This window comes from Hemitrygon akajei, chromosome 10 (genome assembly GCF_048418815.1).
Source record: "Hemitrygon akajei chromosome 10, sHemAka1.3, whole genome shotgun sequence".
Classification (NCBI taxonomy): domain Eukaryota; kingdom Metazoa; phylum Chordata; class Chondrichthyes; order Myliobatiformes; family Dasyatidae; genus Hemitrygon; species Hemitrygon akajei.
This window is the reverse complement of record NC_133133.1, coordinates 51668500-51740588: the sequence shown is the minus strand read 5'-3', so window position 1 is coordinate 51740588 and position 72089 is coordinate 51668500. Positions and strand designations below refer to the sequence as shown.

Sequence of the window (72089 nt, the reverse complement as noted above, 5' to 3'; positions counted from 1 at the left end):
TTTACTGAGTTAAGTATTGTATGTAATTAGTTTTGCTACAACAAGTGTATGGGACATTGGAAAAAAAGTTGAATTTCCCCATGGGGATGAATAAAGTATCTATCTATTGCAAGGATGTACAAATGCAAGAGAGGCTTGCTGAGAAAGTGCAAGTCATAAGGAGATGACATTAGATTACTATGTATCCTTATGATTCTGAATGATATAATAATTTCACTAAATTTATTTTTTGTTCTTTGGGAGAGATTTAAAATAGCCTATATTCACTGTGTCTTAGAAATCTGAGAGGTTATCCTATTGAAATGTAAAGATTCTGAGAAATTGTATAGGTTCTAAAAAGTTATTTCTCCAGCAAGATACTGAGAATTAGGATTCCTAGTCTCAGGATAAACAATTGACCATTTAGAACTGAGATGAGAAGAAACTGCTTTACAAGAGGTCTGGAACTGTTTAGCATTCTACACTTCAATATATGGGTGCTCATGACTATGATCAGTAGATTTCTAGAAACTGAGGGAATTAGAAGATATAGAAATAAAGCAAGAAAGTTGTTTAGGCACAAGATCAGTGATGGTCATATTGAATGATGGAACAGGACTCTGGAAATGCTAGCTGTTTCCATTAATTAACATTTTAAAATCAAGTTTGCTGTATGATGCAGCAACTACACCAGAAAGCCAAAGCATTGAACACACCATTACAAGTGATGAGAACTCTATTCCATTATTATATACATCAGACCTCTCAAGCACACCTCACTCAGGGTTCAGAATAAGGGAAGGCCCTGCAGCATGTGCATTCTAGTAATGAGAAAGAATGAAAGGAAAGAAGAAATTTCATAGAGTAAACAATGGTGATCTGTTGGTATACTAAAGCTCCCTGAGACTGTTTGATTTGTACACCATCTGCCAAAATACTGGCCAAAATTGAAATGAAAATGTGTGTGTGTGCGCGCGCGCGGGGGTGGGAGGGAGTGGGGGGAGGGTGACTAGGGACTACAACCTCATCAGTGTTGGACAGACACAATTGCAACATGCTTTGCTGCTTCCTTTCAAATTCCCCCTCATCATTTCACCTGAGCATTCTGGTTAGATCAGAATAATTTGAATTTGATTTTAATGGAATAATTTGAATATAAGATTTTAATGCTGAAGGAAATTTACTAATTCTGCAGTGATAATAACTAATTAACATTTTGTTTGTCATTTAGTGATTTTCTTCCAAAAAGGTCTGCTGAATTTGCTACTTCTACACAGTGATACTCAGCTACTCAAAAGTTCAAAGTAAATTTATATCAAAATACACATGAAGCCCCTTTCTCCCGGGCATCTCTAAAGTTGCAGCTTATTAGCCCCTCACTAACAGCCACCAGACACAGCATTGAGAAAACCACCTTTCTCAGACTCCGTACATCTAGGATAGATATGACTTGGGTCCCACCAAACCCGTAGTTTGTGGTGTTTTGCCCAACCAAACTCCGGTTTGTGTGAATACTGTGTGCTTTACTGTCCCATGCAATTGCTCGTCCAGCAAGAAATAACAGATCATACACTGCATACATTATAAAGAAAGCATAGTTATGAATGTTAACTCAACCAAAGAGTAATTAAAGAAATGAAAGAAAGAAACAAAAAGGGCCTATTATAATTAACAGTCAAATGTGCACATAACTTGGAGCTTATTTTCAAGTTGTCTTTTACTCACGTGCTGGACCCTAGGTCTATGTGAAAGCACACACCACCTTCTGAATGTCGCTTGAAATCCATCACGAGCAAACAGGCTCCCCCACACGAGTATTGGTTCTTCCTCCCTGAAACCATGCATCTGCACAAAGCAATAGGGATGTCATCCTCAGCCATCTTCCCTCCTGTCTTCTCCCAGCTCCTGCCAAAAAGAACTCAACTCACACCAGTGTCCCTCACAAGAACCTCTCCACCCAGCGCTCTCTAGAACTTTCTCCCAATTCCACCATTCTGACTGGCTATCACCACATTCCTAAGTTGAACAACAAAGCCCCTTATCTTAGCTCAAACCCAAACAAGCTGAAAGCAGAACAGACTGCTCTTATTGAACTGCTAAAATGAAACAGTTACAGCATAGCCGTATAAATATTAACCAGGGCGTTACACATATATGTCACTAGAGACTACCCTGAGATTCATTTTCTGTGGGCTTTCACAGTAAATATGTAGAACTACCATCAAATAAATGAAACACTGCACATAACAAAAACATACAAGCAGCCGATGCACAAAAGGCAAAAAATTGTACAAATACAAAAGAAAAATATGAGTTGCAGAGTCCTTAAAAGTCAGTTTGTAGTGTATGAAATCAGTTCAGTGTTGGGATGAGTGAAGTTATCCCATCTGGTTCAAGAGCCAAATGGCTGAGCAGTAATAACTGTCTCTGAACCTGATGGTATGGGACCTGAGTCTCCTGTACCCCCTTACTGATGGTCTGGATGGTGAGAGTTCTTGATGATGGATGCTGCTGCTTTCCTGCATCAGTGCTCCTCGTAAGTGTACTCAGTGGCGGGGAGGGCTTCACCTGTGATGGATTGGGCTGTGTTCACTACTTTTTGTAGGCTTTTCCATTCAACTGTGTTAGTGTTGCCGCACTGGGTCGTGATGCAACCAGTCAGTATACGGTGCACTGTATATCTATAGAAATTTGTTATATATTTAGATTACATACCTAATCTTCACACCTAAGAAAGCAGAGGTGATGCCGTGCTTTCTTTGTAACAGCACCTATGTGCCAGGCCCAGGACAGATCCTCTGAAATGATAACCCTGAAGAATTTAAAGTTGCAGACCCCCTTTGATACCCTGGTGAGGACTGGCTAGTCCTGTAGACAATAATCGGCTCTATGATTTTGCTGACATTGAGAGGTTGTTGTGACACCATTCAACCAGATTTTCAATTTCTCTCCTATATGCTGATTTGTCACCATCTTTGATTCAGCTCACAACAGTGGTGTTAACAACAAACTTAAATGTGGCATTGGAGTTGTATTTAGCCTCACAGTCATAAATATAAAGCGAGTAGATCGGGGGGGGGGGGGGGCTAAGCTCGCAGGTTTATGGTGCTCCTGCATTGATGGTAATTGTGGAAATGTTGATGTCAATCCAAAATGATTGGGGTCTACAAGTAAGGAAATCAAGGATCCAGTTGCACAAGGAGGTATTGAGACTGAGGTCTTCAGATTCAGTTTATTTGTCATTTAGAAACCACAAAAGCAATGCAGTTAAAAAATGAGACAACGTTCCTCCAGAATGATATCACAAAAGTACGACAAAACAGACTACACTAGAAAATCCACATAACTTGGAGCTTAGAGGAATGCAGTTGAATGCAGAGGTATAGCCAATGAACAGCATCCTGATGTATGCATCTTCACTGTTCAGATGTTCCAGGGTTGAGTGAAGAACCAATGAAATGGCTTCCCTTGTTGACCAACCTCTCAAAACACTTCATCACAGTGAATGTAAGTGCTACTGGATGATGGTCATTGAAGCAAGTTACTGCATTTTTCTTGTGTACTGATATGATTGAAGCCTTCTTGAAATAGATGGGTACCACAGACTGCCGAAGAGAGGTTAAAGATATCCGTGAACACTACAACCAATTGATTAGCACAGGCCTTCAGTACTCAACACGGTATACCGACTGGGACATTTGCTTTCCATGGGTTCACCCTCCTGAAGGATTACCTCGGAAACTGAAATCACAGATATGACCTCCCATGTGTAAACCTTACAGACTATTCCTGATCAGGCTTTGATTTTCAAAATTACAGAATTCTCTTCAGTAATTTTCTTACAGCTCAAGTTAGGCTCACTAGCCTGTAGCTTCTTGGCCTATCCTTTCTACATTTCTCAAACAATGGAATATTATCCATCCTTCAGTCTTCTGGAATTTCACCAGTGGCTAATTATCAAACATCTCTACAAGGGTCTCTGTGATTTCTTCCCTAACCTCCTATGAGGTACGGGGATGCACTTGGTCTGGCCCTTAGGATTGAATGCCTTAATGTGCTTTAAAGCTGCAAAGGGAGGGGGAAGAAGCCAGAATAAGAATTTGAAGGGAGGGGAAGGAATACAATCTAGAAGGTGATATGTGAAGACAAGAGAGAGAGAAGGTAGGTCCATGGGGGACGGGGGATGAAGTGAGAAGCTGTGAGGTGATAGGTGGAAAAGGTAAGGGCTCAAGGAGAAATCTAAAAGGAAAGCAGAGCAGACCAGGAGAGAAATGGAAGGCGGAGGGACACCAGGGGGAGAGATGAGGTGAGAGAGGAACAGTGTGGGGAATGGAAGAAGAGGAAAAGGAGAGGGGGATCATTACTGGAAGTTAGAGGATCATTTTTCATGTCATCAGATTGGATGCTAACCAGATGGAATATGAGATGTTTCTCCTCCTACCTGAGAGTAGCTTCATCATGGCAGTAGAGGAGGTCATGGACCAACAGGTCAGAATAGGAAGGAGATTGGAATTAAAATGGTTGGCCACTGGGATATCTTGCTTATTGCAGAAGGAGTGAACAAAATAGTCCCCCTGATCTTCATCATGTATCTCCAATGTAGTGGAGGCCACTTGAGGAGCACCGGTGATTGACCCCAAAAGACTTGCAAGTGAAGTGTTGCCTCATTTGGAAGGACTATTTGCCGTCTTGATTGGAGAAGGTGGTGTTGAATGGGAAAAGTGCCAGGTGGGGGATTAGTGGGGAGGGATGAACCGACAAGGGAATCCTGGAATGAGCAATCATCATGGAAAGTGGGGGTGAGAGGCAAAGGTGTGTTTGGTGGTAGGATCTCATTAAAGATGGGCAAAATTTACAGCTGGATGTGTAAGTTCATGGGGTATATAACAAGAGGAACTCTATCCCTGTTAAGGTGGCAGGAAGATGGGGTGAGGGCAAATGTGCGGTAAATAAGAGGAGTTCCAGGCAAGGACAGCATCAGCGGTGGATGAAGGGAAACCCATTCTTTGAAGAAGGAGGTCACCTGGGAACAGATGCGGCAGAGATGAGGGAACTGAGAAAAGGGAATGGAAATTTTACAGGTGACAGGATGGGAAGAGGTATAAACCAAATAGCTGTGAGAGTCCCAGTACATTCATCAAAGGTATCAATAGACATTTTGTCCCCAAAGATGGAAACAGAGAATTTGAGAAAGAGGAGAGAGGTGTCTCAAATAGACAAAGTGAATCTGAGGGTAGGATCAAAGTTAGAGGCAATGTTGACAAAATTGACAGTCAGCTTAGGTGCATGAAGCAGAATCAATACACTTGTCAAGGTAACTGAGAAAGAGTTGGGGAGGGTTACCAGGGAAGGTTTCAAACACAAATTGTTCCACATAGCCAATGAAAAGGCAGGCATAGCTGGGGCCCATGGCTGCACCTTGGGTTTGAAGAGAAATTTCATCAACTTTGTCTCCAATTTCCACCATAAGGGCTCTAGGTCTCACCCTAGTCATCCATTTTACTGATAATTGAAGTACCTTGTTAAGATTATCTTTAACCCTCTCTGCCAAATCTATCTCATGCATTCTCTTTGCCCTCCTTATTTCCCTGCTAAACCTGGTGTTTACCATTTTATATTCAATGAGGGATTCATTCATACTTAGCTGCCCAAGCATGATGTACGCTACCTTATAACCATATAACAATTACAGCACGGAAACAGGCCATCTCGGCCCTTCTAGTCCGTGCCAAACACTTACACTCACCTAGTCCCACCTACCCGCACTCAGCCCATAACCCTCCATTCCTTTCCTGTCCATATACCTATCCAATTTTACTTTAAATGACAATACCGAACCTGCCTCTACCACTTCTACTGGAAGCTCGTTCCGCACAGCTACCACTCTGAGTAAAGAAATTCCCCCTCGTGTTACCCTTAAACTTTTGCCCCCAACTCTCAACTCATGCCCTCTTGTTTGAATCTCCCCTACTCTCAATGGAAAAAGCCTATCCACGTCAACTCTATCTATCCCGCTCATAATTTTAAATACCTCTATCAAGTCCCCCCTCAACCTTCTACGCTCCAAAGAATAAAGACCTAACTTGTTCAACCTTTCCCTGTAACTTAGGTGCTGAAACCCAGGTAACATTCTAGTAAATTTTCTTTGTACTCTCTCTATTTTGTTGACATCTTTCCTATAATTTGGTGACCAGAACTGTACACAATACTCCAAATTTGGCCTTACCAATGCCTTGTACAATTTTAACATTACATCCCAACTCCTATACTCAATGCTCTGATTTATAAAGGCCAGCATACCAAAAGCTTTCTTCACCACCCTATCCACATGAGGTTCCACCTTCAGGGAACTATGCACCATTATTCCTAGATCACTCTGTTCTACCTTCTTTTTCCTCATTAGAGCTTCAATATCTCTTGTTACCCTGAGTTCCTTGAACTTGGTATGTTTGATCTTCAGGTTAACAGGAATATGAGAGATTTCTCTCTCAGCAGGTTAGGCAGCACCTTGCTTCCATTTGCCATAGATAGATAGATAGATACTTTATTCATCCCCATGGGGAAATTCAACTTTTTTTCCAATGTCCCATACACTTGTTGTAGCAAAACTAATTACATACAATACTTAACTCAGTAAAAAAAAATATGATATGCATCTAAATCACTATCTCAAAAAGCATTAATAATAGCTTTTAAAAAGTTCTTAAGTCCTGGCGGTAGAATTGTAAAGCCTAATGGCATTGGGGAGTATTGACCTCTTCATCCTGTCTGAGGAGCATTGCATCGATAGTAACCTGTCACTGAAACTGCTTCTCTGTCTCTGGATGGTGCTATGTAGAGGATGTTCAGAGTTATCCACAATTGACCGTAGCCTACTCAGCGCCAGTATTGATTACCAGTATCAAATTTGATTTTGCTTTCTCATAGCACCCTGCTATCTTTGTATTGTGTTACAACAATTTGTACTGTTAAAACACTGACTTTTAATTGTTAGTATTGTTATAGAGAAAGTGATTTGGTACTTCCAGTAAGATGGCTATGCATGCGAATGCAGTGGCCTATTGAATGCCAACCAAGAGTGTTTTTCCTTTGGAAAATTTGTTTTTTATGATCCAAAGACAATCCTATTCCAAGAACATCAGCTACTGCAGGACTACTCCAGCAGCTCGTGTGAAAAAGTTTAAAATTATGTATTTCTATGATTGCCTGTAGGTGGTGTTACCTTCCTAAGGTTGAGTCATTCAGAATTCTGTGAGCTTGCAATTGTCAGGAAATTTTCATTCTGTTGAATCCGCCAGTTACTTCTGGAAAAAATTCCTGAACAGTTATTTTTTGTGTAACAAGCATTGATTAAAAGTATTTTCTTTGAAATGAAATGTGTGATAGATCGACTTAATTGTATCTGAAAATTATTTTATCAGCAACTTTCTTTATCTTAAAATAAAAATTAAGTCTAAGATGCATTATTATCAATAAAAAGCCTCAAAGAAATACAGTATATTATTCAATGTGTTTCATTGAAGAGGTTAATCTTTCAGAGGTATGAAAGGGTAGTGTTGTAGAATGATTTGAAGGAGTTTCAGATCATATGGCCAAGGGAACAGAAAGTGCATCAAACAGCAGCGGTGCAAGAGGTACGTGGCTTTGTACAAGATGCCAAATTGAAAGCAACAGGCATTGCTTATTCTGGTGAGGGTGGGGTCTTTGATTATGTTGGCAGCTTTACCGATTCAGTGAGAAGTGTAGACAGCGTCCATGAAGCAGAGGCAGATTTATGCGGTGTACTAAACTATGTCTACAATTTCCATCAGTTTCTTGCAGTCACAGGATGTTGATGCAATTTACAATAGGACATTGACTTCAGGTACTTCCAGTAAGATGGCTATGCATGCGAATGCAGTGGCCTATTGAATGCCAACCAAGAGTGTTTTTCCTTTGGAAAATTTGTTTTTTATGATCCAAAGACAATCCTATTCCAAGAACATCAGCTACTGCAGGGCTACTCCATCAGTGAGCTGGATTGGTGTCAACAGTGAGCTGTCTGAGCTGTCTCAGGGGTTGGTCAGGGCTGAGAATGTGGAGGAGGAGCTGACTGAGGTGTTGAAGGAGCCCATTGGGATATCGGAGGAGCCCGTCAGGATATCAGAGAAGCCTGTCAGGATGTCAGAGGAGTCCACCAATGAGTCAGAAGAGCCGGCATGGGTTCGGAGGAGCTGACCTGGCTGAAGACCGTGTTACTGCCCGCTACTCAGAAGCATCAGAGCTGGTGCAGTATAACCGTGGAGATTGTCTCAGACATTTCACTTGTGATTGCAAAACTCTTGGACAGTGATAATGTAAGTTACTGCAGGCCTGTTACCTTGTCTGCTGGAGAGACAGTCGATATGGGAGCTGCGTAGCCTCAGTTGTAGCAGACTGAGGCCTCAGGCCTCGGACTTGCCACATGCTGCAGACTAGGTGAGCGGCGTAGAAGCGCTACAGCTTGGTTGAGTTCACCTTGGGCCTGGCCTCACCTGTTGGCGCTAAACTCCCCTGTTCGAGCAGTTGTATGACAGGCTGGATTATGTGTGTCTGCACACTGCCAGAAGCCTGTAGCATCAATTGCTGAACATTGTTGCTCAGGATCTTGGACTAACTACTTTTTTTTAAGTGAATATGCTTCTTTGAATTTGTTCCTCACTTTTTTTGAATGTTTGCTTGGTGTTTTTAAATGTTTTACACCTTGGCGCCAGAGGAACGCTGTCTCATTCAGATGTATCTATGGCTTGAACGAGGATTAAACTTGATTTGTTTTGACAGGATGGGCTGAGAAGTGGCAGACGGAGTTCAATGCAGAAAAGTGTGAAGTGATATATTTTGGAATGCTGAACTTAACAGTGGAATACAAAGTTAACTGCAGGATTCCTAGCAACTTAGAGTAATTGAGGAATCTTGGGGACCATGTCCTTAGATCCTTCACATTTGCCAGGCAAGTTGATAGGATAATTAAAAAGGCATATGATGTGTTGGGCTTCATTAACTAAGAGACTGAGTTCAAAAGCCATGAGGTAATGTTGCAGCTCTATAAAACACTGCTGATAAATAGTCAGAAGTGTTCACTGAGATTTTTAACCGCTCGCTTCAGCAGTCTCAGGTATCCATCTGCTTCAAGCAGACTTCAATCATACTGATGCCTAAGAAGAACATGGTAAGCTGCTTCAAAGACCATTGTTTAGAAGCACTTATATTCACTGTGATGAAGGGCTTTTAGAAACATATCAACTCCCATCTGAGGAGAAACTTGGATCCACTCCAATTTACTTACTGTCACAACAGGTCAACAGGAAATTGGCTCCTCGCTCAACCCTGGAACATCATGAGAGTGAAGATGCATACATCAGGAGGCTCTTTATTATCTATAGCTCTGTATTCAATGCTATCATCCCCTCAAAACTAATCACCTACGCCTCAATGTCTCCTTGTGTAACTGGATCCTTGACTTTCTTACTTGGAGTTCCCAGTCAATTTGGATTGGCAACAATATCTCCTCCACAATTACCATCAGCACAGGTGCACCACAAGGCAGTATGTTTAGCCCCCTGCTCTTCTTGATATATAATTAGGACAGCTCTGATGCCACATTTAAGTTTGCAACAATACCAGTTATTGGTTGAATCAAAGGTGATCACAAATCAGCATATAGGAAGGAAACTTAAAATCTGGCTGAGTGGTGCATCTCTCACATGGTGGCAGCAACACTAAGGAGCTGATTATTGAATATAGGAGGAGGAAACCAGAGGTCCATGAGCCAGTACTCATTGAAGAATAAGAGGTGGAGAGGGTTAGCAACTTTAAATTTGTTGTTGGTATCATTTCAGAGGATCGGTACTGGGTCCAGTGCCATTACAAAGAAAGCAGCAACGTCTCTACTTTCTTAGAAGTTTACGAAGATTCGGCATGTTATCTAAAGCTTTAACAACTTTTATGGATTTGCAATGGAAAGCATATTGACTGGTTGCATCTCGGCCTTGTATGAAACCACCAAATGCCCTTGAATGGAAAAGCCTACAACATGTAGTAAATACAGCTCAATCAATGGAGGGGAAAGCCCTACATTGAGCACATCTACATGGAGTGCTCTTGCAGGAGAGCATTATCTATCATCAAGGATCCTGACATTCCAGGCCATGCTCTCCTGACAGTGCTGCCATAAGTAAGGAGGCACAGGAGCCTCAGGACTCACATCATCAGTTTCAGGACAGTTATTACACTTGACCATTAGGCTCTTGAATCAGAGGGGTTAACCTGGCCCAATACTAAACTGTTCTTACAACCTATGGACTTACTTTCAAGGACTCTTCATCTGATGTTCTTGATAATTACTGCTTATTTATTATTTTTTTATTCTTTTTGCATTTGCACAGTTTGTTGTCTTTTGCACATTGATTGTCCATCTTGATGTGTGCAGCTTGTCATTAATTTTTTTGTGTTTCTTTTTATTTACTGTGAATGCCCACAAGGTAATGCATCTCAGGGTTTTATATGGTGACATATATGTACTTTGATAACAAATTTACTTTGAACTTCAGAAAGAACCTGGCAAGGTTCATTGTGGACAGACTTCCTGGGGATATGCTGGGGAATTCCCAAATGTCGACATATTATTACTGGATTGTGTGAGTAGTTATCTCTTTGGAAAAAATTTGTAAGAGATTGGACAAGTGTGCATCTGACAAGTGGAGAGTGATTAAAGACAGGTACTATATGCTCCAGAAAGAAGGAAGAATAAGGAACGCAAGGTAAGGGAGCCCTGGTTGTTGAAAGAGGTGGCGAATTTAGTCAAGAAGAAAATGGAATCATGGAAGTCCTAGGAAGCTAAGATTGAACAGACCTTTGACAATGATTTTTAAAAAAACAGAAAGGAATTTAAGAAGGGAATTAGGAAAGCAAGGAGGGCATAATCCTGGAACCTATAGACCAGTGAGTCTCACATCAGTTTCTGGAGAGGATTCCTATGGATAGGATTTATCAGCATTTGGAAAAATATGTCCAAATTAGGGACTGTCAGTATAGCTATGTAGAGGACAAGTTGTGCCTTACTAATCTGATTGAGTGTTTTGGAATGTAGGATTAAAGAGAATCCCAAGGCACTCATGCATCTATCCAGACCAAGAACATAACTAGGGTCTGAGTAGGACCACTTAAGGATAAAGAAGGGAACATGTGCTTGAAGGTGAAGGATATAGGAGAGTTTCTAAATGAGTACTTTGCATTGGTATTTACCAAGAAGGACTAGGAGTATAGGGCAATCAATGTGGAGCATTTCAAGATAAAGAAGAAGGTCGTGTTGGGTTTCTTAAAGATCTTTAAGATAAATAAATCCCCATGGCATGATGGCACATACTCCAGATTACTGAGAGAAGAAAGAGATGTGATTGCTAGGGCCTTTACCATCACAAATGAGGTCTCTGAGGCCTGGTGAGCAGCTAATGTTCCATTATTCAAGAAAGGAAATAGAGATAATCTTGGAAACTATAGAGGAGTAAGTCTCACATCAGTGACAACACAGTTATTGGAGAGGATTCTTATGGATAGGATTTATGAAAATTTGGAAACCTGGGCCTAAATAGGGACAATCAGCATGGCTTTGTACAGGTCAAGTCATGTATTAGGATCCAAGTCCTTCATTCCCTGAAGGTAGCGGCAGGTTCACATGGTTGCAAATTAGACATATGGCTGCTGTATTTCAGCAAACCTGTACTTCAGCAGGAAGGACTGCCACACTAGTCACAGAAGGATAAAAAATTGTTATTATGCCACAGTTGTAGCTGCTTAGGGTATGTTTGGATGCAGTATCCTAGTAATAGAGAAAGATGTGAGCATTACTTAGCCAAGCAGGCAGAAGCAGCAGCAGTATCTCCTCACCACCATCCAGAAATCTTAAACTCCCTGGGACATATTGTTGTTAGATTTCTCTACAACAAACTGTGGACTTCTATTCCCCAGTCCTTCTTTTCTACAAAACCTCACCAATGCCCTCCCATTCACTATATAAGCCCTATCATGATTTGACTGTCCAAAATGCATCACCTCACACTTATCAAAGTTGAAATCTATTTGACATTCCTCAGCTTGTCTCCATAACTGATCAAGATCTCTCTGCAATTCATTGTAAGCTGCTGCACTGTCAACTGGACACACTAACTTAATATTATCAGCAAACTTACTAATCGTGCCATGTAGGTTTGTTGCCACAGGCAGCTGTGGGGGCCAAGTCTTTATGAATATTTAATGAAGAGGTTGATAGATTCTTGTTTAGTCAAGACACCAAGGAAGGAGACTGGGACTGAGAGGAAAAATGGAGCAGTCATGATAAAATGGCGCAGCAGGCTTGATAGGCCAAATAGCCTAATTCTGTTCCATAAGAACATATATCCAAATCATTTACATAGGTCCCAATACTGATTCCTGGGGCACACCACCACACCACTAGTCACAAACCTCCAGTCAGAGGACAGTCACTGCTTCCTATCATTGAGCCAATTCAGAATTGCAGAATAGCATATTTACAATGGGAGCACATTCCAACTGACAGAGTATCTTGAATCCCCTGTGACTTAACCTTCCAGATCAGCCTGCAACATGGGACCTTGTCAAAGGTCTCAATAAAGTCCATCTAGACAATTTCTACTATCCTACCTTCACCTCTCCTCCTGGTTACCTCAAAGTTCAAAATGCATTTATTATCAAAGTATTTATACCATATAAAACTGTGAAATTCATCTTACTGACAGCCACAAAAACTAAGAACCCAAGGTGCGGAAACACGAACAAATTGTTCAAAAAATAAATAGGAAACAAATAATACTAAAGTTCACAAAAGTGAGTCCACAGTCACAAAGACGGTTTTTTGCTGCTGTCAGTCCAGTTAGTTGTAGACCACAGCCTCAGCTCAGCACAGAGATGAGTGAACCTCGCGCCACAGGGAGCTAAACACCTGCCCCTCCTGCTCCTTCAGCCCTGACACCCCGACACTTTCAGTTTAGCCCTGTACTTAAATCAACCAATCATCAGCTTATTCTTCACTCTCGGGCCCAGGCCCTGCCACTTGGATTCAGCTTGTACCTGCCGTGACACCAGAAATCCATTGCACCTTCAAGACTCCAGTTCACTGAATCTCCCAGAATGCCAAAAAATGCCAAATTTTACAGGTGGTTGAGAAGTATAACTCCAAAAGGGATGTTGCACGCTATTGATTGAAGTGATCATTGTCCAGTAAAAGTGTGATTAATAGAGTAGTTAGTAGATTTGTTTGCTGCCAGTAACTCTGAAAGATTCATCAGTCATCGCCTGTCATTCACAAAATCATGCTGACTACTCCTGATTAGGCCATGACTATCCAATAGTTACCATCGTTAACTATGCAAAGGAAGAAAATGCTTATATTTATTGTGCTCATTGAAACTTTCATGATGAGATCAAGAAAACCATGAAGTGATCATATCCAATATTAATACATTTCTAAAAGCTTATCTCTGACACTTAAGTGCACAATTCAAGATATGTCTGCTTTGTCACTTGATATTTTAGCTGCTTGAGTATCATCTGTAACAATGAAAGGTATGTTTTGGGTGAGCTCAGACCTCCAGAATTTGAATATATAAAGGAGTCCTGCTAGTTGGGATATGCTGTGAATATGTTATTCTGCAAAATTTGCCTATTTGTCTTCAAAATATTAAAGAATGTAGTTATAGCTATTTTAACTGTAGTTCGGTGCTTATTGCTTGAAACATCACCGGACTGTTTTTGAGAGCAAAAATAGATTCTCCAGCTGGTCCACTATGTTGAATAAAGACCTTTTATATCTCTGAGCTACAGTTTCCGTGCACTTAGCCACAGCCAAAACATGAAGAATTTACCGTTTTACAGACACTGAAGTGTTTTTAAAGTACAACTACTTCACAGTGTAAAAAACAAGAAGGCCAATTTACATTCAGCCTGGCACATAAGTAGCAAATAACGGTTCGTTGGCTATGTCATTTAAAAGACTGCGAAGCGAAATGTCTTGTTCGTAATCTTTATTTTACAGAGGAGATTAACGCAATAGAAAGGAAGGACATTAGCCTGGAGGATGTGGAATCGATATGGGTAGAGCTGCATAACACTAAGGGGAAGAAAACGCTGGTGGGAGTTGTGTACAGGCCACCTAACAGTAGTAGTGAGGTTGGGGATGGCATTAAACAGGAAATTAGAAATGCATGCAATAAAGGAACAGTAGTTATAATGGGTGACTTCAATCTACATATAGATTGAGTGAACCAAATTGGTAAGGGTGCTGAGGAAGAGGATTTCTTGAAATGTATGCGGGATGGTTTTCTGAACTAACATGTCGAGGAACCAACTAGAGAGCAGGCCATTCTAGATTGGGTATTGAGCAATGAGGAAGGGTTAGTTAGCAATCTTGTCGTGCGAGGCCCCTTGGGTAAGAGTGACCATAATATGGTGGAATTCTTCATTAAGATGGAGAGTGACATAGTTAATTCAGAAACAAAGGTTCTGAACTTAAAGAAGGGTAACTTTGAAGGTATGAGACGTGAATTAGCTAAGATAGACTGGCAAATGATACTTTAAGGGTTGACAGTGGATATGCAATGGCAAGCATTTAAAGATCGCATGGATGAACTACAACAATTGTTCATCCCAGTTTGGCAAAAGAATAAACCAGGGAAGGTAGTGCACCCGTGGCTGACAAGGGAAATTAGGGATAGTATCAAGTCCAAAGAAGAAACATACAAGTTAGCCAGAAAAAGCGGTGCACCTGAGGACTGGGAGAAATTCAGAGACCAGCAGAGGAGGACAAAGGGCTTAATTAGGAAAGGGAAAAAAGATTATGAGAGAAAGTTGGCAGGGAACATAAAAACTGACTGTAAAAGCTTTTATAGATATGTGAAAACAAAAAGATTGGTCAAGACAAATGTAGGTCCTTTACAGTCAGAAACATGTGAATTGATCATAGGGAACAAAGACATGGCAGACCAATTGAATAACTACTTTGGTTCTGTCTTCACTAAGGAGGACATAAATAATCTTCCGGAAATAGTAAGGGACCGAGGGTCTAGTGAGATGGAGGAACTGAGGGAAATACATGTTAGTAGGGAAGTGTTGTTAGGTAAATTGAAGGGATTAAAGGCAGATAAATCCCCAGGGCCAGATGGTCTGTATCCCAGAGTGCTTAAGGAAGTAGCCCAAGAAATAGTGGATGCATTAGTGATAATTTTTCAAAACTCCTTAAATTCTGGATTAGTTCTTGAGGATTGGAGGGTGGCTAATGTAACCCCACTTTTTAAAAAAGGAAGGAGAGAGAAACCGGGGAATTATAGACCGGTTAGTCTGACATCGGTGGTGGGGAAAATGCTAGAGTCGGTTATCAAAGATGTGATAACAGCACCTTTGGAAAGAGGTGAAATCATCAGACAAAGTCAGCATGGATTTGTGAAAGGAAAATCATGTCTGACGAATCTTATAGAATTTTTTGAAGATGTAACTAGTAGAGTGGATAGGGGAGAGCCAGTGGATGTGGCATATTTAGATTTTCAAAAGGCTTTTGACAAGGTCCCACACAGGAGATTAGTGTGCAAACTTAAAGCACACAGTATTGGGGTTATGGTATTGATGTGGATAGAGAATTGGTTGGCAGACAGGAAGCAAAAAGTGGGAGTAAACGGGACCTTTTCAGAATGGCAGGCAGTGACTAGTGGGGTACCGCAAGGCTCAGTGCTGGGACCCCAGTTGTTTACAATATATATTAATGATTTAGACGAGGGAATTAAATGCAGCATCTCCAAGTTTGCGGATGACACGAAGCTGGGCGGCGGTGTTAGGTGTGAGGAGGATGCTAAGAGGATGCAGGGTGACTTGGATAGGTTAGGTGAGTGGGCAAATTCATGGCAGATGCAATTTAATGTGGATAAATGTGAGGTTATCCACTTTGGTTGCAAGAACAGGAAAACAGATTTTTATCTGAACAGTGGCCGATTAGGAAAAGGGGAGATACAACGAGACCTGGGTGTCATTGTACACCAGTCATTGCATGCAGGTACAGCAGGCAGTGAAAAAGGCAAATGGTATGTTGGCATTCATAGCAAAAGGATTTGAGTACAGGAGCAGGGAGGTTCTACTGCAGTTGTACAAGGCCTTGGTGAGACCGCACCTAGAATACTGTGTGCAGTTTTGGTCCCCTAATCTGAGGAAAGACATTCTTGCCATAGAGGGAGTACAGAGAAGGTTCACCAGATTGATTCCTGGGATGGCAGGACTTTCATATGAAGAAAGACTGGATCGACTAGGCTTATACTCACTGGAATTTAGAAGATTGAGGGGGGATCTTATTGAAACGTATAAAATTCTAAAGGGATTGGACAGGCTAGTTGCAGGAAGATTGTTTCCGATGTTGGGGAAGTCCAGAATGAGGAGTCACAGTTTAAGGATAAAGGGGAAGCCTTTTAGGACCGAGATGAGGAAAAACTTCTTCACACAGAGAGTGGTGAATCTGTGGAATTCTCTGCCACAGGAAACAGTTGAGGCCAGTTCATTGACTATATTTAAGAGGGAGTTAGATATGGCCCTTGTGGCTAAAGGGATCAGGGGGTATGGAGAGAAAGCAGGTACAGGGTTCTCAGTTGGATGATCAGCCATGATCATACTGAATGGCGGTGCAGGCTCGAAGGGCTGAATGGCCTACTCCTGCACCTATTTTCTATGTTTCTATGTTTCTATTTTGAATATTTCCATGACAACCCCTGCACTTTCCCTCTGAGAATCCAAATCCAAGTGCTTCACCCTGAACAGAAGTTCAACATGTAGGTCCACGCAAGTGGATGAAAATTAGTAAAATTATCAAGTTGTGCTGCGTGGTAAATCCAGTTTTATTCCTCTGTAAGACCATACCAAAGGGAAGTTATGAAATTATGTGAATCTTAAATCACTTTTTATAAATTAGTGTGTTTTTCATGAAAATCTGATAGTTTCCTGATTACCTGTACTGGGACTCGGTTTATTTTTAGTTTCTATTTAGTTAAGAAATCCAGCTTATTAACTAAGACTTTATATTCCCCAGCTACCAAGATATGACCTAAACCCATTTCCAGTTCAAGAACAATGCCAGTTCTCCTCAATTCCTCAGTGGTTCACGTTATCTGGTTATCTGGAGGGATCAGTCAATAGGGTTAGAACTCAGAAATCAGAGAAGCGGTGATGTTTTAGAAGTGGTAAAAAGGCCTCTCGGTAGTCAACAGATACATAAGCAAATCACAGTATTGTGTAAAAACAATATAGTTGTAATGATGGGTGATTTTAACAATATAAGGCAGAAACTGGTGAAACAAGATTGGGAAAGGCTGCTAAAGGGAGAAAACACATCCAATAAGTAGGGTGCATTTAAAGATGAGGTAGTAAGAGCTGAGAGTCAGCAGTCCCTATAAGGATAAAAAACACAAATTTCAAGATTATGGAACTTTAATTTACAAAGGAAGCTGAAGGTTTGATCAGAAAAAAAAATCAAAGTATATGTCAGTTATAAGCACTTGGTTTCAAGTGAGTCCTTTGAGTTGTGTAGAGACATCAGAGAGAACTTAACGTGGAAATTAAGATGACAAAAAAGGGACCAAGATGAGGCCACCCTCAGGGTGGAGAAGCAATACCTTATATACTGTCTAGGTATCCTCCAATCTGATAGTATGAATATCGATTTCTCCTTCCACTGTACAAAATTCCGCTCCATCCCACTTCTCTATTCTCCATTGTGACTTCTCACCTACTTATTACCCCCCCCCCCCCCCCGGGCACCCTTCTCCTTCCCTTTCTCCTAATGTCCATTCCCCTCTCCTACCAGATTCTTTATTCTCCAGCCTGTGACTTTTCCCACCAACCCGACTTCTTCCTGATGACAGCAGCAATGTGACAGCATAGCCTGGGTGGTGGGGGTCCCTGATGATGGATACTGTTTTCCTGCAACAACTTTCTGTGCTCAATGGTGAGGAGGATTTTCTGTTCAAGGGCACTGGTGTTTCCATAACAGGCCGTGATGCACCCAGTCGATATACTCTCCACATTTATTGTTGTTGCTGTTCCTCTCTGTGTCTTGTGATGCATTGGGCAGCAACCTTGCCATCTCTTTAGCATTTGTCTGTTTTTTACAAGGCCAAGTACTCTCAACCTAGCACAGGTGGAAAGCGTTCAAGGAGCTGGCCGGGTTCAAATCCAGGACCACTCACCTTGAAGTCTGGTACAGATTCAACTACAGCACCGGCCAGCTCACCCATAGAAATTTATTAAAGTTTTAGATGTCATGTCAAATCTTCACAAACTCCTAAGGAAATAGAAGTGCTGCCCTACTTTCTTCATAATTGCACTTACATGCTGGGCCCAGTACAGGTCCTCTATAATGATAACAGCGAGGAATTTAAAGTTGCTGACCTCTCCACCTCTGACCCTCTGATGAGGATTGGTTCATGGTCCTCTGGATTCCACTTCCTGAAGTCAATAATCAGTTCATTGGTCTTGCTGACATTGAGTAAGAGATTGTTGATGTGCACCACGCAGCCAGATTTTTAATCTCCCTACTGTATACTGATCCATCTCCTCCTTTGATTCAGCCTGTGACAGTGGTGTCATCAGCAAACTTAAATATGGCATTGGAGCTGTGCTTAGCCACACAGTTAGAAGTGTAAACCAAGTAGAGCAGGGGGCTAAGCACACAGCATTGTACTGTGCTTGTGCTGATGGAGACTGTGGATGAGATATCGTTGCCAAAACCATCTCACTCGGGTTTACAAGTGAGGATATTGAGGGTCCAATTGCACTAGGAGGTATTGTGGCCAGCGTATTGAAGCTTATTGGTTAGTTTTGAGTGGCTGATGATATTGAATGCTGAACTGTATTCAATAAAGAGTATCCTGTTGTATGTATCTTTGCTGTCCAGATGGTCTAGGGTTGAGTGAAGAGCCAATGAGATGGCTTCTGCTGTGGATCTGTTGCACTGGTAGGCAGACTGGAGTGATCCAAGGCACTTCTTAGGCAGGAGTTAATATGTTTCATCACCAACCTCTCGAAGCACTTCATGAGGATGTGAGTACTACTGAATGATAGTCATTGAGGTAAGTTACCACCTTCTTCTTAGGCATAGGTATAAGTGAAGCCTGCTTGAAGCAAATGGGTACCTGAGACTTCTGAAGCAAGAGGTTGAAGATTTCATTGAACACTACAGCCAGTTGATCTTTAGTATTTGGCTATGTATCAGATGCTTTTCATGTGTTAACCCTCCTGAAGGAGACTTGCACTTTGGCCTTAGAGACTGAAATCACGGGATCTTCAGAGTCTATGGGAGCTTTTGATGTTTTCTTAAAGTTTTGGTGGTCAAAATGAGCATAGAAGGCATTGAGTTCATCTGGAAGTGAAGCCCTCTTGTTGCTAATGTCACTTGATTTTACATTCTGGAAATGGAAAGCCATGTGTGGATATGAGCGGGATTCTAAATGGATATCATGCACTAGTATTCAATAGGGAGAAGAATGTGAGAGAAGGTTAAGTGAGAGGTATGCTTATATTTTGGAACATGTCTGTGTGAGGAAGAAGAAAATGTCAGCGATACTGGCAAACATTAAGATGAATTTTTTTCTATGTTTTTCTATGAATAAATCCTCAGCCCAGATGGAATCTAACCCAGGATGCTATGGGAAGCAAGGGACAATTGTAGGTAGATTTAGTAAACCTTCTGACAATACAAAAATTGGCGGAGTAGTTGATAATGAAGAAGATTATGATGGAATACAGAGGTGCACAGATCATTTGGAAAATTTGCTGGAGCAGTGGCAGATGGAATTTAATCCAGACTAGTACTACAGTACAAATATGGTGAATGACAGAGACACTGAACATCCTTATATACAAAGGAATACTGGAATAAAAACTCTATCTACCCTTATAATTTCATGTCATTAAGATCACCTGTTTTCTACATTGTATTGAGCACAAACCCAGCCTATCCAAATAAAGCCCTTCATTTCATGTAACATCCAGATGAATCCTTTCTGTACTCTAATGCCACAACTTCCTTCCTGTTGTGTTACAACTGGAACTGTACACGACTCCCCCCAAGTGTAGCCTGACTGAGGTTTTGTACTGCTACAACCAGGACAGCCCAACTCTTATACTCAATATCCCAGCCTAAGAAGCTAAGCATATCTTGTGAGGCCCCCCGTTAGTCAAGGTAAACCATGGATTTTGAGTGCCAACTGTCTATGTTGACCGGAGAGGGTGGGGTGAAGCTGAGAGACGGAATGATGATTTGCAAAAGGGATACAAAGCTAGAGAAGGGAAAGGATCATGAGACGGGAGGCCTCGGGAGAAAGAAAGGGGGAGGGGAGCACCAGAGGGAGATGGAGAACAGGCAGAGTGATGGGCAGAAAGAGAGAAAAAAAAAGGGGGAAAAAACTAAATATATCAGGGATGGAGTAAGAAGGGGAGGAAGGGCAATAACGGAAGTTAGAGAAGTCAATGTTCATGCCATCAGTTTGGAGGCTACCCAGCTGGTATATAAGGTGTTGTTCCTCCAACCTGAGTGTGGCTTCATCTTGACAGTAGAGGAGGCCATGGATAGACATATCAGAATGGGAATGAGACGTGGAATTAAAATGTGTGGTCACTGGAAGATCCTGCTTTCTCTGGCGGACCGAGCGTAAGTTTTCAGCGAAATGGTCTCCCAGTCTGCGTCGGGTCTCACCAATATATAAAAGGCCACACCGGGAGCACCGGATGCAGTATACCACACCAGCCGACTCACAGGTGAAGTGTCACCTCACCTGCTCTGTATCCCTTTTGCCAATCAGCTTTCCAGCTCTCAGCTTCACCCCACACCCTCTGGTCTTCTCCTATCGTTTCATATTTTCCCCTCCCCCTCCTGCTTTCAAATCTCTTAGTATCTTTCCTTTCAGTTAGTCCTGACGAAGGGTCTCGGACTGAAATGTCGACAGTGCTTCTCCTTATAGACGCTGCCTGGCCTTACAGTATGGAGAGTAGCAGGATCTTCCTCTCCATACAGCTGATAAATCCAAAGGAACAACAGAGACCGATACAGTTTGACATCAAAGGCATCTCAGTCAGCACTGAACTCAATGTAGGACTGCCGTAGGGACTCCAGCTCTGGATTTTTCCTCGGACTTTATTCCCAAAGCCTTCCCCATGAGTGGGTAAAGCTGCAAGGACAGCAGATGTTTGAGATCAGAGTTTTCCTCCTCCTAGAGATGCTGCCAACCACGACTGATGAGTCCCACCTGCCTAAAGCCACAGGTTTTAACCCGCCTTTCCCCCTTCTCCTGTCAGCAAAAATGGCTCTGCCAGGCTTAGTAGCTTAGCCACATGTGAAGGCCAAGAGCTGGACTTGGTTGTCAGAGGCTACTTGAGATGCATGCCATTGGGAGCATTTAATACCTAGTGGGAGCTTATCCTCACTACCACCCTGGGTTATAACAACCTTGAGGAACCTAAGTGTATCTGAATACTGTCTTACTACCCTATCCACAGCAATGACACATTTCAAAATATAAAATATAAGAGCATAATAAGGGCCAATGGCTACAGTTACTTCATCAGGTAACTGAAGAGAGCAGCCCAGTGTATATGTAAGCTGCAAGGCTTTGTCATTAAAAAAACACAAAACTTTTGTACATTTTTGACATAATTACCAAAACAAGACACAAATGCGTTGAGATTCAGAATAAATATTTATTGAATCTTTTAACAATTACGTTCATGAAATAGATGTTTTGCATTTGATTACTATCTTTATTATCAGCATGTTGATTCAGACAAACAATTTACAAATACAATGCCCGAAGCTCTTGTGCTAAGATTAGCTTTCAAGTTTGAAAGTGAGCAATTATTTCCAGCGTAATCCAGATTCACTTGGTTTTTCCACCTTCCAATTGAAGGACAGTTAAGAATATATTCATAATGGTAGAAAGTACGTATATCTAGTGTTGGCCATGGGTGTTCTAAGAATTCCAAATTTGCTATTTCTTTGGGCCGATAGAAACCATGTCTTCTGAGAATGGACAGATTACAGATGTTATCTATTAATTTATTTGTGTCAAGCATGGGGTAGGCCCTTCTGCCCCTTCAGGACATGCCACCCAGCAGCCTCTGATTTAACCAGAGCTTAATTATGGAACAATTTATAATGACCAATTAGCCTACTAACCAGTCAGTAAGTCTTTGGACTGTGGGGGTAGCCAGAGGAAACCCATGTGGTCATGGGGAGAATGCAAGAACATCTTACAGACAGCGGCGGGAATTGAAACTGGGTCGCTGATGCTGTGAAGTGTTGTGTTAAACACTACGCAACTATTAGCCAATTCCCTATTAAAACATGGACTATATACTGAAAATGGACGGTGATGCAACTTACAGTATGAATGCAAACCATTATCAGGCTGGGTTAGCTGGCAGCAAGGCTACTATCGTCATGGAAGTGGTGGGATTTCCAAAGAGGCAATGCATGTGTTATCTCAGCATTCCTGCCCAGTTTGATGTGTTAAGAATATATACAAAAACTCTGCTTCTGTTTCCTTTGTAATAATCAGGCCCCTTCGCTCAGTGGAATAGAGTTCCCTGTGTTGCACCTCCACACTGCTGATGCCATCAATTTTACACTCCGTGACACCAGAAGTTTCAATCATTTCAGTACAGATTACATTTCACCCATGAAGTGCATGCTAAAATCACTCTTAGAAATCAGTAAAAATTAATCTTTTTCACTCCAAATAAGAACTTAACGTGGAACAATCTTTCATATTTTCAAGGTTTTCAACTGATTCAATGATAGCTTCTATATTGTCCTGCTGCAGCACATACGATGCATTATTTTTGAATTTCTTGACCAGGGATTCTCTAGACAGAGGGTTTCTCCAATGTCCGTAAAAGGTGTCACATCTTCCACGGAGAATATCATTGTTCTTCAGGACCAAAACTACTTCTCCATACATCTTCTCAAAGTTGGCCAAGTTATCCTCAGGATGCTGAAGCTCCACTTTGTTCAGTAGCTCACTGAGATTAGCTCGCTGCAGTTTGCTTTCACTGAATGAGTCAATGCTCACATCTCCATCCAACAATGCAGAGCAGGCATTGAACTGGAAGGAATGACGAGCCTCGTGTTCTGTCTTTGGGAACGGTCTGTTGATGTAGCGGGAAACAGGGACACGCAGAATGATCTTCTCGATCATGGAAGGGGAGAAAGCACCTTCATTGACAGTCGCTAATTGCCTCACAGAGATAGCAGCATCGACCACCCAGTGCATGCCCAGATGCGCTGGGAAGCGCTTAAATGCCATGTCTTGCTCTTCTAGCAAGAAGCATGTCTGCTCGAGAGGTGGTATCTCTTGAGGTTGATAATCACCATAGAAAGCAGAAAACCCAAAACAGCCAGGGGTATCATCTAGAATTGTAGCACTACCCTCCATTCCTTTAGAAGCCAGGAGAGCTGCCTCAAAGCCTAGCCGTGCAGCATTGCCAATATGGATGGGTTTTGCCTGGGTAGCTGCATTGGCCATTGGTGCCCCTGCAAATGAAGCCGCAATAGCCAGGGCATTAATACATTGCTTGGAATTAAATTTTAGAAATTTAGCAATAGCTGCAGCACTACCCATTGTCCCCACAACACTCGGAGGGTGGAACCTGTTGGATAAAAAATAAATACAGTCATCAGCTATTTTTGCTTTTTCCTTACTGTTTCAACCATTGATTCCATAAGGATAGATTTAACAGTTATGCTATGATAAATACATTGATAGTGTGCTCTAATAGTATACGTGAAGTGTAACATCAACAAAATGCACCACAAGGCAACCCCAAAAAAACCGCCAAGACAGAGACCTCCACCACTAGCAGCTGGTGTAAGGCAACACCATAACCTGCAGGTTGCCTGCCAAGTCCCCTCTTAGCCTGACCCTGAAATATATACTGCTGGTCCTTCATTATCACTCAGCTCCCAGCCTAACAGCACTGCAGTAACATCTTCACCAGAAGGTCTGCAGCAGTTCAAGAAGGTGACTCACCAATGCCCTCTCAAGGGCAAATGGAGATGGGCAAAAACACTGGCCTTGCCTGTGACACGAAAATCATGAAAATAAATATAAAAGTTTTTTTTTCTCCTTTTCTATAGATTTACTGGTTGGGTGCATCCTTGAGTCACAAGGCTTTCAAAAATATGAAAAGATGCATGGATGTACCAGTTACTCACTGAGTGAATTTTTAATTGTGAAATGAAATGATTACTACTAAGCAGGCTTCTGGACATTGAATATTACCTTCACAATGAAGATTTTGGAAGATTTATATTTGGTCCTTTTTACATTTGTCTCACGTTGTCTCTTTATTTTATCTTCTGAATGTGATTTGGTCCTAGGTTAAACAGTCCAGGTTCCAACTGGAACCACTGTCGTGTATGGCTGCCTTACAGAGCAATTTATGGTAATAAGATTGAAGGACATGAAGCGTCACCATTCGCCACTCCACCGACACTGCCTGGGTGTACTCAGCATTTTCTATTTCAGTGTGATTCCATAGTTGTTGGTGGAAGGCACCACAAGATTTGTGTCGTCCACTGAGTGTCTTAAAGAGCATTATGTCTCTTCATCCGACACGCGGGCAAAAAAGGCAGGGAGTGCAGGAAAGTCTGTGTGTGTGCGTATGGGGGGGGGGGGGGGGGGTGACGAGGGCAGCGTTGTTGGACCATGTGCAATGATATTCTAGACACAGTACTCCACATAATTTTATTTTTTTCAGAACTCCATAGTAAATGTTTATTAAAAATAAATGTTTTAAGTTCGTGCCGGGAACTTACCTCTTGGGGATGTTGTGTGCTTCCTGAGAGAAGCGCATTAACCGGCCCTGAATTTCAATACCCACATTGAAGGCCAGTAGCAAGTCGAGACCACTGCGTTTGGAGTTCACAGGCAGCATCTGAGCGGCAGCCAGGAGAGCAGGCAGCACAGCCCCCGATGGGTGAGTGGCGGGATGCCAAGTGTCGTCGAAGTCCATGGAGTGGACCTGTGGGTGGTGAAACAGCTTTCAGATTAGCCTGCGCATTAACAACCACAGGGTAGACATTTACAAAGGACGATGGGCAGGGTTTCGTCGTTAATATTGTTTCATTCGGGAACTCGGAGATCGTGTACAAAGAGCTTACCGCGACTCCATTGGTAAACGCAGCTAGAGTGGGCGAAAGTTTTAAACCACTACGTCCATACACTGAGCTGACCGGGTCTTGGGCAAACATATGCTGTCAAATGAAAAAATACGGCACATGTAAGATACTGCGAGTATGTGGTGAAATAAGGACGCACAATCTGTGAAGGAAGAGATTATAGATGATGGAATCTGGACCAAAACAAAACAAACTGTTGCAGAAATTCAACGGGTCGAGCAGCATTTGCGACGCAAAGTTGAAGTTGACCTTGCGTCAAGTTTCAGCCCAAAGGCTGACTATGCTTTTTCCCCTGCACAAATGCTGTCTGTCCCGCTCACTTCTTCCAAGCAGTTCATTTTTTTTCGCTAGCATATTGGTGGCCCGAGGATCTACAGACCATATCTGTCCCATCTGTCTGCATCCAAGTTCCATGTAATACGGCCAGAAAATTGGTCGGTGAGGGTTTTACGCTCTTTTGCAATCAGAAATTCCTATTACATTTTATTCCTTAAACTCTGGGAATTAGTTTGAAATTGTGCCCAACTTCACATGGAGCTACAAGCAAAATAAAACTGCAGAGGGTGGAAATCTGAAATGAAAACCAAGGCGCTGGAAATACTCAACAGGTAGCAAGCAGCGTATGTGGGAGTGTGGACGAAAGAGCATCGAGCTGAAACGTCAAGTGCTGGCAGCCTATCGAGTATTTCCAAAACTACATTTTTAAACTTCACGCTGGCTCTGAACTTGCTCAAAGCAAAGAAAACCACTGTTATGACAAAGTCTTAAATAAACGCGCTCAACATGGAGCCGCGCTAAAATGCCTTATTTTGCTTAATTCGATTTCGCATAGTCTCGGGCTTTCCGCCGCACTGGTGAAACTCGCCAGTTTAAGGCTGGACAATGGTCCTGCCCGATACTTCAGTGAGCAGTCATTTCGCACGAGCTACAGTGGTAAATGTACGTTCGGAAATGAACTTACCCGGCAGTAATTCAGACAAATGTCAAAAACATGACTGGTGCTACCCAGGAGCCCAACTCCAATGTTATCCAGGATCATGCGCTTACTCCTGTGTAGAAGCACGTCTGAGAGTTGTTCGACTTTAACCCCCGAAACAAACGAGCCGAAGCTACTTGTTACCGTCTCTTTCAAGTCCAGTGCATCAACAGCTAACAGGGGGAAATAAAACACGCTGTCTGAATATGCATGGAGTCAGAGAGTGACTGTGTGCGCCGGATTTCCTTGGCAAACAGATACTGAACCTCCAACCATAAACGCTCACAGTTAAGTAGAAGTCCAGAACTTGTCTATAAAACCGTAACAGAGAGAAAAAAGACACTCGGAACCGGATACAACCCTTGTAAAGCCTTTAAAATGTGCGTATCCTGTATTTCTAAATGATAGTCTCGGGTGAGGTCAAAGCAACATTACCGCCTTTGGTCAGGTACTGGGCATGTTTTGTTACAGAATTGAAGCTGTTTAATAACCAGACACCGGTTTCAATCACGATCGTTTCTGCAAGTGACAGATCTGGTCTTGCAGCTCGTGCTGTGGTTGCACATGATGAGGTATGTTGCCGCTGAAACAGGCAAACAGTACTGGGATTTCGCATAACCTGCATCGTGTCTGATCCCGGTATGGAAGCACGCTTCTCCCCAGTATCAACTACGGTTCAGCAAAAGGGGATTGAAAGCTGAAGCCTGAACCTACTTCAGTGGCCCCCCACGACACACAGACCTCGCAAGCTGCAGTTGGCAGGGACCTTCATGTGCGAATACATTATCTGTGCGCAACTTATTTTGACTCATACCCGAAATAAAATAGAAGAGTTTTTACCTTTCCGTGATATTTTATGGTACGCCCTCCATCCAACTGTTAAGGAAGACTGCATCTTCTATAAGAGAACAGAATTTATTTCAGCGTTAGTAATTAATCTTTAAAACTGAAGCTAAGCAATTAAAAATGATTACCAAAGAATGGGAACGATTAAATGAATCGCTCCATCTACAGAAGTATCTATCTACCTGCAATTTTGGAAGCATTCTGTTCTCTCGCTCTCTCTCTCTCTAGCGTCGCTATTGCTCAGAAAATATTTAACTTGGAGTCCAATTCCGGACTCTTGAATTGTTCATTTATATAGTAATTGCGACCCCAACTAAAAATCACGTCACCCACTGTCTGTGTTTTACACGCCCAGTAATCAGCAACGCAAGATGTCACTATCAGCAATTTGCATAAGAACCGTCAGGAATTTCCTCATTTTCTGAGTTTCAGAACTCTTTGGCACTTTTCGATTGTTTCCCGTTTCGTGTACTTTACCAGTTGTGTCAATCTCCATCTCCATCCCAAGCGGCACTAGCTGATCTTGCACCTCCACCCTACACCAGCAATCCCCCTCCACTCCCCTTACACCGGAAAATCTGGACGCGTTCTACTTCAAGGTTGAGGCGGGGGATGGGGGTGGGGGTGGGGCGGGGGTATTATCGCAAACGTCAAAACTCCAATTAACGTATCGGGAGGGTAACGTGCAGAGACCTGCTAAGCAGCTTTCCCCCTCTATCAACTGGAGTAAAAGAGGATTGGAAAGTGAAGCCTGAACTTAGTTCGGTGCTCCCCTACGCCATACAAAGCTCGCAAGCTGCCGTTGGCATGGACCTTCATGTGCACGGGCCCCTACGGTACCCACATCAGTCCCTGACCTGTCCACACACGGCCACTGATGTAAAAGGACTCAGAGTCTCAAGACATTTTCAACCTGCATTTGGCAAGTAGATACAAGGAAAATTAACAAAAACGTGTTTGCTTACAATTCTGGTCTTACAGTGGCAAATTCTTTCATTCTTTCTGATCTTACAAGGAGCATAGGTGGCAAGGTCAGTATTTATTCCTACCCCTCATTACTTTTGGGAAGATGACCATTTGCCTTCTTGAAACACTGTGGTGTGTGTTCCACAATGCTGTGAAGTAAGAAATTGTTAGATACCATGAGTGGTGAGGGTCAAAGATTAACATTTCTCAGTGAATTTGTGGTCATTTTGCTTTATGGTGGCTTTAACAGATACCTGTTATACGTAGATTATGGATCCACAGGATGTGTCATTTACTTCCTCCAACTATTTATCAACGGGAATAAACAAAACTCCTATTGGTAAACTAACTTTGCATAGTGCACTGCTAATTAAAGGAAGAAGTTTTTTAGGATCAGTGAAGCATGGTTAATGGACAAACTTGGAAAGTTTTACCATCCAATAAGGGCAAAATACAATCAATCGTAATTCTTAGCTAGTTAAAATATTTGAGGCATTAATAATTTCTAAGTTCTAAAAAGATCCGTGTACTATTTATAGATGGTGACATATTTGTATGTCTTTGGAATGGGTCAGGCTACCAGAGCACCTGGAGGAAACCCAGTTGGTTACAGGACAGAGCGTGCTGGAACTGAACCCTAAGCTGTAAAGTTTAGCATGAACCATGACGTGCTGCCCTACTCAGCTAGATATCAGCTCATTAGTACATTGGAAACATACTTCTTATGGATTTTGAGTCATCTTGAACAGATTGTACAAGACATAAAATTAGCAAACTGATTTGTGATAACTGATAGCAGGCAAGTTGCCTTTGTTAAGTTTGTTTATTGTTTGTTACAGCTTGATTGCTGTTAATTTGCAACACTGCGCCTAACCTTTCTGTTTACAAGGATTCTGTAAGAATTGTGGTAAGAGACTTGGTAAACTGAACAGCAAGGAGTGTTTGATATTTTCCATATTTCATGCAGGTACATAGATCACATTCTGTGTCTAGTGAAAAAAGTTGTTAAAAATCCAAATCCTCTCTCCATTCATCCGATACAGGTGGAGTTTGTGAAGCTAATGCAATCTTAGGCAAATTTGTTTTTTTTAAATGTTGACTTTTGATTATTCTTCTGTGGAGAATGTGAGTGAGATTGGAATACTCCAGAAAATTCTGGAAACACTTGTTGCAAGCTTGTTTTACTCAATAATTTGGTATCCTCCATATTACTGTGATGGTCCTTCAGACTTCCTGTATACTTGATCAACGTGCATATTTGAAACATCATAGAGGATGCATTTGGATTTTCTGGAAGGATCAGCTATCATTAAAATTTGGAGTACCTCTGATTCCTGAAAAAAATGGGCTTGAATTGGCTCAATAAGGGTTGTTAGGTTTTAGAGAAAGCGAATTTTGCACCTGCCAGCCTGGGCTTTGTGATGGAATTGCCTCACATACATAAGGGATTATGATGCCAACAGCCGAACTTGATAATGGCCAGTGTTCTGTAACATCGGCTGGGGAGATGCTGATGTGATGCAAAGATCTTCAGTCATCCATCTGTATCCTTCAATATATAACTTAATTTAAAAGTAGGGAATATTTTCAATCTGGTTACTACGGAGGTAAAATATCATCTTGTATTAAACATGAACAGTCTATGGTTTGGTAGTCAGACATAAGTGTGGACAACTTTACCACAATGGAACATCTTGACAATTCATGGAAACCCTTCAAGACAAATGGAGGTACAAGAAAATGGGTGATTTGCCTTCCTCATCCAGTGAATCTGAAACTAGATGATCATATTGCTAATCTGGACAGCTGAGACATAGTATCGAAAGTCTCGAGAGTTTGAATCATTCCTAGGACTCTCTGAATGTGTAAGAACTCAGTACTCCAAAGGGAATGTCATCCAGTAAGTCTCTCCTGCCGAAAACTACACACGTTCTCAGAGTTCAGAATTTTTTTAAAAAAAAATTGTAAGTGCTATGGCGTTTTGGGTCGAAGACCCCTTATCAGGGTCTAGTAACGACTTTTGTTATCTTAATCTGTTTGAGGGAAAAATACAACCTTAATATTAAGATTTAAACGTATTATATATAAGCGATTTTGTAACAACTGAATAATGTTCCTTCCAGGAATTTCCAGAATCACAAATTACAATTTCAATTTTCTGAGCTGTCTTTAATGCCTCTGGAATGAATGTACGTTTACAAGCATGTCGAACAAAGGAGGGATCGTCTAGGGAAAGTCATCCTATTTATTTTTAACTGGACCTAAAAGAGGTGGTTCCATTGGGGAGAAACATTTCCTCTTTCTATGCTTACTGCTATAAAGCCGTGACTCGCGAAGTTACATGATACCAAGGAGCAAGGTGCGGTCACCTGGAACGTCGCACGTAAGCGGTATTCGATATTGACATTGAATATTGTTAGTAAACGAAACATCGCTTTAAAGAGCGCTAAATCTATTACAATTTAACATATTTAGATATCTAAATGTATAAAGATCATTGGCTTCAAAACGAGAGTGTAAAAATGACATCTAAAGTTCTTCACATAACGTGGTACAAAGTTATATAAACCTAATTTAAGTAACGGATTTCCAATGATGTAATAGATTTTTTTTTCGCTTCCGACGTGAAAATTGGTGAATTACACTTGAACGACTCCAGGTGAAAAGTAACACAAAATATGTTTTTAAATTTTGTGCTGATGTCGGAACATACCCGCGTCGAAAACAAGTTTTGGCATAGTTTGAAAGTTTATTCTGTCTCTGCCACATTCTAGTCACTTAGTAACGCTCTTTCAAATCAGATTCCTTTGCAGGGTTCTGAAATAAGGGGTATCAGGAAGGTCTGAAATCTTGGAATCCTTGGCAGTTAAGGCTGCGTTTACCTTAGCCCTCTCCAACTTACATTCTTCGGATTTCCGGCTCCCACGGTAACTTCAGAGTTATTTTGTTGTTAATAAAATGTTGCTTCTGCTGTGGCATTTAATGCAGCTATAACGTTGTTTTCCAGCACTTGCTGTGTTGCTTCGGGGATGGACGGCGATCAGTATCCCTGCTAGGCAAACTTTCTAAATAATATTTTCTTCATTGCCTTTAGATGGCGCCAATTTCGTAATATTAAGCATTTTAAACGCAAATACTGAACTTGTTTTGTCGGAACCTCCGTTTCATCCTCACCAATTATTGAATTTCCTTCGAAATCTCAAAGCTGCTGCAGTTGTATAGAGTACTATTGCAAAATTGATTAACATTGAAGAGAATCAGTTTACCTCTCGTTTAAGAACCAGCTGATCAGAATTAATCATTGCACTGCTTCAGTGAGGAGTAAGGTGATAAGGCAAGGGAACCTTGGATGACAAAGAGGTTCTAATTTTAGTCAGGAAGGAAAAAGGAAGCATACATAAGGTTAAGAAAGCTAAAAATTGACTGTGCCATTTTGGTATATTAAGATAGACTTGGACTGTTTTCCCTCTAGCACTGGAGGCTGAGGGGAGAATTGATCCAAGTTTTTTTTTATTGAATTGTGAAAGGTGTAGATAAGGTAGACAATCAGAATTTTTTTCCCCCAGGATGGAAATTTCAAAAAGGGTACATGCTTTTAAGATTGGGGGTGGACAGAGTTTAAGGATGATGTGAGTGGTAATTTTCCTTACATGTGCAGAGAGTGGTAGGTGCCTGGAATATGTTACCAGCGTAGTTTAAGAGGCTTTTAGTTGGAATATGAAGGGAATGGGGGGATATGGATGTTACAAGCAGGAGAGCATTGCAGATTAAATGGCCTGTGCAGTGCTATAATGTTTAATATTCTAAATATTAAATAATTGCTCCAATGACACTAATCATGTACTATTTTTCTAATGGCAACTTTAACTTTGTGGTGCATCTTTAAAATGAAAACATGTTTAGTTATCCATAATGGGAAAAAATGCAGGAAAACATATTAAAGCAGTATATACAGTAAGTTTTCAGGGATTCTGAAAGACAAAGCTTGTGTGGTGGTTCAAAGAGGGATTTCATAACGGGAGGGAACTAGGAGCTGACCATTCATCTATCAATGGCCAAAGAAACACAGATGGGGGTGAAGAGGTTCCAGGAGATGTGGAGAGTATGAATAGAAAACTGTGGGAAAGCAGAGGGGCGTTGTAGGAGCGGAGGTGAGGGAGATTAAGGGAAACTGGATAATTAAGTAAGCAAGGAAAATGAAGAAATAGAATGAATTGAAAGGGAGCGACAAAGCAATCCAAGAACTCCTATATATGTTTAGTTTGTTGCCAAAGAATGAATATTTTGCTCCCAGAATGGTCCAGAGCACTAAACAGTTTTGATGCTCCAGAGAGTAGAACTGAGAGCTAGATATGTTAATGGTTAGGTGAATAATTTCCAGCTGAGAAACACTGGCCTTAAAAAAAAAGGACATAATAGGACATTGATTATGATAGGACAGAGTATTTCAATTTTACTGAAGATGGATGTCAGGAGATCACAGGCAGAGAAGTATGGTGGCAAGTAGAACATTAAAGATCTAGCAGTCCAGAGTTCCAAAGTCCATTGACAATTAGGGACCTCAGTCCAAGAAGAGGAACACAAGAGATAAGGGAAGTACATGGCACAGTGGATCAAAAAGAGGATGGAAATAGCCTTGTCAGGTCAGAAGAGATGACAAGCATAAGGAGATATCCTTAAACGTGATTGAACAATGTATCATGACTGAAAATTTAGAGAGAAAGATCACCATGAGACATGAGAACAAAGAGATCTGAGAAGGAAAGGGGTATTACCAAGGCTTGAAGGGGAAGTTCTGGGGAGCAATCCAGGTGTGAAGTGGTGATGAGGTCACAACATTGCCATCACATTTTGAACCAATGTAAAGTATAGCCAACTGGAGAAGTTTTTATGAGCTATGAGGTATTGTGATCCATTTACTCCAAAGTCTGATATCAATGCAAGCATCCATAATAATAGTCTCCAAACTACTGTTTGGAGAGAAGTGCAGAGATGGTCAAAGACCTCTGAACTTCTAATGAAGTTCAATGAGATGGGACAGTCGATCTGGAGGAGAAAATGTTATGAAAGAGATGGAAGGAAGAGATGGTTGTAATTTCTATTCATTAAAAGAAGAATCCGCACTTCAATAACTCTTCATTGGAAGAGGGGTGGCACAAAGGGCTGTTGAGAGCTACTTAAAGTTGGGTAGATGGTAAGACAATATTCAGGCAGAGGCAGAGTGGTGGGTTAGAAATTAGTGCACAGGAAAGGAGACAGCAGTAAAAGGTAAATGAAGTGGAAAAGGAAAAAAAAAGGGGATGGAATGGGACAAAGAGAAAAAAAAACAAAAGAGAGAGGAGAATCTAGATCCAATAGTGCTCTGAAAAAGCATATAAAATTAATTTACAATTTGTATTTTGCCAAAATGAGTATTTACAAACAATTAATTTTAATCATTTTCTATCATGTAACCTGAATAGGTTCACATTAACAGGCACAATTACATTTGCAAAAGCCACTTAACCTACAAAGGATGATACTACCTTGTTCACATCCATGATATAGTGCAGGGATGCAGTATATAGCCTTGAGCATGCACTCTATTCCCATTGTGCATATATATTAGATTACTGTATATACAGTATGTTTCTTCCAGTCTCACATAAGCTAATACTCTGCCACTTTTGTTCTTTCTAATACTTACCGTGTCTGATTTATTTTGGCGCAGTGATGTTAAGTTCTTTTTGACTTCCATTTACAAATTGATTTATTTTAGACTTTAAAAAACAGTGGTTTGCACGCTATTAAATCATTATGTTCATTTATTCATTATTTCTGGATTTAGAGACATGTCCAGCCCGGAAGGTTTCGCTGCTGTGTTTTACAGTGAGCCAGGTGTCTTGGGGCTTCTAGCCAATGTGATCAGTGCCTTCCTTGTTGCTCTGCAGAACTTTGCTCAAGTCAATACAGATGTTATGGCCAATGGAATTGAAAACATTTTGGCAGGTTAGCAATAATATTGTAGTATTTGTAGCTTGATTACTGAAAAGGACTGCAGTAAACAATGTAAACAACTGAGTTAATCAATGTAAACTAGATTGAAATGTTGCTCAAGTAACACCTGAATTCAGTGGGCATCAAAAGGAATGCACAGCAATGTGTGCCACCTCACTGCGGGAACACTGCCAGCATCTCCCAAACTCATGAGCCCTGCCACCTAGAAAAGCAACAGCAGCTGATGCAGTTGTACCCCTGTATCTCAAGATTCAACTCTAAGCTGTGCAGCATCCTGATTTGGAAATATACCACTGTTACTATGTTTAAATCATGGGAAACCTACTCAAGAATATTGTAGGAACTCAAAGGTGATTAACCAATGTGGTTCAAACAGCTGACTGGCCACCACCGACTCAAGGCCAAATATGGATGGGCAATGGTTTTGCCAGCGAAGTCCATGTCCCTTAAATGAAGACTTTCCTGCACTTCAGCTTGAGTTGCAGGGCTGCTTTCACTTCAATTGACAGTAAAGGTGGCCCAATCTTCTCCTGTAATAGACCATAAGTCATAGGAGTGAAATTAGGCTATTTGGCTTATACTGTCTTCACCATTTGATCATGGCTGATTTATTACCCCTCTTAACCCCATCTGCTGCCTTCTCCCCATTACATAGAACAGTACAGCAGTGCAGTTCCTTCAGCCCATGATGTTATGCCAAACTGTTAACCTACTCCAAGATCAATCTAATGCTTCCCTCCCACTTTGTCACCAGTCAAGAACCTGTCATCCTCCATTTTAAATACACCCATGATGTGGCCTCCACAGCCACCTGTGACCATGAATTCCACAGATACACCACCCACTGGTTAAAAAAATCCTCCTCATCTTTGTTCTAAAGGGGTATTTTTTTATTCTGAGGCTGTCCCCTCCGGTCCTAGACTCTCCCACTACTGGAAACATCCTCTCCATGTTTATTTTATCCAAGCCTTTCAATATTCAGAAGGTTTCATTGACAGATTCCCCCCTCCTCCTAATCTCTAATGACTACAGGCCCAGAGCCATCAAACTCTCCTTATACATTAATCCACTTATCCCCAGGAACATTTTCATAAACATCCTCTGGACCCTCTCCAACGATAACACATCATTCCTTAGATACTGCTCATAATACTCCAAATGTGGTCTGACCAATGCCTTAAACGAAAGGTGACAATGAACTTGACTCAGCTTGCAAGCTAACTTTCAGGGAATCATGCACTAGAACTTATTAGTCCCTTTGTATCCCTGATTTCTAAATTCATTTAGAAAATAGCCTACACCTTTATTTCTTCTACTGAACTGCATTTTCATATGCCGTATCCTATTTGCCACTACTTTGCCCATTCCCCAGACTGTCCAAGTCCTCCTGCATGCTCCGTGCTTCCTCAACACTACCTGCCCTCCACCTTACTTTGTATCATTCTGCAAACTTGGCTACAAAGCTTTCAATTCCATCTTCCAGATCATTAACACATAGCTTGAACAATGGCAGACCCACCACTGACCCTGGAGGAAAAGCTCTGGTTCCCTTAATGAAATCATGCTGACTTTGACCTATTCACCATATTCTTCCAACTACCCTAAAACCTCATCCTTAATAATGAAATCTAAAGTTTTATCTGCCACTAAAATTAGGCAAACTAGGCTATAATTCCATGTATTTTGCCTTCCTCCTTTCTTAAAGAGTGGAGTGACATTTGCAATTTTCTTGTCATCTGGAACTATTCATGACTCAAGTGATTCTTGAAACATCACTACTAATGCCTCTGCAATCTCTTCAGAAACTGAGAAATTCTGGAGAAGGAAATTTTGTGCCATTTTGAGTTGATGCTGAATTGGGTCAAGTTGAGTCAATTTGTTCCAAGGTACCTTTGACCCATATTCTATGTTGGCTCAAAACTGGCAATGTCCTTCACTCCTCTTATGGGTCAATAAGATTCTCCTCCCGAGTAATATTAAGGCTACATTTTTGTCACAGTGTAAAAGGAACTTCTTAACAATCCCAATATTGTGTTACTGATAAATCCTAAGGAGATTTTGAGTGATTGTTCTGAAAGAGTTCTAATCTTAAAATCCCTTATTAAAGAATGCCTTTGGACTTTGTTAAACCTTAATAGTGCTCCGGAATATGACTGCTTAAAACTAAAAGAGGAATCAATAATATTTAAATATTCTACTGTTTGTTTTACAGGTGTTCATCTTGTCCTGATTGGTGGAGTGACACAATTTTTAGCTGGCTTAATGGCCTTCAGAAAGTATGACCATCTCGGTGGTACAGCCTTTGTATCATTCTCAGCTTTGTGGAGCAGCTTTGGGGCAACCCGGATTATTCTGGGAGCCTACTCCCCCCAGAATGTGACAGTTGTCACTTTGCATCCAAATAACAGCAGTGTAGCAACAAATAATCTAACCGAGGCCCTGCCCCAAATTAGTGAGTCAGCTGTCGCTGGACTGGTAGCCTACATCAGTGTTGCATTTATTTTGTCCTTTTGTTCTGCCACAACTAATTACATCATGCCCTTTGTGTTTGGAGCCATTACAGTTACACTCGTTTTTGAGGCTGTAGGTCTCTTTAGCCAATGGGCATTAATAGTATCTGGAATTTTTGAACTAGTGATAGTTGCCTTTGGGCTTTACGGAGCCACTGCCTTACTTTTAAAGGGAGTCACACAGAGATACATTCTTCCTGGGTTTGGCAATGCGTTATTTAATGTTCTACTTCTGGGAACAAATAACAAATCTTCTTCTAAGAGTATTGGTGAGGAGAAGAAGAAGAATACCAAGTATGCTGAGCCAATGGCTCTTGGTAACTTATGTAATGTGATTTCTCCCTTTATTTTTGCTTTTTACTGCTTTGGGTACATGAAAACATTTTACGTGGGAGCAGTATGGGTCAGTATCAATTCGATTGCACAGATCTATGCTAGTTATTGCAGTTACCTGCGCAATGATGTCTACTTTACCACAAAGTTTGGTGTCCATAGTATGTACTGGCTTGTGAAGTCTTGGGAGGAGTTTATTCTATCAGCTCTGGGCAATGTTGATATATTAAATTTCAGCAGAGCCAGAATGACAGGGAATTGGTTTTTTTTAGTCACTGCATTCATTTTATGCCTGATGTCTCTGAATAGAAGCAAACTTGAAAACATCGATAATGGCTTCTTTTTTCTACTCACCATTTCCACCATTCCCCAGATTGCCAATGTACCATATTATAGATTTTTTGGGGCAGTTTGTTCTATGTACACAGCCTTATCCCTTTATGTAACCTTTGCCAGCTTAGTCAACTCCATAGCAGAAAAGGCATTGATTCCCACTGGAACCCAGCTCCTCTCTTCTAAAACAACTCAAGCTATTCTATTTGCCATGAAAAAATGGTTCACCAAAGCAGAGGAGCTTCCACCCTCTACTACCGTACAGCTTCCAGATGCTCTGTTCTACATCTGCAATGGACTAGCAGCCCTGTCTGCAATTCAAGGTGCAAATTTAGACCTGCTCCAACTTCACCTTACTGTTCCCTGGGTGCTGATCCCTGGGGCACTCTTCCAAATCTACGTATCCAGGATTCAAGTTCGAGGAGGCAGGCGCTTTGGCTCTGTGCTACCCTTTTGCTACGCAGCTATCTGGGCAACCTGGACCTGGCTTAGATTTGCAGGTACTTTGGACAACAGAATTTTACAATCAGCAAGCAATTTTTGAAAGCTAACTTATACAGTAGATACAAAAAAAAATTGTTTGTGCATCTGTTTGTAAATAATCACACTAAATAATTTTAGTATGTCTATAATTTTATTTAAAAGAAAATTTTATTGACTTTTTTCTTAAGCCTGCAATGTTTACATTATAAAGACCAGATCATTAATTTGTTTGTAGAAATCTCTGTATATTTCATCACTAAATGTATGTTATTATTTTACGCAGGCCAAAAGTACCTATTTTCTAAAATATTTCTTTAGTTTAAAATAACTAGAAGTCAATGGAATTAACTTACAGATGTGTATATACTTTTCATTTGAGACATTTACTCACAATAACACCAACCCCATCGCAACAGCTTCATCTGTTATTGACTTTCACACACTTTGCTTCCACTTTATTATACTAAACATAATAGAGGTGGTGGTCTGCATCATGTAGAACACAGCCAATGGTTTAATAAGGAGCTGCTAGCTAGAGCACTGTGGGAATTAGCATCCCACTGAGAGCCATAGAATGGGGAATCAATGAAGTCTGAAGAATTTGACACTTGCACATTGATTCCCCACTCTGCTCCTGGGCTTAGCACCGAGTATAGGGATAGAATTTTGTTGTGCTGAGCCTACAAGCTGTTTCCTCAGCTCTAGCTTGCAATATGTGCAACAACCCCATTCCTTCAAATGAGATGTAGTACTGGATAACTGAAGGGAAGTGGTGTACCGCCTGTCCGGAGAAGATTTGGTTAATCTGGGGTCGGCCTTCAGGATCTACCACCTGCAGCCCAGTTGCTGCTTGTGGCCGGCTTAGTCAATGCATCGCAACGGACTCCATGAGGCATACAGTTTAGTCTAGCAGCAGGAAGGGCAGAGGGGAGAAAATGTGAGACATAGATTGGATCAAGTAAGGTCCAGTGTTCATAATCACGCAACATATTCATCATCATTATGTGCATGTCTTATGACGTGGCAATCATGACCATGACTGTTCTTGGCAAATTTTTCTACAGCACTGGTTTGCCATTGCCTTCTTCTGAGCAGTGTCTTTATCAGTACTCTTCTGGGATTGTCTGCTGGCATCAGTGGTTGGATAATCAGAACTTATGATATGCATCAGCTGCTCATATGACCATCTACCACCTGCTCCCATGACTTCACGTGACCCTGAACCGGGGGAGGGGGGGATAATAAGTAGGTGCTATGCCGTGCCCAAGGGTGACCGGCAGGCTAGTGGAGGGAAGGGGAGGCTTACACCTCTTTTGACAGAGATGTACCTCCACCCCACTACCCAATGCAAAATATGTTACTGTTTTCAATTTATCTTCCAGTTGTAATAATGATACAAGGCCAAAGTCTTAAGTGAAATTCACTATTCCCTGTCTTCTTATAGTTGGATTTGTTCATCCAGCTGTTTGTGTTCAGGATTCAGGAAGAAGGAAGGTGGTCAGTATTGTGGTACTATTCTACAATAAGCCTTTCGCAAGTGATACATTTTATCCTGAAAATGTTAGGGATTTGCAACAACTATTTTTTTTGTAATTTTTATCAATAGGAACAAATGATAATATGGGTTAACACTAGTTTTTAAAAAATAACAAGGAAATGTTGTTACATATGCATTAAAATTTAACACAAAACCCTTTCTCACTATAAGATCCAAGCTTATACCAGTTCTCATTAGGCTGGAAATTTCCATGAAAATTTCCATGAAATTACCCTAAGTTATATTTTGTATTAATGATAGTATGGTCTGAATTTCTATAATCCCTTTTTTCAGGTCAGCTGCTGAATATCAACCTTCACACTAATGGTGCTTTCACGGCAGGGGCAATTGCTTTCCTTATAGTCAACATGTTTCTTGTTGTCTTAGGTAAGTCTTTTGTCTGCATTTTCTGATAGTTTTGTGTACCTTAGTATTTGCTCTTCATGGGAAGTTAATTGCGCAATTTCTCTCTCTCTCTCACACACACAGCTGCTTATATTAATATAGTGTTGCTGATAACTACCGTGATCATGGAAGTGATAATCATCTGCTTTTTACTCTTCACCTTGCAGAAGTTGCCTCTTCCTTTAGAAGGTCAGTCACAACTTGAAGTTACTGCTATTTTTTCCAAAAATGTCTATTTTTTATACACATGGCACTAAAAATGATTTTTTTCACTGTTTCCCCCACAGGTGTGATGTTGGCTTTGTTTAGTTTAGCCTGTGTTTATGGAGCAGCTGCCTCGTTCGCTAATCACCTGTTTGGGAAACAGCTAATTCCACTTGGTGGTCCCCTCTTCAAGGCAAATGCTGTACGATATCTATTTATTTCCTTGGTTACTCATTTACCAATATGTTGAAAAATTATCAAACCAAGAAATTGGATCAGATCTACACAAACTTTGATTTTACGCACAGGCAAACTTGAAACCAACTACAAAGCCTGTTAAAAATAACTTAAGAATTAAAAGGATGCTGCTGAGATATTATTTTTATTATTGCCATTTTCCCCACATTTATTTATGTATTTTTCTATAAAAAAAACAGGTAGCACAGTTGAAAATTGCAGCGTAAGGGCAAGTGGGGCTCACTTAGAGCTCTACGTATGCCATGGCATTATTTAAGCATTCTCCTTAGAATTCCTTTCTCATTTTCTATTTCTCCACCCCTGCTTGCTTCTACTTCCCTTCTCCATTTGTCTTCATCCTCCACAGCCACCATGGACAGACTAATTTAACAATAGCCTACCTCCAGTGAGCAGTGGATGAATGAAATATCAGCTGTAAGTTTGCTGTCACAGTAATAACTTCTTAAAGCAAAGTTGTCCCAATATCAGGCAAACTCAGCATTTATTTGGCACACCATAATATTTAATCCAATTTCTAGACCTTGGGGTTCAAATCCATACATCCCTCAAGGTCGCTGCACAGGTTGATAGGGTAGTTAAGAAGGCCTATGGGATGCTAGGCTTCATTAATAGGGGGATTGAGTTCAAGAGTAGGGAGGTCATGTTGCAACTCTACAAATCTCTGGTGAGACCACACGTAAAACAGTACTGTGCTCAGTTCTGGTCACCTCTTTATAGGAAGGATGTGGAAGCTATGGAGAGGGTGCAGAGGAGATTTACCAGGATGTTGTCTGAATTGGAAAACAAGTCTTATGAGGCAAGGTTAGCAGAGCTGGGACTTTTCTCTTTGGAGCGTAGAAGGATGAGAGGGGACTTGATAGAGGTCTACAAGATTATGAGAGGCATAGATAGGGTGGATAGCCAGTATCTGTTTCCCAGGGCACCAATAGCAAACACAAGAGGACATATGTACAAAGTTAAGGGAGGGAAGTTTAGGGGAGACATCAGGGGTAAGTTTTTTTTACACAGAGGGTTGTGGGTGCCTGGAATGACTTGCCAGGGATGGTGGTGGAGGCTAAAACATTAGGGGTATTTCAGAGCCTCTTGGACAGGCACAAGGATGAAAGAAAAATAGAGGGTTACAGGGTAGTGGGGTTTAGTACTTTTTTTTAAGGATTATATGGGTCAGCACAACATGGAGGGCTGAAGGGGCTGTACTGTGCTGTAGTTTTCTAGTGTCTAGTGAGGTTAAATATTCAGATGAAATGGGATTACAGGATAGAAGTCAACTTTGTATAATTAATTTTTTTATCTTAAAATGCTGTTTTATTATATTGAAATTTTGTAATATTTCTAATTCAGTAAATAAACCTACAATGAAAGAGGCCTTTATTACAGAGTACGTTTCCTGACAGGATGATGTGATTGTGGTGTGACAGCTTACATAAGCAATTTCTATGATAAAGGAGAACATGGTGATTTGTAATGGGACATGTTGACAGGACTGCAAGGCAGGCATTACATGTTTAATAAGAAGTGCCATTCCAGGAAGCTGAAAAACTAGATTGGTTTATACCGTACAGCTTACTTCTATCTGTAGATTGCAATTCTGACAGTGTCGGTTGACGAACTTTAGGAAAAAACTAATGGACTATAATATAAAAATTAATTATACCTGTTATTTTTTATTTCTCTATCACAGCCAGGTAAAAACAGAAAGAAAGATGAAAACCCTTTACCTTGCCTCACTACCTCTTCACGTTTGACGAGTGGCCTACGAACGATTGCAAAGATCTTGGACTCTGGCCATGTGTGTGGAATTCCAACTGATACAGTGTATGCTCTGGCAGCTTCCTGTCAACATCCGGAGGCTGTTGAAAGTATCTACAACATAAAAGTAAGGACCCTGAAACAAACAAAATATAACACTCTACCTTCAAACAATTTATCTCGGCCAGTGATTGTATTCACTGGCTAAGATTCGAGTCACAGAGCACATTTAATGTATGACTGCTGTCCATTCTGCTCCAGGAACGTCCTGCAGAAAAACCAATCTGTATCTGTATCTCCAGCCTGGACCAGCTCACTGCAGTACATCCACCATTCAGCTCTTTGCTCTGGGAGTTCATGAACCAAGTCTACCCCGGAGGCATCAGTTGCATTGTAAAGAAAGGAGAGTGGCTGAAAAAACTTGGTATGCATTCTGTTTGGGGAAGTGTTTGGAGGCCAGTACTCATTCAAGCTGCCCGTCGTAACAGATTGATGATGACAAGAATAGGTTCTATGGAAATTATGGTAATCTGAATGTATCCTTTACTAAAGGTGTTGGTGCTGCCTATGATCGTGTCGGCACAAAGGACAGCATCATGATCCGTGTTCCTGACCACACTGTGACAGCTCATCTAGTGAATATGACCGGGCCACTGGCTATTACTTCAGCAAACCCAAGTGGAGAATCTGACAGCATCCATCACGACATGGTTATCACGTATGTATCAAATATTATAATTGAGTCAATTGCTGTAATAATTTATAAATATGTCTTTTTTCAATTTGTGCATTAAAATGTTTATTGACAGGCGTCTTGGACACAAAATTGATGGTGTTTTATGTGATGGAACTTCCAATGAGTTAGTTGCTTCTACTGTAATCAACTGCACCAAGATTGATCAAGGTATTCAAATATATTAATTCCTTTTAGTTTACTGATGATGTTGATTTTATCTGTTAAGTTCTATAATTCCCTAAACTCTAACATTTATGGATTTGTGCATTAAACTTATATATTAGATTTATTAACAAAGTAGTCATTGAGTTAGGTTGTGAGATTTCCATAGGCTTGGCAGGAATGTCAGACCTTTTATTAAGTGCTGAGCAGTTTCTGCATTTGGATTTTCTGTGGCAATTTATTTACAATTAATATTTTGTGCAAATTAGACAGATTCGATTCATGTTGGCATCTGTGACATTTTCACAGAGGAAGTGCAGTTGTAATTTGATTTCATCCAAGTAGCTGATAATTTAGACAGGCTGGCTTTAATGAGATCTTCTTGAATGTTATTGGTGCTTTCTAAAATTCTCTTCAGTAATAATTGTGATGTATTTCAGTTACCTGTTTTCAGCAGAATTTTTTTTACATTCTTCAGAGGGAATCACCATTTTAAGAGAAGGCTGTGTTCCAGCTGCAAGAGTCTTACAGATTTTTGAGCAAGTGAAGAATAAACTTGATTAGTGGCAACTTCAACCAACAGAAAATTTCAGAACAGACAACAGAGCAAGATTCAAAGATTAGCTGTGTTTGGTTATTAAATGCAAACAATAAATCTGTTACATATAAGGTTAATTTTCTATTTCATTGACAAATATGTCAATAAGCCTATCAGGGTTGCTTTTCAGCACAGAGTCTATTGATAACTAAAATTTTCTGTATTTTATCAGTTATGTGTTTGCCAAATAAAAGCATGTTCTTATGCAGGGATACAGAAATCTGAGTTGAAGCTCACATTAAGTAGTTGATAACTGTGATTATTTAATTAAGTGTTAATTCTACCATTCTAATGTTCTAAAGGGAGAGACAAAATCAGATACAAATAGTAGTAATACTTCAGCCTTTAAGAATGTAACCACTGAATTCATAAACTGAAGATTTGAAACTGTATCTTGAATTGGGAGATGTTGCTACAGTGAACGTTTGGACCTTACTGCATAATTCAATGTGATCATCCGTCAAAAATAACGAAGTGAAATTACAGATGCTCAAAATCTGCCATAAATGCTGTCAACATTATTCAAATAATAACCTATACACTCACCCCCTTCCGTTGGTCCCAGGCCACTACAGGAAAATCTACCTCTATTTAATCTGTCCACTCATATGCCGAGTTATACGTGTATTTATAAATTAATCCCAATCACTAATAGTCATGTTCTTTGCGACTGTGGTGATAAAACCATCATTTGCTAACATAAATTTTAATAGAAATCAACAAATCTGTAATATAAATATCAAAATTTTAAGGAAAATTTGCAACTTGTTTCAATTCAAATCAGAATTGGAACTCACATGATTTTATTTCTTTCATAAATTAACATTAGAATACTATTTTAAAATGGCTGAGTAATTGCAGTCAGTTACAGTGAATGATATTCAAATGATAATAAAAATTGGTTTTAAATGGAATAACAGAGATAGGTCGCTGTGATTAGAGTCCGGACATGCCTTTGCATTATTTTACACTGCATTCATAGAAGTAGTTTGAAATTTTAACAATGTATATTTCAGATGTGTTAAGCTTTATTCTGAAATGACAGAAAATGAAATGGCTTAGAAATGGCATGGTGATGCAGCATGGAGTGCTGTTGTCTCATAGCTCCAGTGACTCAGGTTCAATCCTGATCTCTGATGCTGTCAATGTGGAGTTTGCATGTTCTTCCCCTTCCGTGTTCTGGTTTCCTCCCTCAGCCTGAAAATGGGCCAGTTGGTTGCTTAATTGATACTGCAAAGCACCCCTAATTTACTGAAGTGATTGGAGAATTAGTGGAGAGTTGGTAAGCATTTGTGAAAGAATAGGTTGCAGGGAAATAGGACTGGTATGTTTTTCTGTCACTTGATGGGCCCAAAATTCTGTTGTCCTTCTATGTCTTAATGTAATTTAAAATCATTTTAAATAAAGGGAAACATGATGCTAATGTTCTACAATTGGACATCATATTTCTTACCTGAGCTGGGACTACAATGATCTTTCTATTGTAATATGTTGCCATTGGATTTAATGGTAATTGTGTTTGAAACAGAGTAGGTTGAATAATAACTTCCAGGAGGGAATTGCATTTATACTTGAAAAGGAGAAATAAACGGGGCAAGAGTAGGAGTGAGGGCACTTTCACAGTTCCAGTGAAAGCACAGCTTGCTCTGCAGCAAGAAACAGTGGCTGTATCGACAGATGGTACTGAATGTTAATTTATTTACATTCTAGCTATTTCGTATATGATTGAAACATAATGGTTTGCTTGAACACCATGTTAAGAATTAGTATTTGGAGATACAACGTTCACTAGTCATTGCCTCATATTTATTATTGGTTCTGATGTGCCTTTATTTTTAATGAAAATAGTTGTCTAGAAATTCATCCTGATACATGGACTGGACAGAAGCCAAACTCACCTTTGATTGTTTACTGCAAGTTGGTTCCATCGGCATCAGTGAAAGACAAGTTTGAAATGGAATAGTCCATAATGCTATTGACCAGGATGGATTTCTAGGCAAATATCCTGATTTTAAATAGAAAATACTATGATTACTGGAAAATGAAGGATTCATAAGATGAGAATTGGAAAAAAATGTAGTAAATCAATGGTTTACTCTAGGTCTGTTTCTTCTATGAAAGAACTGTACATATGTTCCATTGTACTATTTATCATATTATATCAATAAAGAAAACAAAGACAAAAATACAACATACTACATCAGGATTAATTGCATTACTTTCTCCTACTGATAATTGATTGAATGCAAACTAGATCTAAAGAAGCCTTTATGATATGTGGCAGTCTTGCAGTTTAGAGTATTACTTCATTTGGTGCCTTTACCCTGGCCTATTGAAGATTAAGCCTGAGACATAGTAAATGGAAACATTTTCTTTGTTATTTGAAAACTCTAATATAAAAAAAAACTATAGAAATTCTAAAGCACCAAGCAATATGACACACTGGAGAAGAGGGTTAAGGACATTAAATCAGATTGATTTAAAGTCATAAACTTGATATAGGAAGAATTGTCCTGCAATTATTTGTTGTGGTGATGTTAGTGTAGAATTAAAGTGATATGGACACTATGAAAAGAATATGAGGGCTATAATGCAAGCATCTGGTTAATGAGCATAGAAATAATGATTTATGTTGCATAATATTCACAATATTGCTAATTTATTCAACAGAACATAATAAAAATCAATAGCTTAATACTGAAAAAAAGAGAAATTGGAAGGTAATTGTGCTTATAATCCTTTTGTAAGGTATTCTATCCTCTAATATTGCCCTGAAGGTCCAGAACTTTTAAGTTTAACATCTTTAATACTACTCAGGAGAAAAACAGAACAATCATTAAATAATTACTGATTTACTTATTTCATTTAAAAATGCAAATGCAAGTAAGTCTGTTTGACGTCATCCAAGATTATTCTCTCTAGGTAATATCTTGTTCTCTTTCAAATTAGTTGTGAAAAAATATGCAGATGGGAGACAGAGGAAAGGCTTGTTCACTGTGAAAGGATGCAACCGGAGTGAGTAATTGAATTCTAATGGTTGGCAGTCCAAATTCTGTAGGACTCCTTGCGAGTTGAATAATGCTAGTATCAGTACCCTAATGATAATATTAAGATTTTCATGATAGTATGGAATCCTCTAGCATCCACTGTACAGATTCTACAGTTTGCCTTGCAAGTTTCTGTTACACATTTATGGATATGCTAATAGAGTTTGTCCAGTCAGGATTTAATGCACTATTTCTCCCCCTTCTCCTTGTCATTTCTAAACATTGAAACGCTGGCATTTATAAAATTGTCAAGGGCGTAAGAAAAACAATCTGTGAGAGGGAAGTTTTTATATGGGGAACAAACCCACTACTTTACTGAATTCCACATCCCATTAAAGAAAATAGAATGCTCAATAACTATGTATGATCGTGTTGTTTGTACAATGGATGTCAAAAGGTAAATCACAGCCGGATAACACCTTATAAAATGCTCCAACATGCCTAATAAGATTGATAAAATGGAAATAAGAAAGATTTAAGATTGTTTACAACGTAGTAGTGAAATAAAGATTATTAAGTGGAACCAGCGATAATAGATGTGGAACGGAGTCAGGGAATTATTGCAAAACAACTAAGTTTATTAACACTCAAGCAGAAACATATAAAATTAAACAAGCGGCTAACTTAAAACGAAGTTAACAACGCTGTGCGTCTATAGCTCCCAAACGGTTAAACGTAGAAGCAATTCTTAACAGTCTTACTGGAGCACAGTCTCAAAATGTCAGTTCAGAAAGTTTCAAGGGATTCACGGGGGAATTGATAGGAGAGACTTTTAGTTCCGAAGCGTAGCGAAGTGACGATCTTGAAGACGAAGATTCAAAATGCAGCGAAGAAGCGAGTTTCGCAGAGATACGCCAAAGCGGCCACCGTACCTGTACAGGAAGCGAGTTCACGATGCGGTGTGTTTCGAAGAGTACCACCAGCTGACAGAAGTCTGGTCACCACACTCTGCAGGGGTCAACAAAGTGGGTGCCAAAACTCCATGTTTGGATCACGAAATGTCAGACACCTCGGAAATGCACAGCGTTATCGCCTACCCACTCCCTGCTGGGTTCAATCGCACTGTTCAGCCGCCAACGACTCTCCACCAAACTGGGTCTCTGCAGCAATCTGCGCGGCTGCTCTTACACTCTTGGGGTAGGTCATCGTGAAACAAAGTCACAGATTCCCAGTACATCACGTACCGTCCCAGCTGTTGAAACTGGGGTTCATAACAAGATCAAAGTTCGAAGTAAATTTATTATCAAAGTACATATATGTCACCATATACAACCCTGAGATTAATTTTCTTGAGGGCATTCACAGTAAATACAAAGAAGCAAGAACAAAATATTAATAGTAAATAAATAAATTAGAAACAAATATCAAGAACATGAGATGGAGAGTCTTTGAAAGTGAGACCATAGATTGTGGGAACAGTTCAGTGTTAGGGTGAGTGAAGATGAGTGAAATTATCACCTTTCATTCAAGAGCCTGATGGTTGATGGGTAATAACTGAGGCTTCTGTACCTTCTTCCTGATAGCAGCTTTGAGAAGATAGTAGGTGTCCCTGAGGGTGGGTGCTCTTTTTCTCCAATTCCGCTCCGTGTAGATGCGCTCAGTAGTGGGGAGGGCTTTACCCATGATGCACTGGGCACTATTCGCTACTTTTTATAGGCTTTTCTGGTTAAGGGCATTGGTGTTTCCGTACTAGGCTGTGATGCAACCCGTCAATATACTCCCCACAACACATCTACAGTATAGAAGTTTGTCAAAGTTTTAGCTGATGTACTGAATCTTCACAAATTTCTAAAAAAAATTAGAGACTCTGCTATGCTTTCTTTGTAATGGCACTTACGTGCTGAGGAATTTAAAGTTGCTGACCCTCGCCACTTTTGATTCCCCAATGAGGACTGGTTCACAGACCTCCTGTAGTCAATAATCAGCTCCTTGGTCTTGTTGACATTGGCTGAGAGGTTGTTGTGTGAAATAACCAATATTAAGATGATACTTGTAACTCTATGAGTTGATTAACATGAATTATGTGTATATCAGCTCGGCAGGTAACGATTAGTGTAACTACCAATACTCTTGCACCTCAGCACATAAGTGAGACCATCCAATGGAGACTAATATCAACTTTGAGAAATACTCTGCCTTTCTTAACCAAACTGTTCGATATCTGTCAATGGATTGACTTAAACCATTGGCAAGGAGAAACAAACAATTATTTTTGATATTAGCATACAACTCATCAACATCTCAATTAGATAAAGTAATCTAGCCTACCAGAAGATTACAACTTGGATTTAAAGTTTGCTTTATGTTTCTTAATAACTTGAGAATTGCAATTTTTTTCTCTGGCTGCTTGTTACTAATTCATATGGTCCAAACATCCTGGTGCCAGTATTTATTTCCCATTGCTCTTTGCATTTGAAAAGGTGTTGGTGAGTTGCCTTCTAGAATTGCCACAATCTGTCTCCCACAGTGTGGATGAGCTGAGATTTATATGCATGAACAGTGAAGGATTGGAACACACACAAAATGCTGGAGGAACTCAACAGGCCACACAGCATCTATGGAAAAGAGTATAGTCAATGTTACGGGCCGAGAACCTTCATCAGGACTGGAGAAAAAAAGATGAGGAGGTAGGGTTAGAAGGTGAAGAGAGGAGAGGAAGAAACATAAGGTGATAGGTGAAACTGGGAGGGGGAGGGATGAAGCAAAGAGCTGGGAAGTTGATTGGTGTAAGAGATACAGGGCTGGAGAAGAGAGAATCTGATAGGAGAGGACAGAAAGCCATCGAAGAAAGAAAAGGAGGTAGGAGCACCAGAGGGATGCGATGGGCAGGTAAGGAGATAGGGTGAGAGAGGGAAACGGGGATGAGGAATGGTGAAGGGGGTGGGGCATTAGTAGAAGTTGGAGAAATCGATGTTCATGCCATCAGGTTGGAGGTTACCCAGACAGAAGGTAAGGTGTGGTTCCTGCAACCTGAGTGTGGCCTCAGTGCAACAGTGGGGAAGACCATGGACTGACAGGATGAAATGGGAATGGGAAGTGGAATTAAAATGGATGGCCACTGGGAGATCCCACTTTTTCTGCCAGCCAGATGTTAGGTGCTTGGTGAGGCAGTTTTCCTATCAGTTTGGGTCTCTCTGATCAACAGAAGGCCACACCAGGAGTACTGGATACAGTAGGTGACCCCAACAGAATTAGAGGTGAAGAACAACACACACAAAATGCTGGTGGAACACAGCAGGCCAGGCAGCATCTATAAGGAGAAGCACTGTCAACGTTTTGGGCCGAGACCCTTCGTCAGGAAAGATAGTAAGAGATAACCGTACGGTTATCTCGATAGGAGAAGACCGGAGGGGGTGGGATGAAGCCAAGAGCTGGAAAGGTGATTGGCGAAAGTGATACAGAGCTGGAGAAGGGAAAGGATCATGGGACGGGAGGCCTCGGGAGAAAGAAGGGGGGGAGCACCAGAGGGAGATGGAGAAAGGCAAACAACTAAATATGTCAGGGATGGGGTAAGAAGGGGAGGAGGGGCATTAACAGAAGTTAGAGAAGTCAATGTTCATGCCATCAGGTTGGAGGCTACCCAGCCGGTATATAAGGTGTTGTTCCTCCAACCTGAATTTGGATTCATTTTGACAGTAGAGGAGGCCATGGATAGGCATATCAGAATGGGACGTGAAATTAAAATGTGTGGCCACTGGGAGATCCTGCTTTCTCTAGGCGGACCGAGCGTAGGTGTCAGCGAAACGCTGTGTGTGTGTGTGTGTGTGTGTGTGTGTGTGTGTGTGTGTGTGTGTGTGTGTGTGTGTGTGTGTGTGTGTGTGTGTGTGTGTGTGTGTGTGTGTGTGTGTGTGTGTGTGTGTGTGTGTGTGTGTGTGTGTGTGTGTGTGTGTGTGTGTGTGTGTGTGTGTGTGTGTGTGTGTGTGTGTGTGTGTGGAATTTCCAGCATCTGCAGATTTTCTCTTGTTTATGAATGACGAGATGTATCTCCAAGTCAGGATGTTTTGTGACTTGAAGGGGAACCCGTAAGTGCTAGTTTTTCCATGCACCTAAGCCCCTATCCTCCTAATTGCTGAAGAAGTGGTAGAGAAATTAAACAAATATTTCCTGTATGTCTTCACTGAATGTGACACTGGAAACCTCTCTGAAATATTGCAAGAGGCTCCAAGTCTAGTGTGACTGAGCAGTTCAAAGAAATTATAATTTGGTAATAAGTGGTATTACAGAAATTAATGATATTGATAGGAAATGAATCCCCACAATTTGATACTCATCGTGAGGATTCAAAGAAGTTGGCTCTGGAGTTAGCGGATGTTGTTATTTTGAATGAGCCACTCAGTGACCAGAGCTGTAGGTGTATAAGATGAGAGGCATTGATCTTGTGGACAGCCAGAGGCTTTTCCCAGGGCTGAAATGGCTAACACGAGGGGGCGTAGCTTGGAAACAAGTACTAAGGGGAATGTCAGGGGTAAGTTTTTCACACAGAGTGGTGGGTGCGTGGAATGCACTGCTGGCGGGGGTGCTGGAAGCAGATGCAATAGGGTCTTTTAAGAGCCTCTTAGATAGGTACATGGTAGAGTAGGTTACATGGTCAGCACAATATTGTGGGCCTGCAATATGCTGTAGATTTGTAAGTTTTATGTAAATTTATATTCAACATGTCAGGTAGGCATTGTGAAAGAATCTTGGAAGAATTTCTCTGAAATCAAAGTAGATACACTTATTTTTATCTTTAAGCACAAAGATGACACCAGGTTTGAATGGATACAGTTACGCATCTTTTACATCAACACTGGCTGCAGATCAACTGCGCTGCTGAATTAGGTATTTACAATTATTATATTATTTGTTTAAAGTGTTACGCCTGAGCCCCCTCCTTTTTGAGAATCGCAAGATCGCTATTAATTCAGGTCAGGAGGCCCAGGAAATGAGAGAGAGACGTTTGGAATGTTTGGCCCTTCGGCAAAACAAAGCCACGGAACAGGACATTGATTTTTGGAGACGTAATTGTGTATTGAGTACTATACGATTCATCGAAGCCCCCCCAGGCAATGAACCAAGGGGGGTTGGTGGAGGGATTGCATCATCCCAACCTGATTGACATCTGAGACCCTGTGAGTCAGGATAAAAGAGGGTCTGTGGGAACAGCCCCTCAGACGCACCAGAAGAAATGCTAGAACTCCTGTAACAGCGTAATAGCGAAAGCCGGTGGAAACAGCCTACGTGCGTCCTTTTCCATTTGCCTCGGAATTAGTGGGTCTTGCCACGGAAGAACTGTTTTAGCTAACAACAAAGGAAAATTCAGCCCCCACCGACTCTCGAAGGATTGACCTCATAAAAGGAATGGGCAAGTTTAACTCTCTCTCTTGACTCTAACCAAAGGCTGCAGCCTACAGCTTGAATGAACTAAAGTGACTTTTATATTTCCATCGGACAATACATTATCCCCTAGACAACGATAGAGCTATTTCTTATTGATTATTATGCCCGCGCTTTTAGATTTAGTATTGACGACGTATATTATATGTATATTTGCATTGATATTATTTTGTGTATTTTTATCAATAAATACCGTTAAAAATAGTACCATCAGACTTCAACGGACCTCTCTATCTTTGCTGGTAAGTGACCCAGTTACGGGGTACGTAACAAAAGCTTTTGAACATAGCAACTCTGGGCAGTCAAAATTAGTGTTGTGATGGCTGATTCTCTAGTTACAAGAATATCCCAGTTCTAAATATGCATCTGAGCACGTTTCATGTGCTACGTGACAAAATAATCAGTCTGGTCTAGAATATCCCTTGATCTCTGCCAAAATAGCAAAATGATCTCAACCCAAGCTTTTTTCATTTTTCATTCCTGCCATCTAGGAATCAGTATTAGTGGTCAGCTCTACCTGCATGCATAATTTTAGTTACTGATATGCTTTCTTGAAATCAGTGGAAAATGAATTGGATTAACCTTACAATCCCTCTAATGCCCTGAACTCCACAATCTTCCACTCTAGTCCTCCGATGTCTATGATTGTGCCCCGTCTTTCTCTGCATCTCCCATCCTCACTTCAAATGCTTGACATAAAGTAATAACTTACAGAGTAACATAGAATGGTACAGCACAGTACAGGCCCTTCAGCCCACAATGTTGTGCCGACCCTTAAAGCCTGCTTCCCATATAACCCCCAACCTTAAATTCATCCGTATACCTGTCTAGTAGTCTCTTAAACTTCACTAGTGTATCTGCCTCCACCACTGACTCAGGCAGTGCATTCCAGGCACCAACCACTCTGAGTGAAAAACCTTCCTCTAATATCCACCTTGAACTTCCCTTACCTTAAAGCCATGTCCTCTTGTACTGAGCAGTGGTGCCTTGGGGAATAGGTGCTGACTGTCCACTCTATCTATTCCTCTTAATATCTTGTATACCTCTATCATGTCTCCTCCCATCCTCCTTCTCTCCAGAGAGTAAAGCCCTAGCTCCCTTAATTTCTAATCACAATCCATACTCTCTAAATCAGGTAAACCTGGTAAATCTCCTCTGTACCCTTTCCAGTGTTTTCACATCTTTCCTACAGTGAGGCAACCAGAACTGGACACAGTACTCCAAGTGTGGCCTAACTAGAGTTTTATAGAGCTGCATCGTTACCTCACGACTCTTAAACTCTATCCCTCGACTTATGAAAGCTAACACCCCATAAGCTTTCTTAACTACCCTATCTACCTGTGAGGCAACTTTCAGGGATCTGTGGACATGTACCCCCAGAATCCTCTGCTCCTCCACACTACCAAGTATCCTGCCATTTACCTTGTACTCTGCCTTGGAGTTTGTCCTTCCAAAGTGTACCACCTCACAATTCTCCGGGTTGAACTCCATCTGCCACTTCTCAGCCCATTTCTGCATCCTATCAATATCTCTCTGCAATCTTTGACAATCCTCTACACTATCCACAACACCACTAACCTTTGTGTCGTCTGCAAACTTACCAACCCACCCTTCTAACCCCACATCCAGGTCGTTAATAAAAATCACGAAAAGTAGAGGTCCCAGAACCGATCCTTGTGGGACACCACTAGTCACAACCCTCCAATCCAAATGTACTCCCTCCACCATGACCCTCTGCTTTCTGCAGGCAAGCCAATTCTGAATCCACCTGGCCAAACTTCCCTGGATCCCATGCCTTCTGACTTTCTGAATAAGCCTACCATGTGGAACCTTGTCAAATGCCTTATTAAAATCCATGTATATCACATCCACTGCACTACTCTCATCTATATGCTTGGTCACCTCCTCAAAGAACTCTATCAGGTTTGTTAGACGTGATCTGGCCTTCACAAAGCCATGCTGACTGTCCCTGATCTAAATGCCCATAGATCCTATCTCCAAGAATCTTATCCAACAGCCTTCCTACCACAGACGTAAGGCTCACTGGTCTATAATTACCCGGACTATCCATACTACTTTTTTTGAACAAGGGGACAACATTTGCCTCCCTCCAATGCTCTAGTACCATTCCCGTGGACAACGAGGACATTAAGATCCTAGCCAGAGGCTCAGCAATCTCTTCCCTCGCCTCATGGAGCAGCCTGGGGAATATTCCGTCAGGACCCGGGGACTTATCTGTCCTAATATATTTTAACAACTCCAACACCTCCTCGCCCTTAATATCAACATGCTCCAGAACATCAACCTCACTCACATTGTCATCACCGTCATCAAGTTCCCTCTCATTGGTGAATACCAAAGAGAAGTATTCATTGAAGACCTCGCTCACTTCCATAGCCCCCAGGCTCATCTTCCCACCTTTATAGCAAGAGCAAGGGCAGGGGCGGGGCCCCAGGCAGGAAGGTGAAGAGAAGGGATACAGACAGGGGGTTTTGACAGGAACAATCCAGCAGCCAGAGGCTCTCTCTCTCTCTCTCTCCGTCTTGTGTTTACGGCGGTTGGCACCCAGCATAATGGTGCATTACCGCCACCTTCTGCTCCGGAGTATGCGATGGACTCACATTCTAAATCCCTTCACCCAATCACACACACATACCCTAACCTACACTTTATCCTCCCATCTTTGGCCATCCTAGTACCCTATTCCTGTTTATCCATCATATCCTATAAAAAACCCCTGTACCCCTTAAGAAAGCTAAAAATATCCTAACCTGTGTTCTCTCACCTATGCCCAGCAACCCTTTTAATGTGAATTCCTGCACCCCCAATCCCCTTAGATTAATTCTCATCATCTCTCTCTGTATCCCATACTTCCTGCAACTCAGAATTACATGTTCTACTGACTCCTCTTCCTGACATTCCTCACACAGTCCTGTCTGGTGTTTCCCTATCAATTTCAATGTTTGGTTTAGTGCACAGTGCCCTGCAGCCAGAAGCTGAATCCTGAAGCAATTTATGAAGCCAGCCCAAACAAGAATCAGCTGCCTCAACAGGAACTGGGGAAACCCAGAAAACCTGGAATAAGGTACATGGACCGGACTGTGAACCGGAACGCGGATTTCACGGACTGGACCATGACAGGGGGAGATTTTGAACAATTTATTTTCGTTGGTATTCACTAAGGAGAAAGATATTGAATTGTGTAAGGTAAGGGAAACGATTAGGGAAGTTATGGAAACTATGACGATTAAAGAGGAGGAAGTACTGGCGCTTTTAAGGAATATAAAAGTGGATAAATCTCCAGGTCCTGACAGGATATTCCCTAGGATCTTGAGGGAAGTTAGTGTAGAAATAGCAGGGGCTCTGACAGAAATATTTCAAATGTCATTAGAAACGGGGATGGTGCCAGAGGATTGGCGTATTGCTTATGTTATTCCATTGTTTAAAAAAGGGTTCTAGGAGTGAACCTAGCAATTATAGGCCTGTCAGTTTGACGTCAATGGTGGGTAAATTAATGGAAAGTATTTTTAGAGATGGTATATATAATTATCTAGATAGACAGGGTCTGATTAGGAACAGTCAACATGGATTTGTACGTGGAAGGTCATGTTTGACAAATCTTATTGAATTTTTTGATGAGGTTACTAGGAAAGTTGACGAGGGTAAAGCAGTGGATGTTGTCTATATGAACTTCAGTAAGGCCTTTGACAAGGTTCCACACAGAAGGTTAGTTAGGAAGGTTCAATCTTTAGGTATTAATATTGAAGTAGTAAAATGGATTCAACAGTGGCTGGATGGGAGATGCCAGAGAGTAGTGGTGGATAACTGTTTGTCAGGTTGGAGGCCGGTGACTAGTGGTGTGCCTCAGGGATCTGTACTGGGTCCAATGTTGTTTGTCATATACATTAATAATCTGGATAATGGGGTGGTAAATTGGATTAGTAAGTATGCAGATGATACTAAGATAGGTGGTGTTGTGGATAATGAAGTAGGTTTTCAAAGCTTGCAGAGTGATTTAGGCCAGTTAGAAGAGTGGGCTGAAAGATGGCAGATGGAATTTAATGCTGATAAGTGTGAAGTGCTACATTTTGGTAGGACTAATCAAAATAGGACATACATGGTAAATGGTAGGGCATTGAGGAATGTAGCAGAACAGAGTGATCTAGGAATAATGGTGCATAGTTCCCTGAAGGTGGAATCTCATGTAGATAGGGTGGTGAAGAAAGCTTTTGGTATGCTGGCCTTTATAAATCAGAGCATTGAGTATAGGAGTTGGGATGTAATGTTAAAATTGTACAAGGCATTGGTAAGGCCAAATTTGGAGTATTGTGTACAGTTCTGGTCACCAAATTATAGGAAAGATGTCAACAAAATAGAGAGAGTACAAAGAAGATTTACTAGAATGTTACCTGGGTTTCAGCACCTAAGTTACAGAGAAAGGTTGAACAAGTTAGGTCTTTATTCTTTGGAGCGTAGAAGGTTGAGGGGGGATTTGATAGAGGTGTTTAAAATTATGAGGGGGATAGATAGAGTTGACGTGGATAGGCTTTTATCATTGAGAGTAGGGGAGATTCAAACAAGAGGACATGAGTTGAGAGTTAGGGGGCAAAAATTTAGGGGTAACACAAGGGGGAATTTCTTTACTCAGAGTAGCAGCTGTGTGGAATGAGCTTCCAGTAGAAGTGGTAGAGGCAGGTTCGATATTGTCATTTAAAGTAAAATTAGATAGGTATATGGACAGGAAGGGAATGGAGGGTTATGGGCTGAGTGCAGGTCGGTGGGACTAGGTGAGAGCAGGCATTTGGCATGGACTAGAAGGGCTGAGATGGCCTGTTTCCAAGCTGTAATTGTTGTATGGTTATAATATTTTGCAATGTGGAAATAGAACAACACTAAGTGTTGTCTGATTAATGTTCCATGTGCCATTATTATTGTGCACATTGACTCATTATATTCTCCTGTATCTTTGGAAAGTGGACTTGGAGTTTTGGTTGGGCTTTGTAAAACTTTAATTTTTATTATGTCGCAATATTGCTGTACTCCCCACATTCACTTGAGATCCAGAAAACTTACTCATCTGCAGGTGTCGTATTGCTCTGGAGATATGGAGTTGTTATCTTTTGGCCACTCCCTGACTGATAACTGCCAGCAATTAATATTCACACTTCTGCCATTTCATGGCAGATTATATTTCCACACTTTATGGTTGATAAATCTGTATCACAAATCAGTCTGCACTCATAACTCTTTAATCTGTATTATCTGAAATACTGGAAAGACTAGGCAGGTTAGGCAGCATCAGTGGTAGGAGAAACGGCACTGACATTTTGGGACAAGGGTTCTTAACGAGTACTGGAAAAGTGAGAAGACCTTTTGACCATGTCTGCATGTTTTTATGCATTGAGTTGCTGCCACATGACCTCTCAGATGTCCTGAATGTTACACCCCTTTCTACCTACCATCCTTATTAACCATACAACATTAACAGAGGCTGCTCTCTGATGTGAATGACCATTGAATATGCTCCTCCTATATCCAGCTTCAGAAACAATGAGTAATCTCATACCGCTACTGATAATGTCTCACCGAGCTATCCAGTGTTGGCACTCTCCTGACACGTAATGGCTGTAAATCTTTGGACCTCGACTTCAGAAGGCACTGAATACATTATTTTTCATATATTCAAGAATAACATCAATAGACAGACATGACAGGCATTTTAGGATTCACAAGGGACGTGATTTGAAACTGAAGGACAGAATTTAGAGTCCATATTTTGTACTGTTGTCTCCTCTCTACAGAGGAGTATGATACCATGGAATACGATAATATAGGACCCAAAACTGTATACCAATTCAATCTTATATTTCTGGGTATACTTCCCTTCTCCTAGATTCTATGCCTCGAACAGTAAGATCATAATACGTAGGATCAGAATTAGGCTACTTGGCCCATTGAGTCTGTTCCAACATTCCATCATGGCTGATTTATTATTCCTCTCAACCCCATTCTCATGCCTTCTCCCTGTGCCCTTTGATGCCCTTACTAATAAAGAACCTACCAACCTCCACATTAATATAACCAGTGACTTGGCCTCCACGACTGTCTGTGACAATGAATTCCACAGATTCACCACCTTCTATTAAAATAAGTTCCTCCTTAACTCTGTTAGAAAGTGACATCCTTTTATACTGAGGCTATGCCCTCTGGTTCTACACTCCCCGGCTACAGGAAATATCCTCTCCACATCTACTCTATATCTAGGACTTTCAATATTCGGTAGGTTTCAATGAGATTCCCCTCATTCTTCTAAACTCCGTAGATCCATCAGACACTCCTCATAAATTAATCTTCTCATTCCCAGCGTCATGGTCCTGAACCTTCTCTGGAGCCTCTGCAATGCCGGTAGATTCTTCCTTAAACGGCCCAAAACTGCTCACTACACTCCCAAGTGTGATCTGACCAATACATTATAGAGCCTCAGCATTGCTTCCTTGTTTTTATATTTTAGACCTCTTGAAATGAATGCTAACATTGAATTTGCCTTCCTTACCACCGACTAATCCTCCAGGGGATCCTGTATGATGACTCCCAAGTCCCCTTACACCTCTGATTTCTAGATTTGCTCCCTGTTTGAAAAGTAGTCTGTCTTTATTCCTTTTACCAAAGTGCATGACCTTACACTTCCCAGCACAGTATTCCATCAGCCCCTTTGCCCAAGGAATCAGGGAGTCTGCAGCTTCTCTTAATCGGTCTAAGTCCTTCTGCAGACTCCCTGCTTCATCAACACTACCTGCCCCTCCACCTGGTATTATATTGTCTGCAAGCTTGGCCACAAAGCCATCAATTCTGTCATGCAAATCATTGACATATAACATGAAAAGAAGCAGTCCCAATACCGACCGCTGTGGAGTACCGCTAGTCACCGGCAGAAAAGGCTGCCTTTATTCCCACGCTTTGCCTCCTACCTGTCAGCCAGTCTTCTATCCATGCCAATACCTTTCCTGTAATACCACGGGCCTAAAGAAAAGTATTCCAAAAGTATCTTAGTCATCTTATCTGCACGGCTATATGTTATATCCATCTCTCTGGCTCTGCACAGAATTCATATTGATCCATCATAAACCCTTTGTCATTGGCCCTAACAATTATGATAAACTTAAAACTACTGAGCCCCTTAATCTGCTCAGTTCACTTGTGACTAACAGGGTCACTGGTGAATTCTATCAACTACACCGATTATTTAAAGTTATGCAAAATCAGAGCCCTAGATGGAACCTTGACCAGTGTTTAGACCACTCTACCTGTGGATATAAAGCTCATAGAAGCCATGAATTAATTGTTTCCTGCCACTAATCAAGAACTTCAATTGGAAATTAATAGTGCAACATTTTGGACTACTAACAAAGATATTGTTATCAATTCTGGTGCATTCCATATGGTCATCTCTATTGGTTTGTTGCAGGTTTTCCTGTCTATTAGGTGAAAGGTGATGTCTTTGCAGATGGCTCTAAGTGGGACAAACTGTAATGCAAACCATACACTTCCAATTACAGGGAGTGTCACTAGAAAATACATGGATGGAACAGTGATGGATGGAGTTCCAAAAGTTATCAGAGAGATTTAATCAAGCTGGCGAGGAATAATGCTGGCAGCAGGCAAGCACTTTGTGTGGCGGAACATTGGTTCCCTCTGAGTTGCATGGGTGTGTGGCGGCATGGTAACCTGAAATGCTCCTGCACGCATAGCCTTTGGTGCCAAACAGCTAGATGGAGCAATAAAACATTTACAAAATGTGAAAGGTTCTCTTTGTTCTACTGTATTTCATTATACCCTTCAATTAATAAATAAAATTGAAAGGATGTGATTTTTCACTTTTCATTCTAGATATTTATAGCTTGCACATTACAAAAACAGAACACTTAAAAGTGTTGCACAGTTCTCAGGCTATGCAAAAATTTCCTGCTTAGAGCAATGGTTGGTCTGCAAAAAAAATTAGAGGAAATATTGATTGGGACTTTCCAGTTATAAAGTGGGAAAGTAGGTCAGTGTGAGGTGATGTGAATTTGTATTGTTCCATGAGAGACATCACTGGTGTAATAACAATTTACATTTGGTGGAAGGATTAGTGTTATCAGTTGAGTGCACTCAATAAGCATTGTTATCTTATTTCAATATGCTATGTGGGAATTTTAATCAATATTCTCTGACAAGTTGAGTATTTGAAAAAAGACTTAATTTCACTTTCAATGGCAGTATTGCTGCATACCGTACAAACATTTAGAGAGTTACGCAGTTGTTCAGGAGTGTTCGTACTTGGAAATGCAAAGCTAATATTTCCAGCCATTTATTGAAAACTGCTGGTACATTATCACAGAGTGAGGCATTTTTTCATTTGATAGTTGTAGACGGTATGAGGCCTAATCTTCCCCAATCTTGGGTAGGAGTGAGAGTGAGGAAAGAAGAACTCTCTGCCTGTTATCTGAACAGCTTAAAAAGTGATTTACAGTATTTTTAAAGATTAGCTTTATTTGTCACATGTACATCAAAAGTGAAATGTGTTGGTTGTCTCAACGACCAACACAGACTGAGGATGTGATGGGGCAGCCCACAGATGTGGCTGTTTCCAGCACCAATATATTATGCCCACAACTCACTAACCTCAACCCATATGCCTTTGGAATGTGGGAGGAAACCCAAGCAGTCACAGGGAGAACATGCAAACTCCTTGCAGACAGCAGCAGTAGTAGTTGAACACTGATCATTGATGCTGTAAAGCAGTGCACCAACCCTTGTGCTGCCACACCACTCTACTTCACAGGAGTTTATCCGAGGACAGGGAGGCTCTCGGTTTCATGTATCATTTGGCATCGTCCAAGGAATGTTATTCCCCGTAGTGTCATCGATCTCCATTCATGTACAATTTGCTTTGCAAATCATAATCTGAAAATTATGCATCAATTCACAATCCAGATGTGCTGATTGGAAGCCTGCAAACTTGCACTGAGGATGTTGAATTCCTGAAGGTTCACACCTGCCCTTCAAAGTGGTTCAATGAATGATTAACAGACAAATTTTGGGGCATGCATTGGAAAACAGATCTGAACAAGATGCCACACCGCCATTAGTTACAGTGCACAAAGATGGAGAAGACCCCATTGCTTTCAATTGGGATGGAGAATGCAATTGGAAGTTTTGAAGAATGCACTGGTCTTCACCCAGTGAGGGTGAATGGCAATGTCAAGGATTCCTTTTCCTGTTGAAAATATAGGAACCTTGGTACTTGTTCCCATCACGCAGTATAACCAGGAACAGGGGAGAAGGGTCTGAAGCCATGTCCTCCCCCAGACGAGTTTGACAAGGACTGTGTAGGGCGTTGGCCAGAAAAGAACAATTCAAGTGTCTCCCAAAAGCAACACTCCAATTTCTACTTGTCTGAGGAAAAATGTTTGATAAGAATGGTTTTTGATAGGTGATTTTCAAGGAGAGATGGGCAAAAAAAAGTATTTTTTTTTAAATGGTGAGAAATTAAAAGTGCTTGGTGGCCAGAGGGACTCAGGATTCCTTGTAAGTTAATCTCCAAAAATTTTTTTAAGGTCACTAATTAGTAAGCAAATGATGTTTTGGGTTGCAGTGCAAGATAATCAGGAGATATTACTTGGAGCTCCAATGTGTATATTTGGAATATTGTACATGTCTCTCACCTTGGTACTTAAGGAGAATATGTTGGTGAAATCAGCAATGCAATGGAAGCTCAGCAGGTAGATCCCACCAATCAAAGGTTTGGTGTATAAGAAACGGTTAAACTATCCGACCCTAAACTCGCAAATTTAGGTAATCTCATTTAAGCATGCAAAATTCTTCAGGGGTTTTTACAAGATAGTTGTGGATATTTTGTTTCCCCTGGATGGAATAGTTTGAACTAGGTCTGAAAACCTCAAAATGAACGTCTGCCATACAGAACAGAGATAAGCAGAATATTCTTCACCAAGTGAAAACTCCATCAGAAATCTCTACCCAGTTGTACAGTGGAGACTTATTCACTGAGTATTATCATGAAATGGATTGATTTTTAATTAAATCAAGGTAGGAAAGTGTTGCTAAGTGAAATACAAGACCATAAGATATAGGACCAGAGCTAAGACATTGGACCCATCGAATCTACTCTGCCATTTCATCAGATCTGATCCAATTTTCCTCTCAGCCCCAATCTGCTGGCTTCTCTCCATATCCCTTCATGCCTGACCAATCAAGAATCCATCAACCTCTGCCTTAAATATACATAAAGACCCGGCCTCCAAGGCTCACTGTGGCAAAGAATTCCACAGATTCACCACTCTGGCAAAAAAAAATTCCTCATCTTTTTTTTCCTAAAAGGACTCCCTTCTGCTGTGAGGTTATCTCCTGTGGTCTCAGACTCTCCCACCATAGAAAACATCCTCTCCACATCCACTCGTTCAAGACCTTTCACTATTTGATAGGTTTCAATGATGACACCCCCAATTCTTCTGAATTCTAGTGAATACAGTCCCAGAGCCATCAAATGCTTATCATATGACAAGCCATTCAATTCTGGAATCATTTTCATGAACCTCCTTAATATTATTGAATAGTGAAGCATATAAGAGGGTGAATGGCCAGCTTTGCTTTTCTTCTGTTTTACTGTTTGCAAAATATAGTGATGAAGATGGCAAATTTATCATTGAAACAATGGTTATAATCAATATTCATACCCAACTGGTAGCCTGAGAAGAGTTTATAGTACTATAGGTGCTTTCCTTATTTGAGTGAAGTATCTCAGGCTTCCAGAACATACACATACAATTGTCACTGCCAAATAATCCTACCAGTCAATAGTTTGCAACAAGCTAGCCTGCAGCATTCTGATATTATTGGCCATCTGCATCAGCAAATGCACCAAACTGATGCATGGCTCTCACAGGATGATGGTTATCTCCTGAAACTGGAAATATTTGTGTTATAATTACAGATGGAGGGACAAAATAAGGAATTGTAAAAGACAACCTGAGTAATCAGTAGAAATTTTTGGAAATCCATCAGCAGGGTATTTGGAAGTGTTGGCGTTAATTTATAAACCTATCACAATTCATACAATTGTTTGGTACAATTGAACTGCCAAGACACTTCCTTGTCCAGTGCAGATACCTTGCTCTTGGAGAAGTAAAAAGTAGTGCAAATGAAAGATTCTTGGTCTTCCTTCTAACCAAAGACATTTTATACACTCATCCAAGTTCCTCTGTAAAATCTTTCTCCTCTTGCTTCAGGTTGTGTAGAGGATTTGACAGCATCTATTAAGGTGCCCAGTTGCCATTTATGACGACTAACCCCCAGCATAGATAGTGAACTATGCATTAAGGAGATTTTGCTATTTTATTAGCCCATGCTTTTTGTTCTCAAAAATTGATTTTCAATTCCAGCCTGATTCCTGCAGTTTTGATCTGGTCAACCCTCCAGAGAAAACCTGATTCATTATCAGATGGGCTTCTCACTGTTCCCAGAATTTATCTGGTGCCATACCTTCACTGGAAAAGAACTGGCATACATCAGGATTCCATTGCTTTAAATACTGAGATTGTTTTTCTGCAAAGAAAAACACTTTTTCTGAAAGAAATTCTGTTGACTGATAACTTGACATGATTGGTGTTAAGACATCGTTATTCATTACAATGCAGCCACCCCCCATTATCCATTAACATTTCAGGACAAATTCAGCATTGCTTTAATCAAGCTACTGAAGTTGAAACTTTCAAAAGTGATGAACAGATGATAAATCAAACTGAAATTTCTTCACACACCATCTCAATTTCACTCAGGTATAAAAATAAGGGAAACATTGTACAAGTTAATAAAAACTTCTGTCATTTTAATTTTTCCTTCTTATTTTCTTTAAACAATTTAACATTCTATTCTCAATGGCCAGCATGAATATACATCTAAGCCTTGTATCTAAACCAGGAGTGGTGAACCTTTGAGAGCCAGTGACCAAAAGGCAATAATATTCCAAAAAATATTTTCTTCTGTGCCATGGTAATTTGGAACAAAAATCATCATTGATTACTGAATTAGTACAAGTATGGACAGTTTTAAGGAAAAAAGATTAATCCTGTTGCTTATTTAGATATATTTATTATTTTACTATTATTAAAAGTACTTTATAACAGAAACAGATTGGAAATAAAAGCATTTCAGAAAACTTGTTCAAAATTATTAATCTTTTAAAATGATTGAAAAATAACCTCATTTCCAACCTCATCATTAATTCTGTACCTCAATGTAAGAAATACAAGAACACAAGATTTATAATGCTTTAATCACCTTTTTTAACCATGCCAAATGTTTCAATCCACTGCTCTTGAAAATCTCCGCTGCTTCTCCCATTTGAATGCTTTTGATCCTTTGCTGGTTTATCTGACATTCTGAACAAGCTGAAATGGGTAAACAATTTTAAAACATCTCAATAAATGTAAATAGCAGTATTACTAAGTAAAATATTTTATTGCAAAAAAGATATTCCTAGAAGTGCTAAACTACATAAATTACACAAAGGGTCTCAGCCTGAAACATCGACTGTACTTCCTACAGATGCTGCCTAGCCTGCTGCGTTCCACCAGCATTGTGTTGCTTGAATTTCCAGCATCTGCAGATTTCCTCGTGCTTACATAAATTTACTATTATTGCTGAATTTCTAAAACATAAATTCCAGAACTTTGACTTCCAGACAACAGTCAACAATTCTGTAATGATTTCCAAAATGATAGCAATGGTATCACTCATTTAGCAATAACAAAATCAATTTCAACCTCCCTTAAAAACATATTCTTATCTAATTATAATAATTCTTGTGTCAAAATGTTACAATTGAGCAATATTCTCCAAATGCAGTAAAGGTCACAGAAGAATTATTGAGCAAGTTCAATGTGAGAACTTTTCTTTTCCATTTTGCCTTTGGTAGATTGATTTTTGAAGGCTTGTTTTTCTCATCAATATAATTGAATCTAATCAAAGCATTCTGTGGTTCAAACAATGGAAATCATAATTTTGGTGGCTTCATAATGCATCCTATGGTCTGAATGTTACCAGAGAAACTTAAAGTGAATTTTTAAACTTATTTCATAAAGCTATTGACTTCCTTGCACATCAGATTATTCTAATAACTGACACTGAAGTCAGTCCAATTTATGACTGATTTAACTTACCTCAGTCTGAAATTGATCCATGAGAAATTATGGCATCATGGACAGGATTACAGGCTGCATATGTTTAGTTCACTAGTCACAAACAAACTGCTGACTTGCCCTTGGCCTTTACTACTACTCTATCACTTCATCCTAACAAATGTGAAATAACTTTCTCACCAAGCCCTGAAAAATTGTCTTTCCTTTTAATACCATGCAGTTCATTCAAAAACCATTTCAGCCAAACAACTTAACCTCCTTCAATCCTGCTTCACACCAGCTTCACAGTTTATTTTAACTCAATGTATCAGCATATTCTTTGTTATTTTATCCTTGCGAAATGGTGCACCACTGAAGGATGGAGTTTAGGGGTGCACACAAGTAGATTCACTGTCTCTTTACCCCATCTTTTCACTAGATAATATTCAGAGCCCTTGTTAGACTATCTATATCTTATACTTTTAGGATAAAAGGACAATTTAGTCTTTTCTGAGAGTTCCTGTGTTATCATTATGGAACTATTTAGTATTGACAACTATTTCCATCTCTAACTTGTTTCATAAAACAGAACCATGCTCAGTAATCTTAAATGCTGACCAGACAATATTCCATACTGGATTCTAAGTATACAACATAACCTGTCCCCATGTGGTTGTATTGCTCAAGGAATGGAGCTTGGGACATTTGACTTTGTGGACTTTATGAACCTCTGTTGCAACACTTAATGATTTAAGATTCTGTACCCATAGACTTTTTGTACACCTCATTTAAAATTTCATCTGAACACTATCTTTGGAACTGTACCACCCCACACTAATCAGCTTTCTGTATCTCAGCATATTTGTTTGTGGTATTTTGTTTGGTAAACAGAATAGCATGAAAGGAAAGTTTGAGAAAAATAATGCAATCATATAAATATTAAAATTAACCTAAAGATATGGTTATATTATCATAAATTCAACAATCTAAAATGATTTATAATAAGTCAAACATAATGAACATACAAATGTACTATCATATTGCAAAGTCATTCTTTGTGAGCATTCGTTACGGGATGATAGAACAGTGTTAATGACACAAGACTGAAAATTAAAGGCTTGTTTTTAAACCTGTTTTAACTTTAGTTGCAATTCTTTCTGGAGGAAGTCACTTCAGCAAAGTGAACTTAAAGAACTACATACAGATGGCGATGGAAGAGTCCAAAGTGTTTCTTATCATTGTTACGTACCCGTGACACGTGACAGTGGTACCCTTGTCACGTGACTGGGGTTGAAGCTATACTGGACTTGAGGTAATGGTCTTGTGATGGTGGAGTGACGTCATTTTCCCACCAGTAGAGATCATGTGACAGGTTTTTTTTTTTTATACAGGGTATAAGAGGAGGACCCCACCCTGTGAGGTGGGGCAGTTCGTGGCTGGATTTGCCATGTTGACTTCATGCCACTGCGTGATTTAATGTTATGACGCAGTTTAGTTGAAAGATGAAGTTTTATCTAATGCCTAAAGTTTAAAAGGTCATTGCCAGCAGTTTCTTTACAATACTGTTAGTGGAGAGTGAAGATAAGAGTTCGGGAGTTAAAGATAGAGGAGAATCGAATTTCGACGGTGAAACGGGTTCGACCTTATTTGATCCTCATTCGGAAGGATTTCGTTGACTATTCTTGTGTTAATCCCTGGGATGACCAGAAAGGATTTGAGAATAGTGTGGAAGGAAAGGTCAGTGCCTTTAAGCCGTTACGTTTCATAAAATTCTTCGTGGGAAGAGTTCGACGCCGGGGATTGAAGGAAAACGACGTGGAAGAGAATTTAAATCGCCTTAAAAAGTCTCTCCTTTTAAATGGCCTGTGAGCATTTTGAACTTTTGGCAATATCGCTTTAAGAACCATTTGAGCTGCATCACTTTAAGAACTGTTAAGCTGCCACACAGCAGCTGTTTTCCGGTTACGTTAGTGTTTGTTTACTTTTGGGAGGTTTGTTTTCAGTGTTTAATAAACGTGTTATTTGTTATAAAAACCCTTGCCTAACTCATATGTTCATTGTTGCCTGAATACGCAACATTAATACTTACTAAAGGCTTTATTGAAATAGGAGCAGGAGTAGGTCATCAGGCCCCTCAAACCCATTCTGCCATTCAATAAGATCATGGCTGATCTGACCATGAACTCATTTCCACCTACCTGCTTTTTCCCCCCCATAACCCTTAATTCCCTTACTATGCAAAAATCTATCCAACCTTGTCTTAAATATATTTACTGAGGTAGCCTGCACTGCTCCATTGGGCAGAGAATTCTACAGATTCACCACTGTCTGGGAAAAGCAGTTCCTTCTCATCTGCATCCTAAATTTATTCCCCCAAATCTTGAGGCTATGTCCCTTAGTTCTAGTCTCACCTACCAGTGGAAACATTTTCCCACCCGTCTTATCTTTCCCTTTAATAATTTGGTGTTTCTATAAGATTTCCTCTCATTCTTCTGAATTCCAGCAAGTGTAGTTCCACCCTACTCAGTCTCTCCTCAGTCTAACCCCCTCATCTCTGGAATCAACCTGGTGAACCTCCACTGCACCACCTCCAAAGCCAGTATATTCTTCCTCAAGTAAAGAGACCAGAACTGCATGCAGTACTCCAGATGCAGTCTCACCAGTACTTGTACAGTTGCAACATAACTTCCTGGCTCTTAAATTCCATCCCTCTAGTAATGAAGGACAACATTCTATTTGCCTTCTTGATAGCCTGCTGCATCTGCAAACCAACCTTTTGTGATTCATGCACAAGCACTTCAAAGTCCCTCTGCACAGAAGCATGCCGCAATCTTTTACCATTTAAATAACAATCTGATCTTCCATTTTTCCTTCCAAAGTGGATGACTGCATATTTACCAATATTGTACTCCATCTGCCAGACCCTTGCCCACTCACTTAACCTATATCTCTCTGCAAAGTCTCCATATCCTCTGCACAAATGCTTTTCCTCTCAATTTAGTGTCATCAGCAAACAGATACCCACTTGGCCCCTCTTCCAGATCATTAATGTATATCATGAACAGTTACAGGCCCAGCACCAAGCCCTGCAACACACCATTCACCACTGATTACCAACCAGAGAAACAACCATGTATCCCAACTTTCTGCTTTCAATTGGTAACCAATCCTCTATCCATGCTAATACATCACCCCCTACTCTATGCATCCTTATGGATAATTCTTATATACAGCACCTTATCAACTGCCTTTTAGGTATCCAAGTAAATAAAGTCCATACATTCCCCTCTATCCACTGCACTCACTATACTCTCAAAGAGCTCCAGTAAGTTTGTCAAACAGGACCTGCCTTTGTTGAATCCATGCTGCATCTGCCTGATAGATCTATTTCTTTTCAGATGCCTATTTCTTCTTTAATGAAAGCTTCAAACAATTTCCCAGCTACAAATGTTAAACTAACTGGCCTATAGTTACCTGCCTTTGGCCTACTTTTTTTAAAAAATTGCATAACATTTGTCATCTTCCAAGCCACTGGGACCTGCCCTGTGTCCAGAGAATTTTGGTAAATTATCACCAAAGCCTCAACTATAACCACTGCCATTTCTTTCAGTACTCTGGGATGTATTCCATCAGGTCCAGGGGACATGCCTATTTTCAGGCTCAGCACTACCTCTTTAGCAATAGCTATCTAATGTGGTCCTCATCTTTCATTACATCAATATTATTGTCATACAGGGGGCATTGAGACAGGACCCAAATGCAGGACACAGACATTGAAGTACTAGGAACAGGGCAGGGCAAAACTAAAGGACAGGACAGGTCACAGTTCATGGCATTCATGGGGGTCTTGGAGTGCTTGGGTAGCTCAAGGCTGGAGTCTTGGGTTCTTGGAGCTAGACTCCTGGGCAGAACACAGGGCACAACCCAACAAAGGCTAGGAACAGGGAGGGACCAAACCAACCACAGGATAACAGCAACCAGCCTGACTTACCTGACAGAGACAAGGGACAGGAAGGGAGTGCAGTCTGGGGTGGCTTCAAGATGCAAGGCAGCCAGTAACCTCAGCAGGCTACAGAACAGCTAAATTCATAACTCACTGAATAAACTCACCTTCCACCAGTGGGTTACTCCAAGCAGAAACTGACAGAACCCAAACCACACTCACTCACAGGGCCACTTATATTCCCAGCCAACCAGATGAGCATCAGGTGCAAATGCTTGAGTCCAAGCCAAAACAAGGGACAGTCGGAAGACCCGGAGTCCAGAGTCCACAGACCGGATCGTGAACCGGAGTGCAGACTTCGGACTGGACCATGACAACTATCTCTTTTTGGCATGTTTGATGTGTCCTCCACAGTAAAGGCTGACACAAAATAGTCATACAAAGCCTCAGCCATTTCCTCATTACCCAATATCAATTACCCCTTCTCGTCCTCCAAGGGACCTGCGTTCACTTTGACCACCTTTTTCCACTTTATATAATTATAAAATTTTTACGATCTGTTTTTATATTTTGTGCTAGCTTTTTTTCATAGTCCATCTTTCCTTTCTTTATTGCTTGCTTAGTGGTTCTTTGTTGCTTTTTAAAGTCTTCCCAATTTTCCAATTTCCCCCTACTCTTGGTGACTTTATATGCACAAGCTTTTAGTTTGATGCCTTCTTTTATTTCCTTAGTTATCCAAGGCTGGCTCTCCCCACCCTTCCTGTCCTTGCTTTTAACTGGAATATATTTATGTTGGGCACTGTGAAAAATCACTTTGAAAGTCTTCCACTGTTCCTCAACCTTCCCACCATATAGCTTGTGTTCCCAGTCTACCATACCCCACTCCTCCCTCATCCCATTGTAGTCTCCATTGTTTACGAATAATAAACTGGTTTAGGATCAAATTATTGCACCCTTCATTTGCATGAGAAACTCAATCATACTGTGATCACTCTTTCCAAGAGGATCTCTAACTACAAGGTCAATGATTTTACCTGTCTCATTGCACAGGACCAGATCCAAGATAGCTCGTTCCCTTGTAGTTTCAGTAACATGCTGCTCAAGAAAGCCATCATGGATGCATTCTACGAAGTCCTCCTCAAAGACTGCTTCAAACAACTTGATTCACCCAATCTTTGTGCAAGTTAAAGTCCCCCATGATAACTGCTGTTCCATTCTTCCATGCCTCAGATATTTCTGTTTATTGCCTGTGTCACTGTAATGTTATTATTCAGTGGCCTCTAGACAACTCCCGCTAGTGATATTTTTCCCTTTAATATTCCTAATCTATACTCAGATGGATTCAACATTCTACTCCTTAGATCTTATATTGTCTCTCTCTCTATCACCCTGATCTCATCCTTAATTAAGACCGCTATCCCACCTCCCTTACCTTCCTGCCTATCCTTCCGAATTACCTAATATCCTTGGATATTTCCAATCCTCTCCACCCTGCAAACACATTTCTGTAATGGCCACTAAATCATACCCCTTTATACTGATTTGTGCCACATGTTCACTGACTGTGTTTCAAATACTACAATCGTTCAGATAAAGTACCCTTACACTCATTGTGCTTTTAAAATCTAATAATCTTTGTCTCTTTTGCCCTTGACTTTTCTGCACTCCTCCCTTACTTTCTCTTGCTTTTACTTTATCTTTATCCACACTTTTCTCTTTTACTTTATCCATACTTCTCCAATCTGTTGAACCCACTCCCCCTGCTATTTAATTTAAAGCCAGATCCACTACCCTAGATATGCAATTCACTAGGATCCATCGTGGTTCAAGTGGAGCCCATTCTCAATGGAACAGGCCTCCCCTTCCCCAATACTTGCACCAGTTTCCCATGAATTCAAACCCACTTCTCCCACACCAATCCTTGAGCCACACATTTAACTCTCTGATCTTCTTGATCCTATTCCAATTTGCATGTGGCTAATGTAGTAAACCAGAGATCACCACCTTTTTGGTTCTACATTTTAATTTAGACCCTAGCTGCTCAAATTCCCTCAGCAGAACCTCTTTCCTCATTCTACCTATGACAGAGAACTTTGTCTATTCTCCTGACTATACTATCCCCAATTACAACTACATTTCTCTTCTCTCCCCCCTCTTGAATGGCTCCCTAATCCATGACGCCACAGTTAGGTTGCTCATCCTTCCTACAGCCCCCACTCTTATCCACACAGGGAACAAGAATCTGCCAGAGTAGCATCTGCGATCTGGCAGAAAGCTATAGACCAGGTGCTGCAAGTCTGCTCAGGCGCTCAGTGTTCCTGGGATGATGTCATTGTTACTGGTAAAGTTGACAAGGAAGATCTCCAAAATCTCAAGACAGTGTTAAAAAGTTTTGAAGATTATGGGCTCAGAGCAAGACACAACGAGTGTGAATTCTTTAAACCAAGCATCACTTAGTGTGCTCACACCATTGAAGCACAAGTCTTACACAGGCATGCTGAGAAAGTTCAAGCAGTGTCACACGGCTAAAGGATGTGTCACAGTTTGTGGTTCTTTTTAGGATCTGTCAGTATTATAACAGATTCTTGTCAAACCTGGTTACTATTCTTTACCCCTTGAACTCATTACTACAGATCAGGAAAGGCAACGGGCAAAGCAGTGTGAGTCAGTTCTCCAAAAGGTAAAGGAAATGGTTACATTGGACAACGTACTCACACATGATCGGCGTCATCCAGTGAAGCTACATTATCTCACATGTAATGAGTGATGGAAGTGAACGCCCCATAGCCTTTGCATCACGTTCCCTCACCACTGCAGAGAAAAATTACACACAGATTGACAGAGCAGCTTTGAGTCTGGTTTGGAGGGTAAAAAATTTCAAGCAGTAGTTGTATGTGAGAGAGTGTGTTTACCCTGATTGCTGATTATCAACCACTTGCGTCCAATCTCCATCCACAGAAGGGTTTGGTTGTTTGAGTCCAAGAGCACAGAAACAGGCCCTGCGGCCCATCTAGTCCGTGCTGAAACCACTTAAACTGCCTACTCCTGGGCCCATCCATGTACCTGTCCAAACTTCTCCCAGTCGTTGAAATCGGGCTCGCACGCACCACTTACGCCAGCAGCTCATTCCGCACTCTCACCGCCCTCTGAGTGTTCCACTAACGGCAGCAGTATGAATGCTCAGTCTCTTGCAGGGTACAATCACTTTTCAATTCAGCAGAATAACTAATCATTAAAAT

The 72089-nt window shown here is 40.7% G+C and overlaps 2 protein-coding genes across 9 annotated transcripts; one reads left to right on the top strand and one right to left on the bottom strand.

Annotated features, from left to right (window-relative positions):
• Window positions 1-21724: 21724 nt before the first annotated feature.
• irg1l (immunoresponsive gene 1, like) lies at window positions 21725-47945 on the bottom strand. 4 transcript variants are annotated; one of them, XM_073058275.1, is made up of 7 exons: window positions 47815-47945; window positions 41783-41927; window positions 27033-27090; window positions 26178-26365; window positions 25199-25291; window positions 24854-25059; window positions 21725-23685 (listed from the first exon to the last, which is right to left on the bottom strand). In XM_073058275.1, the coding sequence occupies exons 3-7, from the start codon at window positions 27085-27087 to the stop codon at window positions 22767-22769; spliced, it is 1461 nt and encodes a 486-aa protein (XP_072914376.1). In that variant the 5' UTR covers window positions 27088-27090; window positions 41783-41927; window positions 47815-47945; the 3' UTR covers window positions 21725-22766. The 4 variants fall into 4 exon arrangements, with proteins under 4 accessions (XP_072914376.1, XP_072914377.1, XP_072914375.1 ...); XM_073058276.1 differs by having other exon boundaries at window positions 47866-47941; XM_073058274.1 differs by lacking the exons at window positions 41783-41927; window positions 47815-47945 and adding an exon at window positions 27516-27609.
• Window positions 27718-45481, top strand: LOC140734388 (uncharacterized). Of its 5 annotated transcripts, none has more exons than XM_073058270.1 (12): window positions 27718-28069; window positions 30806-30931; window positions 33832-33992; window positions 36214-37677; window positions 39492-39584; window positions 39687-39791; window positions 39890-40008; window positions 41746-41940; window positions 42075-42237; window positions 42366-42531; window positions 42623-42717; window positions 43190-45481. In XM_073058270.1, exons 3-12 carry the CDS (start codon window positions 33836-33838, stop codon window positions 43273-43275), a joined length of 2643 nt encoding a protein of 880 aa, XP_072914371.1. In that variant the 5' UTR covers window positions 27718-28069; window positions 30806-30931; window positions 33832-33835; the 3' UTR covers window positions 43276-45481. The 5 variants fall into 5 exon arrangements, with proteins under 5 accessions (XP_072914371.1, XP_072914372.1, XP_072914369.1 ...); XM_073058271.1 differs by lacking the exon at window positions 27718-28069 and adding an exon at window positions 29651-29904; XM_073058268.1 differs by lacking the exon at window positions 27718-28069 and adding an exon at window positions 30228-30387.
• Window positions 47946-72089: the final 24144 nt, after the last annotated feature.

Bases quoted from the DNA above. Each gene is read 5' to 3' on its own strand.
- irg1l (XM_073058273.1), bottom strand. The intron at 25,060-25,198 runs GTAAGCTCTTTG...CACCACCCACAG, and splicing joins CGTTTACCAATGGAGTCGCG to GTCCACTCCATGGACTTCGA. The intron at 23,686-24,853 runs GTAAGTTCCCGG...TTTATCCAACAG, and splicing joins GCACACAACATCCCCAAGAG to GTTCCACCCTCCGAGTGTTG.
- LOC140734388 (XM_073058270.1), top strand. From the start codon at position 33,836: ATGTCCAGCCCGGAAGGTTTCGCTGCTGTGTTTTACAGTGAGCCAGGT. The intron at 39,792-39,889 runs GTCAGTCACAAC...TTTCCCCCACAG, and splicing joins GTTGCCTCTTCCTTTAGAAG to GTGTGATGTTGGCTTTGTTT. The intron at 42,238-42,365 runs GTATGCATTCTG...CCTTTACTAAAG, and splicing joins AGAGTGGCTGAAAAAACTTG to GTGTTGGTGCTGCCTATGAT.